Here is a 71,711-nt window from a genome sequence, read left to right as displayed (position 1 = left end):
TTTCTAGCTGTGGCAGAAAGGGGCTGGCCTTGAGCGGTGGCTTTCAATCTCTTTTGAGGCCTGCAGTCTCTTTTCCAAACAAAATACTGTCCTGCATAGAATCCCCGATACGTATCGCAGCTCAGGACGGAACTGTTCATGGCGGCCCCAGGTGCCTTCACAGAACCCAGGGCACCACAGAGCACAGCACGAAACCCTCAGAAACAGAAGGTCTCTGAGGCTCCCTTTGGGCTGTGGGAGGGGAGGTGCTGCTCAAAGCGGAAGCCTGGTGTGCATCAGCTGGGCTGAACCTCAGAATCCTGTTTTAGCCAGGGCTGCAAATCAAGGCAAAATTTGGACAAATGGGATTCAGCGCCTGCTCTCTTCGGAAGCTGCCCACAGGCTGGTGTCACAGTAACTAGCGCCCTCCCCGGCAGCCCGGCAGGACCCCTGGGCAGTGTTGGGGGGTGGAGGGAGCTCCGGACATCAGGCCTGGGGGTGGGGGTAGGGCTGGCGGAGGGCCTGTCAAAAGCCAAATTAAAAGTCTCTGGCAATTTGGGTCCTCATCTCTCATGCCATCGGTGCCCACGACATTGTAATTTATGGCCAGAATTAAAGGCTAAAAGAAAAACACCATGGCGTGGGCCCAAGGGGCTGAGGTGGGGCAGGGGTGGAGGTGGGGCAGGGGTGATGGGCACCAGCTGCTGCCCACAGGGCGGTGGGTGGCTGAGGCTTAGGAGGTCAGTTCAGGTCAAGTGCGTTCGGCCACACACCCCGCACACACCGTTCCTTCTTACTCTCGCCACTTACACCTGTCAGCAGGACCCACTTCACTCCTTCCCTAGGGCTACTGTTTAGTGCATGTGCAGCACGCCATCCCCGCGGCTCTGGCGTCCCTCTCCCTGGCGACGGCTGCTCACGGCAGCACCGATGACTGCCTGAGGACATCGTCTGGCTGCAGGAACAGCTCAGCCTGCACAGGCCAGGCCACAAGGGACCAGGAGTTATGGCCCTGGGAGCAGCCCTCAGCCACTGAAGGACAAGAGTTGGGTCAGTACTGCCATCCCCCTTGCCCCGCTGGCGGGACACCGTCCCTCTAGCAGTCGATGTTTCCCAGAGGAACAGAAGCGAGGGGATGTATATAGAAATAGAGAAAGAGATTTATTACGAGGAACTGGCTCATGGGATCCTGGAACTCTCTGCCGTCTGCGAGCTGGAGGCCCAGGGAAGCGGGTGGTGTAGCTGCAGCCCAGGTCTGGATGCCAGAGAGCCAGATGCTTCCTGTCCCTCTTGAACAATCTGCTCACACTCAAATCCTAGCCTCGGGGTCTGCTTCCGCCAGGACCCACCCTAAGCCATTTCCTGTGTGTCTTGGCTCCAGTGGAAGCAAGAGCAAGGGGTTTTGGTTCACTGATGTGGCCCCAGTACCTAGAATCGTGCCTGGTGTATCAGAGGCTCTGGAAAAATATTTGTTGAGATTGTTTATGCACTGAGTGACAACCCAACAAATAGTGACAAAGTGCCTGTTCTGCCAGCTCTATGCCAGGCAGCCAGGACTTTCCTGGAACAAGACAGATGGGAGCTCTGCCCCCTGGTGCGCGGAGTCTAGGGGGAGGAGAAAAATAGGGAATCCACTGCGGGTGATCGGTCCTGAGCCGGGGACACACAGAGAGCTGTGGGGGCACAGAGGGGACCCTGGGTGGAGACCCTGGGGTGACAGCCTGGAGCAGGGCTGACTTCATGGGCACGCGACCTGTGCAGTCACAGGCGGCTCCAGCCTTAGAAGGACCCCAAACTTGGTTTGATGCTTTGCTGTTGCCATCTTGACATTCTTAATACATTTTGAATGAGGGCCCCACGTTTCCATTTTGCACTGGGCCCCACAAGTCGTGTCTGGTCCTGCCTGGAGTGAGATCCGTACTGAGACCTGGGTGGGGGTGGGGCTGCCCGGAGGGAGGTCGGGTGCAAACCAGTGTGTCCCAGGCAGCAGACACAGCATGTGCAAAGGTTCGCAGGTGAGACAGAGCCTGGAATGTTCCAGAAACTGTAGTACTTTGGTCCAACTGAAGTGCAGAGGGCACAGGATGCCACAGAAGGTGGCAGGGGCCAGACTGTGAAGGGCTTGTGGGTCTTCCATGCTCCGGAGTTTCAACTTTCCTCAAAGGCCGTATCAGTTGTTAACGGTGGGGTCAGAGGGTGCCGGAGGCAAGACCCACGGCAGAGATACCAGGGAGAGCCTGCACCGAGAATCCGGGGCACGGAGACGGGGGAACCTGGCAGGTTAGAATGACACTTAGGAGGTGGAAACCAGTCCTCCGTGGCTAATTGCACACAGAGGGAGAAATTGTGCCAAAGTCTGTGTTTACCCAACACCTTCATGTTCCGAACCCCTGGGGAGTGGCACCCACGGGCCTGGGCATCGTGCCCCTCGGATGCTGGCTGGTGAAGCACCCCAGCTCAAGCGGGGGAGATGACCCCCTCATCTTCTCCCAGCACAAACAGGCTGCAAATGAGCTTTCTGGCTGGAATTTTAATACGTTATTAATAAAAATGACTGTAGAGTTGGACTCTGCCTCCCAGCACCCTGTGCTGCGGGAGCCAAAGCCTCCCAGGGTGTGACAGGGCAAGGGAGAGAAGATGGCGGGACCTGACCTGATACTGCGATGATCCCCCAGGTCAGACCGTCCTGTTCTGGGGAACCCTGGAACACGGAGTGTCAGAGCTGGAAGGACAGTTAGCTGTGGTCTCATCCGACCTCCCGCCCATGACAGATGGGGGGGTGGGGACACAGACCCTGCAGGAAAGAAACGAATTGCTCACGGTCACAAGGAGGGCGGGGGGATCTTGGGCACCTGATCCCTGACCCCTGGGCTCCCCTGCTCCGGAGGGTTGGAGAGGCACACAGCCGAAGGTCACAGGATGCCTCGGGATGCTTTTGGCTTCAAGGAACAAAAACTCTAACTCAAATTGCTTTAAGTGGGTGATTGTCCACGTGCGGTTCACAGGCCAGCCGGCATCAGCATCACCTGGGAACTTGTTAGACATGCCAGTTCTTGGCTTTGCCTCCTGAACTCTTGGGGCGGTGTCCAGCCATCCATGTTTGTGACAGGCGATGTTAATGCCCACTCAAGTTTGAGACCCACTGCCTGAGGCCGTCAAGGTGTTTATCATCTCACCAAACAAGAGGCCCAGGGTGGGTTATTCCAGTGGCTCGATGACTTTGTAAGGAGCCAGATGACATCTGTCTTCCCATTCGTCCATCCTCGGTGCCATCCTTGGCACGTGGGCCTCCATCTTCAGGCTCGACCCCTCCCAGTCACTAGGTGGCTGCTCCGTGGACAGTGTCACCATGACGTCAGGAAGCACAGGGGACAGCCGCCTCTGGACGTGCCTTTTGAGCAATGAGAAAACCTTTCTCAGAAGTTCCCCAGCAGACATCCCCTAGCATCTCGTTGGCCGGAATTGGGTTATGTGCCCTTTCAAACCAACCACTGGCCAGGAAATACAGCCTGGGGACAAAAAGCAGAGTCTGGAGCCCCTCCCCCTTCAAACCCTGGTTCTGCCATTTACCAGCTCCCTGACCTTGGTCAAGTTACTTAACCTCTGTGCCTCAGTTTTCACATCTATAAAATGGACATAATAATACCTATCTCAGGATGGTCAAGAGGACCAAGTGGATTTATGTTTGTAATGCATATATTTATGACAAAATAAGAGCTTGCTAAATAACTATCATGCACACTTCCTTATCTTGCTTTTTTAGTAGCTTAACTATAGGGCCTGGATATCATCCAATAACAGAACAGAGAACACTTCCGCATTCTCCTTTTTGTTGTTGTTGTTATTGCTATTGCAGAATATTCCATTTTACGAGTGTGCATAATTTATTTAACAATTAGGTTGTTTTAATTTCTCTGCTATCACAAGCAGTGCTGCAACAGATAAGCTTGTAATGTTATTTCATGTGTGCGAGTACATATCATAGAACAAAGTCCTATAAGCAAAATTGCTGGGTCGAAGGATTTGTGTATTTGTAATTTTGATAGATAGGTACTGCCACGTTGCCCTCTGTAGGTTACTCCCACCGGCAGTATATAAAGGGCTTCTCTCTCCACAGACTCACCACGGGGTAGTTACCATTTCTCAACCCCTGCTGCTCTCAGGACAGTCCATGTGTGTTGTGGTCCTCATTCACCAGGGAAGAAATAGACTCAGGGCAGTGAGACAACCTGCCTGAGAGGGATCAGTGAGCTCCAGGAAGTGCCCGGATGAGCATCCTCCCTAACCCTTCGCAGTTTACAAAGCACTTCCCCTCCTGGGGTAGATGATCCTTTGGCTCCCACACTGTGTACAGCAACTCCCAGTGTGCCCGCATCCCCAACAGGCAGCACCTGTGTCTTTCAGAGGACAGCTCTGAGCCTGCTGGATCTGGCTTTGTCTGCATGTATGGAGAGCTGGAAGTGTCTGGAAATGTATGTTCTCCAGGGAGGAATTCACTCCCTCAAATCACGAATGTGTACAGGAGTATAAATGCCCCAGCTCCCTTGCCCCCAACTGGGACTACTTGGAGGTGTGACTTGTACTACCTCCTTTGCAGGGCTGGTCCAAATGGGGCTTCGAGATAGCACACTCTTGCTTGGCTTCCTCCGTTCCCTGTCCTCCTTCCCCATCCTCCACCAGCTGTTCCCAGAAACATCACAGTAATTCATTTTCATGGGGATCCTTGTCTTGGGGTCAACTTCTGGGGATCCCAACCTAAGATACCTCCATGGTCTCCATCATGCGTCCCTGTCACAGGACCCATTGTACAGATGGGAATACAGTGGCTAGTCAGAATTTGCACAGCTACCAGGTGGCCCAGACGGGGACTAGTTCTTAGATTTCTAACTCCTCATCCATGTTCCTTTGAAGGAAGGATTGAAACTCCAGTGATAGCTGAAAATGCAATCTGTCCCTCCATTCTTTTCACCTCCCAAATGCAATGAATCTTCTACAAACACCTGCCTGCGTGTGCGTCTCCCCATATGGTATGTCAGGGTCCCTGGGCCTCTTGTCTCCAAAGTGATTATGCTGTCTGATACTACAATCCGTTCAGCATTTCATGTTGGTCACATTCTAAATGCTGAGTTTGACTATAATTGCAGTAGGCAGACCATAATACATTTATTTAACATACCTTGAGTTAGGACTTCTTGCATACATTAGCATGTCATTTGCATCTATTTCATTGGAAAGGGGTGGGATGAACAGATGCAGCTCCTGAGTGGGTCGGCTTGGCCTCTCGTTACCTGGAATGGGGGCTGAGCTCCACCAAGCCCGCCCCTGCCCCAGGTGCTGTGCTTACATCAGTGGCTGAGCTGACTCTCACCTCTGCTCTGCTTGCAGGGCTTATTTGGTAGGAGCTGGGGCTCTTATGTGAGCTGTTATGTGAGCCTCATGTCACCCCGGGACTCACCTTGCCTACGACAGGGGTGATGCTCCCTCTGTGACAATCTCCCCTCCCACTCATGTCACCCAAGACCATGAGCTCCATGAAGGACAACGGCACTTCTGTCTGGTCACTGCTGCATTCCCAGAGCCTGCCATGCAATAGATGTTTACAGCACTATTTGTTAGATGAATGGATGAATGAATGAACAAATGAATAAATAAATGCACATAGGCTGGTTAATCTTTCCAAAGAGCACAGTTCTGATGCTGTCCCTGTCTTGCCCAGACACTCTCGGGGCCTCTTATGAACTGCAAGACAAAAGCCAGGCTTCATTCTGGCATTCAAAGCCTTTCAGACCTGTGAGCGTACACACGACTGTGGCACACACACTGTGCCAGGCCTGCGACAGTGACCCTGAAACGGAGGCTCGGAGAAGGAAAGAGGTGGACCATCTTACTCTCCTGAGTTACACAGTTTCCTGTCTTCCCTCCTTCCTTCTCCACTCCTGGTTAGAACCTCCAGCCCAGGCCCTAGGCCAAATACCAGGGTAGGGAGAGAAGGCTTAGAAATGATACGGAGACCCTGTCTGGAAGGGGAACAGTGGCGGGACTCACCCCTGGTATTTGTAAAGAAAGAGAGATTAGGATTAGCCTGAGGGTTAGGGTCAGAGCTGTTTCCTGGCAAGACTCTGACTGCAGTTCCCCAATATGTCCAGGCGGGGGCAGCAGCGTCCCTGGTTCCAGGCGCTTGTTGCAGCTCCTCGGCAGGACGTGTCTAGGGGTGCCTGCATGTGCTAGCCAGGCGTGGACGAGTGTGTGTTTGGGTTTTCGAGTATGGAAGAAAGTCTGAGTGTGTGATTGAGTGGGCACGGGGAGAGAGTGCCTGGAGTAGGAATGTGTGTGTGTACAGGTGTGTGTTATTTGTCCTCACTCAGCTTACTAAGTGTCTACTCTGTGCCAAGCCCTGCTCTAGAAGCTTGGGGCGCGGCGGGGAGCCACACGGATGCGGCCCCTGCTCGCATGAGACCGGGGCTGGGTAGAAGGGAGAGAAAGAAAAAGCAAGAAAATAAATAAATAAGATGATGTCACAAGGTGATGAAGATAGCACGTGGGGGCAGGGACTGATTTGGCCCAGGAGGTCAGAGCACCCCTCCGAGGAGGCGACACTGGTCCTGAGACCAGAGGACATGACAGAGTCGGCCAAGCTCGTTCCAGACAGAGGGAGCAGCAAGGGCAAAGGCCGGATGGGTGTTGTCTTGTAGGCGTTGGAGTTTGAAGAGCCCAGATTTAATGCTGAGGCTAGGAAGCCCTCGGGTGTTTTTAAACAGCTGGGTGATGGGGCTCACACTGTGGGAGGCTGCCTGGCTGCTGAGTGGGAAACGTTTTACTATCGGGCCTGGGGCAGTGGGGAGGCTACTGCATCGGTCCAGGCAAGAGCTGCTGTGCGACCATGGGGCCGCGGAGGGGTGTGGACACCACACGTCTTGGAGGTGGCAGTGAGAGTGGGGGCGAGAGGCGGAAGCAGGGCAGCTGCTGGCTCCTGGCCTGAACGGGGCCAGACTTCTAAGGGCAGCAGCTGTGTGAGGGGTGGCCTGGCATTTTCAAGGCCTGCTTCTGCCGGGGCCTCTCTGGCTTGGCTCCCTCAAGCGTCTGACCAGCTCAGGCCTCTGAGAGCCGGTTCCTCCCGTTCTTTGGGGAGAGAGGTTCTGGAAACAGCTGCTCCCGCCCTGCCCTCGGGGCTCACCCGGGGCCCTGCAGGGCTCAGGAACAGACCATTCCGCTGGAATCCTATACGGGGAATTTTCAGTTCCAAGCAACTCCACCCCGCAACGCTTTTGTCTTCTCTCGTTCAACCCTGCAGGGGAGGAAGAACGTGGGCTTCGGAGACAGACTGTCAGGACCCTCACTCTTGGAACCCAGGCACCATGTCGTTAGGAAGCCTGGACCCTGCAGAGAGCCGCTCAGCCGATGGCCAGCACCCCCCACCCAACGCCTGAGTGAATGAGCCTCAGAAGGTTCCGGACTCAGCTCATGCGAAGAGGAGCAGACATGAGCTGTCTCTGCCACGCCCTGCCCAGTTACACATGTGTGCATACGATTGATGTTCCTGTGTTAAGTTGTTACGCTGTGCGTTGGTTTGTTATGTAGCAATAGATAACTGGAATAAATAACCTTGACGCCCAGCCCTGTCGTTACCAGCTGTGTGAGCCTGAGCAAGTAGCTGCACCTCTCTGAGTCTCAGTGTCCTCGACTGTGGAGGCAGGGCAGCTGGAGCCTGAGGTTTGTGCAGTGCACAGTCCACGGGCCTCTGTCCGGTACTCTGGAAAACTCCAGAAGGGTCCAAGCTGGGTTGGCCAAGGAAGGGACAAGGACGAGGTGGTGCCTGAAGAAATGCCCCCGCATCTGGACGCTCGGAGCTTCTAGGTTCACGATCCTGGGTGGGTCCGCCAAAGGGACTTCCTCCCAAAGCATGGCCCAGGTGCCACGCAGGCCCTCCCGCCCCAAGTGGCTCAGGGTCTTGGCACTTCTCCTCTGGACAGCCACTGCCACTGCAGTCACGCCCTGGACTGGTAGTCCTCCCATCACCAGGACTGGGGACGGGGGGTGGCATCAGGCCCAGAAATGCCACCTCTCTGCACCTTCTCCTCACCTTCCACCTCCCCCCAGACCCACCCTGAACCCTACTTGGGCCCTCTGGAGCCTCCCTCGTCCCTCTCTTCTGGCCACAGCCATGGGCTGTGCTGCTGACCCACCACCTGATCCTGGGCAGGACACTCTGCCAGGCTGAGCCTCGGTTCCCTTCCCTGCAAGGATGAGGCTTATTTGCTGAGTTCCTCGTGGGATTAAAGACAATGATAACTGCACCGTGGCTGGCTCTTCTGGTAGGTGCTGGAAGGCTGGGCGTGGGAGGGCCACCTACAAATGCCTCCGCGGTTGGCAGCTTTACTCCCAAGACTCGAAGGACACTTGCTGGCCCTCTCCAGCACCCAGGCAGATCTGGTTGGGCTGGTGGCACAGGTCCCACTAGAGCCCTCAGCCGCCCACAGCGGGTGATGGTGGCTATCGTCAGGCAATAGGCCCCAGCTCAGGCCCTGAGCCCCAGGGTCAGCCGCCCCCCAGCTGGCCTGCTCTTTCTGGGCTGTGGGGGCTGCCAGTGGCTTCCTAGATTTCTGGCCTCGATTGAGCCTGGTGGGATGAGGCGGCAGGCTGTGCTCTGGGGACTGTGTAAGTTGCCATGCCCCTTGAGAGGCAGACCCAAGAGAAGCTGAAATGAGAAATCCCAATTTGTCACCGGGTTTGGGACCCAGAGAAGGGGAGGGGCTCACCAAGGAGCAAGTCAGTGGTGGGGCATGGGCTGTAGAACCTGGATCTTATCTCCTAATTCCCATCCCCCCTGGAGAGATGGTGCAGACAATTCAGAGAGGTCAAGTGACTGACCCAAGATCACACAGCAGATAAGGAGCAAAGCTAGGAGACCAGCCAGGTCTGTCTATTCCAAGATGACCGGAGCACCCTTTATGTACCCTTGTGCCTGCAGACAGGACTCCTTGGTGTACCTCAGGTGACTGCAGAAGTGTCTCAGGGGCCTCATGGGGAGGGGAAAGAGATTCTGAGCTCACAAGTGACACTTTGGTACTCCTTCCTCATTTTCCTCCATTTTCTTTGGGTCTCACAAGGAAAAAGGAAAGGCTAAGACGTTTTTTTGGAAAAATTCCTGACCCATTCGGTGCCTTCATTGCGTCAGTGTGTAAACCGAGGCTCACAGAGGGGAAAAGACTTGCCCAAGGGGTGCAGCAAGGCCTAGAAGCCAGAGCTCCTGACCCCCTACACCTGTGGGTCCCCATTGCTCCCCTTCAACCCGGGCTGATGGGAAATAACACATACAGAGCACCTACGTGTTGCTGGCTCTCTGACGGGGGCTCTGCGGCAGCCAGTAAAGGCTAAATCATTCCCTTTAAAACAGCGTCATGAAAATTCTCTTTCCTCTCCATCACGCTCCTAAGTAGCATCCTGCCCCTTTCTTCCCAGGCAGCTTGGCACTTGGTGTGCTCAGAAATGATCACGTGTGGCCAGGCGCGGTGGCTCACGCCTGTAATCCTAGCACTCTGGGAAGCCGAGGTGGGAGGATCGCTTGAGGTCAGGAGCTCGAGACCAGCCTGAGCAAGAGCGAGACCCCATCTCTACTAAAATTTAGCCGGGCATGGTGGCGCATGCCTGTAGTCCCAGCTACTCGGGAGGCTGAGGCAGAAGGACCGCTTGAGCCCAGGAGTTGGAGGGTGCAGTGAGCTAGGCTGACCCCACAGCACTCTGGCCCGAGCAACAGAGCGAGACTCTGTCTCAAAAAAAAAAAAAATGAAATGATCATGTGAGTTACAGATTCACTTATTCATTGCCAGCCCTTTGCCAACGGGAAGGTCAGCTCCAGCAGAGCAGGGACCAGGTCCAGCCTGTCGACAGGTGTCTGCCTCCCCTGCGCCATGCTGGGCACACAGCAGGTGCTCAGTAACAGGAATGGTGAAGACGAGTCCTCGCAACACCCCTAGAGGGGACATGCATCATTTTTAGTCACCTGGTATCCAACCTCCTGGTTTTCTTTTTGGGAAATCCCACATCGTTTGGAGTTTGAGTGACTTGATAAATTCCCCAGGATAAATTCCATACTGCTCCCCTCCCATTGCAGAATGATGATAATAATAATACCAATGAGCATTTATTGAGTGCTTTCGAATGCAAGGTGCTGTTCTGTGTGCTTTCCACATGTCGCTTCATTGCGTCTTCACAGTAAACCCAGACACAGACGCAGCTCCCGGCCCACTGAGAGGGCAAAAACCAAGGCTCAGGGAAAAAGGAGCTTGCTAGAGGGTAGCAGGCTGAGATAGACTGGCTCCGGAGACTTCATGTCCTATCGCTACCCTGCGGGTGTCTTTTCCTCAGGCCCTGGCCCTCACCACACTCATGCAACCAAAGTGAGACCTGTGTCTTTACTTGGTCACGGGGGACTTTAACGTCTGAGCGTAATGACACAGGATGGAGGAAATGGTGGAGTTGCAAGGCCCGGCACGGTGGCTCATGCCTGTAATCTAGCACTCTGGGAGGCTGGGGTGGAAAGATTACTTGAGCTCGGGAGTTCAAGACCAGCCTGAGCAAGAGTGAGATCCTGTTTCTAAAAAAAAAAAACTGGTGGAGCTGCTCATTCTGTGGGTGGGGCCCTGACAATCAGGTGGCTACTATTCCGACTATTCCGGTTCGTGCCTGGTTCCACGCCTGCCTCTCCAGCCTTTGCCTCAATTCTCTGATCCCCACCAATCTCCCAACAAATTCTCCTTCTACTCAAGTGCCAAGGATCCTAGAATTAATAGATACAAGAACAAGAGGTGATGTATCAGTTAGCTGCTTCTGTGGGACAAAACATCCCCCAAACTTAGTGGATTAGAACAAGCCATTATTTAAAATGTAATCATTTCTAACAGCTCTGTGGGTCTGCTGGGAAGTCCTCCCGATCTGGACCAGCTCACCTAGGATGGCCTTGCTCACCTGCCTGGCACAACGGGGATGGCTCACCTCTGTCTCACGTGGACTGTCACCATCCAACAGGCTAGCTCGGGCTCATTCGTGGTGGTATCAGAGCTCCAAAGAGCAGCAAGTGCTTTGCAAGCCTCTGCCTGCATTACGTTTGCTACTGTCCCCATTGGCCAAAGCAAGTCCCGTGGCCATGACCAGAGTCGGGGTGGGCGCAGACTACCAAAAGGGCATAGAGAGAGGGAGAATAACGTGTGGCTATTTTCACCATCTACCACTGGCGGGAATTATTAGAGGTGGGTGCCGTGCTCATCACTATTGTACAGATGGGGAAACTAAGGCACAGAGAGGGACAGTGACTTTCCAAGCAGCACACAGCGTGGAGGCAGAATGGAGACTTTCCGAACTCTGGGGACTGTCTAACCTCTGTGCACTGTTTAAGGCAGAACTCTGTTTTTCTCTCTCCGATGTGAAACAAGCTGATACAATACTCTCTCTGGCCATAAGGAAAATGCAACAGTGAAACATTTGTTGTGCAAAATTAGCCAGTCCCATTTCCTGCGCCAAGTGCTGACCTAGGATAATTGCCTTTATGCACAGAAAAATAAGAATGGGACCTGAAAGTGTTTTCTAGAGCCCAGAAAGGTCGTCTTCTTTAAAAAATCAATTACCTATTCTCACTTCAGAGAAAACACTCCGGTGACACATTTTACATTCTAAGTAGAATTCAGTGCTCTTGGCTGAAATCTACCTGAAAATTTGCTCAGGGACCAAGCAGCAGGACAGAGGCCCCCAATTACCTTGGCTATCGGCGTTCCAGGCAGCAGGACACAGTGGCCATCTCAATAACGACCTGCTTTTTTCATCCAAAAGAAAACCCAAAGGGTAAAATCAGCCTTGGAATTGGTTTCCCCTCCCCGTGCCTGGTCTGCTGTCCATGGCGGGTGAGGGGTGGGGAATGGGGGTGGGGGTCACTGCCCAGCCTGGTGTACATTTTTTTTTTTTTGAGACAGAGTCTCACTGTGTTGGCCGGGCTAGAGTGCCATGGCGTCAGCCTAACTCACAGCAACCTCAAACTCCTCAGCTCAAGCAATCCTTCTGCCTCAGCCTTCCGAGTAGCTGGGGCTACAAGCATGCGCCATCATGCCCGGCTGATTTTCTTTTTTATATATATATTTTTAGTTGTCTGATTAATTTCTTTGTATTTTTAGTAGAGACGGGGTCTCGCTCTTGCTCAGGCTGGTTTCGAACTCCTGAGCTCAAACAATCCGCCTGCCTCGGCCTCCCAGAGTGCTAGGATTACAGGCGTGAGCCACCGCGCCCGGCCCCTGGTGTACATTTAATAGTCACACAGCAAAGGCACAGAATAAACTCTTCCTCCAGCTCCAATCTCAGTGTGTGCAACTGGCTACTGAGCCAACAGCTCTTGGCCTTGGGCTTCTCACCTGGAGAACAGGAGCAAGAACGACACACACAGAGCCGGGAGCAACAGTGGCGCCATGAGCTGCTCTAGGCTGCGGGACTTTGTGTGAAGGCAAAGAGGCAGCAAACATTCGCCCAGCACTTTCTGTGCACCTCAGGCCTCACCCTCCTTCAGTCCCATCCAAGCTCAGGGTCAGGCTCTGGAGCGGGACTGCTAAGGTTCCAATCCCAACCCCGCCACGTCCCAGCTGGCGGACTTTAGGCAAGTCGCTTAATGTCTTTGAGCCTTGGTTTTCTCATCTGTGTAATGGGGTCACCTGTGGTGCCTACATCATAGAGTAGATGCCAGGAGTGAGCAAGTTCATTCCTGCCAAGTGCTGAGTGAGGCTCATGGTGTCCTTGTCCCCAGGGGATGGGAGGAAGAGTACGAAGGAGGGTGAAGAGAGGAAGGCAGGTTAGCTCTGCTTTCAACCTGTTGAGTTTGAAGTGCCCTTGGGACGGGTGGGTGGAGACAGGGGCACATTTTGGTGGCGGGAGAGGCACAGGTGGATGAAAGGCACGGAGGTTGCGCTGGCCCCATGACGGGTGCAAGCAGGGCCGGGCAGCCCCTTCCTCAGAGGGCAGCGCCGTGCACCTGCGGAAGGAGGGGTCTGAGGTGCGGCAGGTGGAGGTGAGCCGTAAAGGAGACCTCTCTGAGAAAGGTGGTCACAACCCTCAGAGCCGTACCTAGGCCGGGCCGGCAGCCCCTGGTTTGAGCCATTTCCCACTCACTGGGCCTCGGTTCCCGTGTATTTAAATGAGGACCTAACCTGCAGTTTCGGGGGTGTTGTGGAGATTCCAGGTGTGTCCGGTCTGTAAGGGCATGACGCAGAGACGGTGTTAAGGGTCCGTAGCTGTGGCCTGACACCCTGTCCCCCTACCCTCCACAGCCGATCTGTCAGCCAATCCTGGTGGTTCTACCTTCAGAATCTGTCTAGACTCTGGCCACTTCTCACACCTCCACCTCTGCCCACCTGGCCCAAGAACTGCCACCTCCCCAGGGCCATGGTGCTGGCCTCTTGGCCCTTGCTTCTCCAACTGTCCCTCACCCCAAATCTTTTCCTAACATAGAAGCCGAAGGACACTTTGAAAATGGAAGCCAGATCCTGTCATGCTGCTCAGAACCCTCTGAAGTCTTCCCTACCACCTGGAGGCCAAGAAGTGGCCTGCAAGACCCCCAGGATCTGACGTCCCCCACTTCATCTCCTCCCCTCGCTTCCTGGCCTCAGTCCCCTACCCCATACCCCCACTCAGGGCTTCTGAACTTGCTGCTCCCCCTCCCTGACCATCACCTGGCTCACCCACCCTTTAGTTAGGCCTCTGCTCAAATTTCACCTCTGCAGGAGAGCCACCCTGACCGCTGACTCCTCTTTCTTCAAAGTGCTCATGGCCTGATGTATACTTTTGCTTATTTCTATGTGTCTCCCTCTACTGGGTTCTAAGTGCCACCAAAGCAGAACTAAAGGAATGGATGACTGTGAATCCCCACGCAGTTGGCACGAGCTTGGCTCAAAGTGGACCCTGGTGACTGTGACTGTAACAGGAGCTCACTCTCACTGACCTTCAAGAAGGGACCTGGCTCCTGTCTGCACTGCCTCCCCACGGCTCTGCGAGGGCAGGTGCAGTACGATTCCCTGGTGGACAGAGGACGGCCTGCCCTGGGTCACTGGGTGAGAGGAGGCCTGAGGCACGGGTTATGTCCATCGAGGCAGCTCAGGCCATGAGTCCCAGGGCAGAGAGCTCAGCAGGAAGCTGGGCGGTGCCCCGGGGGAGCACCTAGGAGCCTGGGCCTGTGCAGGCAGGTGGACAGGTGAGGCTCAGCCTCGCAGGGCCATCAGTGCCTGGGTGGGACTGAGGCCCCAGGCAGCGGCGTCCGGGACATACCGGCCTGCGCTCCTCCCAGGCCCCAGGCGTCCATCGACGCAGCCTCCTTTCAGAGCCAGTGGGCCGGGTGAATGGGTGGTGGGCCTTGTCAGGGCAATTAGGCAGTACAAAGCTGAAGGGCTGGCAGCTGGGGACGTGGCCTGGGGAAGGTTCTCTGCACAAACACGGAATAAAGGCCCTGCCTGCCCCTCTCACCCCTGCCTACTGCCAGGTTATGTAACGTGTTGATGCTGCAAGTGGCATCGGCCCAGCCCTCTGAGGACCCTGCCTGACCCCCAGGAAATGAGTCTCGAGAGGATGACCCAGATGGCTGGACACCTAGCTCACGTGCGCACGCACACCGCCATCCGGGGAACGCAGAAGCCCGCCTTTGGAGTCATTCACTCAAGAACTCTTTATTGAGCGCCTACCGTGTACCCTGCACTCTTCCAGGTGCTGAGGGTACAACAGTGCGCATGACGGACAAAAATGACGGCTCGTGGGGAGCTGGCTTCTCTAGCAGAGATGGGCAAGGAGGACGACACGTAGGTGGTACGTCAGACGGTGACGACAAAGCCAGCAAGGAAGACGGGAGAGAGCGTGGGCTGGGCACATGCCAGGCAGGGGCGGGGGAAGCATTTCAGGACGGGGAAGGAGTGTGGGGCCTCAGAGTAGCACAAGAGCTGGTGGGGCTGGAACAGTGAGTGAGGGGGGAGGGGAGTGGAGCAGTCAGGGAGGGGACAGTGGCAGACAAGGGCCTCCCGTGCATGGTTGGGACTCAAGGAGAGGGACATCATGGCAGGTTCAGTGAACGGAACTGAGGGCAAGTCTGGCGCCATCAGTGTCCTTGGTGTGGTGGTTGCGTGTCTGTCATCTGCGAGCAGAGCTGGTGGCTCCTCTCCCTCTCGAGCCAGTGCAGGGCGTCAGCAGGACAGCGGTGTCCTGCCCACTGAGTCACTTCGCCGAGTTTGCTTCCTCCCCCGCAACTCGCCCGGGCTCTCGCGCCGAGCTCCGGCTATCCGTGGCCCAGGCAGGTGACCCAGGCAGTGCTGTGGCTGCTGAGGGGAGGAAGAAGCTGCCAGGAGGGGCTCGGGAGGCCCAGGGACAGCCTGGTGGTCAAAGGTAGGAGCCCTAAGCTGACGCTCGGAGGTGGAAAGACCCCTCTGGACCAGCCACCTCTTCCTTTCCCAGCACTTAATTCGAATATTTTCACACTGGCAGGTTAAAAGAACTGTACAGTGAACACGCACATAGCCTTCCCCTCGGCTCCCAATTGTTAGCCTTCTGCCACATCTGTGCTCCTCTTGATAGACAGATAGATAGATAGACAGATACTAATAGATAGAGGTATAGACACAGATATCATAACACTTCGCTCCTAAATGCGTCAGTGTGTAACCATGCAGCTCCCCAAACCAACAGGCATTCTCCTACCCAACAAAAACACTAAAATACCGAAATAACCAAATGTTTAACATCGTCACAATACTGTATCCCCATACGGCCCATATTCTAAGTTCCCCAAATGTCCTGATAATGTCCCTGATAGCTGTTTTATTTTTACTCTTCTCAACACAGGATTCCATCAAAGATTGGACACTTCGTTTGGCTGCTACATTCCTTCAGCGTCTAATCTAGAATGAAGAGTCCCCCCTGCACCATCCCCCCCCATCCCCACCTGTTTTCGCTTTCATGACACTGACATTTTGAAAAGAGACAGCCCAGTTGTCTTGCAGAATGTTCCTCAGTTTGGGCGGATCTGATTGTTTCCCCGTGATTAGATTCTTCGGGTTAAGCGAGCCGGGCGGTAACGCTGCAGGGGTGAGGCGACGCCCTCCCCTTCGCGTTACATAAGGAGGGCATCGTGCCAGCTCGCCCTATCACTGGTGCTGCTAAATGGGATTATTTGATTAAAGTGCATCCCAAAGATCTCCCCGTTGTAAAGTTAATCCTTTGCTTTGTAAATAATAATTCATCTGTGCAATGAATTATGATATTTGAGACATGTGAATACCCTGTTTCCTCACAAAATTTCACACAGTGACTTTAGCAGCCATTGATACCTTGCCCAAATTGATTTTTGCATTGGTGGCTGCAAAACAGAGATCTTCCTGGTTCTATTATTTTTTTCTACATTCTTCTGTAATGTTTTTCCCTCCCTTCACCCTCCTCCCTTTTTGTAGTATCCACAAACTTATGAAGTACGATTATTATTCCGTATGTTAAAAATCCATTATCATCACTGTTCTTTATTGATGTTCAGATTGTTCCAAGTTTCGCCTGTGGGAGTCCCCGTATGTCTCTCCCCACTCCATCCACCTTTTAAACAATTTTCTTGAGGCACAGTTGACATAATAAGTTGCACATACTTGAAGTACACAACTTAGTAAGTTTTGACCTACGTATACACCATGAAACCTTCGCTGTATGCCAGATAGTGAACACACCCGTCACCCACAGAGTGTCCTCATGCACCTGTGACCTCCTTGCTGGTGAAGGCACCATCCTCAAGCAGCCACTGATGTGTTTTCAGCTACCGTAGATTAGTTTGCATTTTCTAGAGTTTTATGTAAATAGAATCATACAGTACGTGCTCTTTGGTGTCCAGTTCCTTTCACTCATCATCATTACTTTGAGATTCATCCGTGTCATTGTTGTGTATCAGTAGTTCTTTCCTTTTTGTTTCTCAGTACCATTCCAGCATATGGATATACCACAATTTTTTTTTTTTTTTTGAGATACAGTCTCGATCTGTTGCCCAGGCTAGAGTACAGTGGCGTCATCATAGCTCACAGCAGCCTCAAACTCCCGGGCTCAAGCGATCCTCTTGCCTCAGCCTCCAGAGTAGCTGGGACTACCGGCACATGCCACCACGCCCAGATAATTTTTTCTATTTTTAGTGGAGACAGGGTCTTGCTCTTGCTCAGGCTGGTCTCGAACTCCTGAGCTCAAAGGATCCTCCCACCTTGGCCCCCCAGAGTACCACAATTTGTTTATCGATGTGTTGATATGCTGATGTACATTTGGGTTGTTTCTAGTGTGGAGCTATTACAGATAAAGCTGCTATGAACATCTGTGTAAGTCTTTGTGTGGACATAGATTTCCTTTTTGCTTGGGTAAGTACCTAGAAGAGGAATGGCTGGATTATATGGGAGGTGTACGGTTAACTTTTAAGAAATTGCCAAAGTGTTTCCAAAGGGATAATATTAATACCATCTCCCATTCCTACCGGCAGGGTATAAGAGTTCCAGTTCCTCCAAACACTTGCCAACATTGGCATAGTCGGTCTTTTTAATTTTAGCCACTCTATTAGGTGTATAGTGGTATCTCCTTCGTGTTTTAAATTTTAAGTTAAAAAAATTTTTTTTGTTGGTTTTTTTTTTGTCATCGTTGCTGTTTTTTTTGGAGACTGAGTCTCTGCCCTGTCTAGACTAGAGTGCTTTGGCATCACCCTAGCTCACAGCAACCTCAAACTCCTGGGCTCAAGCCATTCTCCTGCCTCAGCCTCCCACAGTGCTAGGATTATAGGCATGAGCCACCGCGACCAGCCATAAAATAATTTTTAGTTTAATTTTCCTTGACAGTGAATGATGTTGAGCATCTTTTTATGTGCAATTGCCATGTTTATGTTCTCCGATGACAGGTCTATTCAAATCTTTTGCCAACTTTTGGTGGAGTTATTGGTTTTCTTATGGTTCAATTTTGAGAGTTCTTTATAATTCTGAATACAAATTCTTTGTTACATATATGCTTTGTAAAGATTTTCTTGCAGTCTGTGTTTTGTCTGTTCATTCTCTTAACAGTCTCTTGAGTTGTAGAAGTTTTAAATTTTGATGTGGTTCAATGTATCCATTTGTTCTTTTATAAACTGTGCTTTTTGGTGTGACATCTAAGAGATATTTGTCTGACACCAGACCAAAAAGATTTTTCTCCTATATTTTCTCCTAGAAGTTTTATCATTTTAGATCTTATATTTAAGTCTACAATCCATTTTGATTTAATTTTTGTATACAGTATAAGGCAAGATTGAGTTATCTTGTTATCCGGTTGTTCTAGCACCATTTATTAAAAAGGCTATCTTTTTTCCACTACATTGCCTTCATATAACTTTGTCAAAGATCAGTTGTCCAAATATGCATGGATCTACTTCTGAACTCTCTATTCTGTTCTGTTGAGCTATATGTCTATTACGCCGATACCACACTTTCTGATTAGTGTAGCTTTATAATACTTCTTGAAATCAGACGTTAGCCCTCTTTGTTCTTTTTCGGAGTTGTTTTGACCCCTTCAGGCCCTTGATATTTTCATGTGAATTTTGAAATCAGCTTGTCGATTCCTCCAAAAGAGCCTGCTGACATTTTGATTGGGATTACATCGGACCTATGGGGATCGGTTTGGGGAGAATTGACATCTTCACAATATTGAGTTTTCTGACCCATGAACAAAGTACTGTCAGTTCTTGTTATTTGTGGTAGTTATGTTCTATAAGGTCTCTCTGAATGCTGAATTAGCAAATACTGTACTGAAAAATTGCCCCTAGGGGAAATATAGGGTTAGGTTTCTGTGAACCTCTGGTTACAACATTCTCATCAACCAATCAACACATGTATGTTACCTTGCTTTATGTGTACTTCTGTTTAAAAGCACCTTGTGTAAGAGCTACCGTTGATTCATTCACATTGAACTCACAACCAACAGCACCATAACTCATCCATCAACGAAGCTTGTCCAACACACGTATCTTCTCCACAAGGCACACTGCAGCCTCCTCGCGCATGGGAACAGCAGGTAGCACTCAGCACTAGCTTGGGAGCCATTCTAAAATTACCAACAAAAAGCACAAATGTGAAAAAGTCACACTAAATAGACGGTGAAAAGGATGCTTGTTAAGAGTTATGGGAATGAAAACAAGAAGGCAGGAAGTGGTCTTGTTTGACCTCAGCTGGGAATGTGAGCATCGGGCTACTCAAAATTTTTGCTACCTGCCCATCTGTGAATAACTGAAACAGCACTGTGATTGTGGGTTTTGGAGTTACAAATAGATTTTAGTTGAGTAGGTGAATTCACGAATACACAATCCACAGATAACAAGGATTGACTTATATCTCTCCATTTATTAAGGTTTTCTTTATTTTCTCTCAGTAGCCTTTAGTAGACTGTATAAGTCTTTGATATCTTTTGCCAGATTTATCCAAAAGTAGTTCATATTTTTTGATGATACTGTAAGTGGTAGTATTTTTTCTATGTCAATTCCTGATTATTCACTGCTAGCATATAGAAATACAATTGATTATTGTATATTGATCTTATATCTGGCAACCCTGCTAAACTCACTTAGTTCTAGTGGCATTTTTGTGGATTACATTGGATTTTCTACATAGATGATCGTATCATCTACAAATGAAAGTTTTACTTCTCTCTAATCTCATGTCTTTTATTTCTTGCCTGATTACACTGGCTGGAAACTCCAGTATGACATTGAATGATGAGTGGACTTTCTGTCTTGTTCCTGATGTTAAAGGGAAAGTAGTCCATTTTTATCATTAGTGTGAAGTTAGCTGTGTTTTTTTTCATAAATACCCAAGGAAGGATAAACTTGGAGGGGTCTGAACCTTGTTGGAAAGGGTATAGTTCAGCCACTGGATAGCAGAGAAGTTTGATGGCTCAGTCAGGCTGGACTGGTCTGGAGCTACTGGGCCAGCAATAGGCCACCGTCCGGGCTGTGGGTGGAGGAGCAGGCCGTCAGCGGCCAGTGTCATGGGCACGCAGTGGGGATCTGGGCACCACTGGGGGCAGAAGGTCTTCAGATGAGCCAGGCCACATATGGACTTGCAGAGGGAACATTCCTGGCTATGGTGGACTCAACCTTCCAGGCCACAGTCAACTGCGTGCCGGCCACACGAGGGCTTTGGTTTCAAGAGGGCTGAGGAAAGGTAACTGCCAGGCTGAGGCTGCAGGGTCGCAGAGAGATTGTGTTCTGGGCCAGTGGCTAGGGTAGCAACACTTTCCCTCCTTCAATGCCCTTCTAGGGTCCTCTGGTGAGAGCTTTAAATCACGCTGAATGGAATCCTGTTGCTTACCAGAGAACATATATTAAAGGGGTACTTAGAACTGAGATGCAATGAGTAACTGACATAGATGGGTAGAACTTGCTATTTTACCTGCTCTCCAAAGCTGGCTAGAGAGGGGTGTGCAGGTCTCAAAGGAAGTCCTGGGAAGCGAGTTTGGGGCCCTGAGAGCAGAGAATTGGCTGGGTTCCGGGGTGCAGGCAACTGGCTCAGCTTGGCAGCCATCCGTGGCTAATCACCTTTTGTTCCCTGATTACTGCTCATTTGATGACCCAGGAAAACACAGTACTACTTTACTGTGCTGGAATTGGGTGGCCTCGTCTCCCAGGCCCCATCCATAGGTCTGGCTTAGCTGCCTGTCCGGAGTTACGAAACACAGACGTCCACAGGCTACGTCCCATCAACAGAGCTGGGCCAAACCCACGTCTCTGCAGCCTTTAGATCCATCGTGCCTGAAACCACAGTTCTCAGGGTGTGTGCTCTGTATACCCCACACCTGACTCCACACCCTGCCTAGTCTCTCTCATACTGTCACCTTGCGACCGGAGCTTGGCACACCGTCGGGGCTCAGGAAACATTTGTATGATTACAAAGGCTACAGGTCTACGGGAATTTCACCTCTGAATCCCCAGTGCCCAGCAGAGAGGTGCTCAGTGAATGCTCATGGCAGGAAGGCGGCAAAGTAGGTGTAGAGCAGCTCTATGGGTCCCTTGAGGAGATCAGAGATATTTTCACTCCCCAGGGTTCAAAGAAGAGTATTTGTATGAAATCATTTCACCCTTAGGGTAATCCTGTGACACCAACCGTATCATCATCTCCTTCCTGGAGATGAAGACAACAAAGCCCAGAGAGGTTAAGTAAATTGCCCAGGATCTCACAGGAAGGGGCAAACCCGGGACTCTAAATCAGGCACTGGATTTCAGACTCCCTTCTGGTCACCACCACAGAATACTGCCTCTTCCCCCACCCCTTCCGTAGGCCCAGCCTTAGAAGAGTGCTCACACAGATGACACTCAGTACGTACTTACTGCATAAATGGCAGGCCAAGGACAGCAGCCCAGGTCTACAACTCTTCCAACATCACGTAGTCCTGCTGGTTGCACCATACAGGTGGCTGTTGTCCCAGCTCTGATTAAGGAACCCTGGATCCCCGCTGGATGAGAAAAACGGCTAATTTAGTTCTTTTCTCCCTCCCTCCATCCCTCCCTTCCTTCCTTCCTCCCCCCTCCCAGGGTTGCAGAGCTATAACACTGTATCATGATTACAGTGATTACAATGATAATACCTAACCTTTATTGGAATGACCCAGAGGCACACTCGGTGTGGCAGAACGGCTAGCCACCTACCCCAACTTCCAGTCTCCTCTCAACCTTAATAACAGGACCATGGCTTCCTTTGTTTCCCAGTCTCCTTGGCCCCAGATGTAGCCACGTGACTAAGTTCTAGCTGTAAGTGGACGTGTGGTGTGTGTCTTCAGGAAAGTTTCCCTATAAGGAGGGCAAGTTCTCTTCCTCCCTTCCTTTTTGCTTCTACTTGGGATGAAGATGAAATGCCTGAAGCTCCAGCAGCCATCCTAGACCAGGAGGTGACCTTGAAGATGGAAACCATTTATTGAAGACAGGAAGGAGATGGGATCTTTGATGACTTCATGAGAGACCTGGATTGTCACCTCCACTCTTGTTTTATGTGCAAGAGAAACTGAGTTCTGTCTTGTCTCTGCTGCTGCTATTTGGGGTCTCCTGTTTGTGCAGCAGTACCTAATCGTCAGACAAAGGTGCAGTTATTATCCTCATTTTACATGAGGAAATTGAGTTCCAAGGAGGTAGAGCAAAACTCAATTTGAAACCAGGCAGTCTCACGGTAGAGCCTGCATATGGAACCTCTAATCTACAGGTGCCTCCCAGCAGAGGCTAATTGCATGCATTAGGCGCCGGGTAAACACTAGCTGGAGGGTGGCTGGGCTCTGCCAATGTGGGAACCAGGAATGTGAGGGTTTTGGCAGTGTCCTTGGTCTGCTGGCTGGGAGAACTGCACTCTGTGTTCTTACCACATTCAGGTTGTCTGGGCCTGGGCCCTACAGCGTTTTGGCAGGGGCCCCAGACCGTGGTTATTAAATTCTTCATATTCCAGTCTGCCCTCAAGGAGCCAGTAGACCAAGCAGAGGCAATTTTTGGAGGCTTCTGCAAGAGGAAAGTGATTCTAGCCCAGTGCAAAACAGGATGGGGTGGCTAAAGTCCCCTAAAAGGGGATTAGGATTTTAGCAAAGATGATCTTGCTTAGCATCTCCCAAAGTGGGCTCTGAATCATTTCCCCTAAAACACTAGCATCACAAATTGATAATAGATGTTCAATGTAGAAGCATCAGTGATCCAAGAAGCTTGAGAAACAGGACTTCCTACAGGACTTCTCAGAGCCTTTAGCATGCATTGGCACCTTCTCGGAAGGAAATGAAATATTACAGCATTTCTTAACATTATTTGAACTTGGAGAACTTTTATTTGAGGAGCATCTCACAGCATGTCTTTTTGCTTTAAAAAATACTATCAATCATATTGGATTAGAGCCTATTAAAATACTATCAATAAATACCATTTATGAATAATTTACTGCCTGCCAAGTATATGCACTATCTCGTAAATTCTCAGAAAAAACTACGAAGTGGGTACTAGTGTTGTTGCTATTTATAGATGATAAAACTGAGGATTGGAGAGTAACATGTCCAAGCTCACAGGACTGTAAGTAGTAAGGTGGTGGGTCCAAACCTCTCTGATTACAGAATCCACCATCCCGTCAGGCCAGGCAGAGGAGAGAACGTGTGGCATCCCAGACAGCTGGTAGGAGGCCATGATGGATCTGGGTTCAGGCATCTTCACTCCTGCTCCAATTGCTTTTTCATACTTTGCTGCTTCTAGATTCATGGACATGTCAGATGGTGGGTAATGTCCATCTCCCTACATGCACTTCCTTCCCACACACCCAGAGCTGTGGCCAAGGGACCAGCTGGGGATGAAGCAGAACCTGGTTCTGAACCTGGTTCTTGCCCCATCATCAACATGCACATGACCTTCACTTCTATGGACCCAACACATGGACCAGTCCCTAAGCTGGGTCCTTCTGTCATGGGCCAGGCTGTTGACAACCCAGCTCACAGAAGCAAGCCCTAGATCACTCTAGGTATGTGGTTTTTACATATTTTTAAATGGTTGAAGAAAAATAAAAGAGTATTTTGTGACACTCTAGTGAAAATTACATGAGATGCGAATCTCAGTGTCCATAAACGAAGTTCTCTTGGCACGCAGCCACACTCATTGTTCACATACTGCCATGGCTGCCTGTGCGTTACGACGGCGGAGCTGAATAGCTGTAACAGGGGCCCTCTGCCCGCAAAGCCTAAAATATTTACTTTTTGGCTCTTTACAGAAGAAGTTTGCTGAACCCTGTTCCAGATGAAAGAAATCAAAGCCCAGTATCATCATCATTCACATCTGGTGATTTCCTTCTCAAGTAGCTAGTTTCATTCCTGCTTTTCAGGGGTTGGCGGGAACGAAGCCCGTGACTAAGCCTCAGGAATGAAGAGAAGCTGCCGACCAGGCCGAGGGGCGGGCCCGGGCTCAGGAGTGTCCCAGCACTGCCCTCCACCCTGCAGGCCCCCAAGCGAGTTCCTTCTACTGGGGCTGTGGACTAACATACTTCTGACATAACATGCTCTCGACAAATATATATCAAATGTCTACGATGTGCCACATGAGGCATTGCTTGAGATATATACACACACACACAAATATAGATTATATACACACCTGTATATATATATATATATATATATATATATATATATACTATGTAGGTATGTAATATATAAAACTCTCTGCTAGTTATAAGCACTGTAAAGCATGCTAAGGAGGTAGTGATGGTGAGGAGGTGTTTCTTTAAATAAGGGGGCCAGAAAGGATCTCCCAGGTGATATAAGCAGACACGTTTATGAAGCAATGAATTAGTCATGTCTTCCAGGTGGTGGGAAGAGCAAGCGCAAAGGCCTGAGCTGGAAACGTCCTGTGTGCTTAAGGACAGCAACATCAAGACAGTTTAGGGGCAGAGCCTAAGGGGTGCTGGGTAGCAGAGGGGCCCAAGGAGCAAGCAGGGGGCAGGCGGAGCACTTTCTAGGCCAAGGACAGGGGTCCGGGCACTCTGCTAAGTGCACTGGGGGCCTGCGGTGTCCTGTGTCACGGCACAGCCTGTCCCGATGACTTCAAAGGGAATCAGTTACGTGGAGACCGGATTGAGGGGTGCGTCTCAATGCCCCAGGAGCTCCTCTGGATCCTCAGGGTGGGATATCATGAGGTGAAGACCTCCTGGGAGGCAGGTAGGTGCTGCAGCTCTCCAAGCTGAAAGGCTAGAAAAGGACAAGGGTGCGGTGCCCACCGCGCCTCAAACACTGGGCGGGTGAGCAGTCGGTCGGGGCGCTGCAGGCCGAGGGGCAGGGGCAGGTCAGGCAGCGGAGTGGACCGAGCGTGGTCGCGCTGGCCTCATCCTCCAGGAAGTCTCCCCGGGGTGGCCCTGGGGCCTTCTTTGTGCTCCACACCCCCTGGAGCTCCCCCGCGTGGGGCCTGGCCCGCTACAATGACGTGCCTGTCTTCTCTGAGGCCCCCTCACTGCTCCAGGAGCTCCCGGCTGGCAGGGCCCGGCTTGCAAGCACCGAGCAGGTGGCCAGGAGCGGGCACGTATCGAACCACTAAACCAGATGCTGGAGCTGGAAGGATGGCTGGCAGCAGGCTGGGAGGGGAAGAGGAGGGCCCAGACGTCTAACTTCTCCTTCCACTGGCATGAACACGGGCCTGGTTTGGTATTCCAGAGCCTTCCTTCCAGGGTCTGGGTGACACACCTCTCGCCTGCGCAGAGCCTGGAGCTCAACTGACCGTGTGTTCCCGTGGTATGTCCCATGTTCCTCGGCACCCGTGTCCAAACACACCATGCTGTGAGCTCCTCAAAGCCCCTCCGTTTGTGAAGCTTGCCCTAACCCCACAGTGCCTAGGACAGAGGGAGAGGAGGAAATCCTCATTGAAGGGGTTTTGCACGAAAAAATCGTTAGTCCTGCTGATCATTCTGTGGATATTTACTACTGTGTGAGCAAACAAAGAAAAGTGATCTGCCCCATGGTCAAAGAGCCAGTAAATAGCAGAACCAATCTGTGTTCTTTTTTTTTTTTTTTTTTTTGAGACAGAGTCTTACTGTGTTCCCCGCCCGGGCTAGAGTGCTGTGGCGTCATCCTAGCTCACAGCAACCTCAAACTCCTGGGCTCAAGCGATCCTCCTGCCTCAGCCTCCCGAGTAGCTGGGACTACAGGCATGCGCCACCATGCCCGGCTAGTTTTTTCTATATATTTTTAGTTGTGCAATTAATTTCTTTGTATTTTTAGTAGAGACGGGGTCTCGCTCTTGCTCAGGCTGGTTTCGAACTCCTGAGCTCAAACAATCCGCCTGCCTCGGCCTCCCAGAGAGCTAGGATTACAGGCTTGAGCCACCGCGCCCGGCCACCAATCTGTTTTTTAACTCCGCTAGGCAAAGGCTATGCACCTTCCACTTGCTGGATTAGTTAGTGATTGAATCAAGAGTCTAGAGCACCTCTTGGCTACTTCCCGCTTATCCGACATTAATACGTGGTACAATGGCGTAGACATCTGTAACAACTTGTGACCCCTTCACACCTGCTCACTGACTAGAATAAAAAAGATAGACAACATGGCAAAAATGTAGAGAAACTGGAATCCTCACACATACTGGTGGGAATACACAATGGTGCAGCCTCCTTGGAAAGCAGATTGGAAGTTCCTGAAAAAATTAAAGCTACCCAATGACCCAGCAATTCCACTGCTCAGTATATACCCAAGGAGATTAAAAACATAGGGAACTGGGGAGTGACTGCTAATGGGTATGGGTTTCATCTGAGGTGATACAAATGTTCTGGAATTAGATAGTGGTAATGCTTGCATACTATAAATATACTAAAAACCACTGAATTGTATACTTCACGGTTTTTTTTTTGATAATCACTCCTGGAAGATGAATTGTATACTTCAAAAGGGTGAATTATTCCAAAAAATATGTTAATAAAAAAACAAACTTGTGGGTTGTCTGTCAAGCTCCAGGTTACCGTCCAGGCTAAGGACAGAAGTAGCCCTTACAGGAAGCTTCGTCCCCAGCAGCCACTGGACACCAAACCCTGGGCCTGGAATGCAGCTTGTTCACTCTTGGATCAGGCAGGAAGCCTGTTTTATCTTTTCCTCTAACACACATTCCAAAGTCCTGACTCCGTCCTCCTGCAGGAGTTTGATTTTTCCTGGGCTCACCAGGTCCCCTGGGAAAGCCACTGAGTGGCATGTTCCACGTCAGACGGCCCTGGTCACACTAAGCTGCGGCACACACGCGATGCCAGGGCAGATGCCAGGAGAATCCCACACCTGTCTCTCTGAGAAAAGGAAACTATAGAACCATTTGTTGGGTGCCTACTATGTGCAGGGCCCAATGTCAGGTTCTTATTTAGCCTTCGATTGTTCTGAAGGTGGCTCTCCTCACCCCCCCTTTACGACAGATGTTCAGTGAGGCTAAGTTACCTGTCCCAGCCGGCAAGCGGCACAAGTTCCTCTTCTCCCGTCCACCAGGAATCCACCCTGTAGTCTCGATTTCTCTGGGCTTTAGTTTCCTCCTCAGTGGAGGGGCACACGCATCACACCTACCATGCGGTATGGCAGAGGCATCAGAGGCGCCTGGCTTTTAATAAATTCCAGTCTGTGTTCCGCATGGGATGGGGCTTTGTTGGCCCAGGCAAAAAGGGGGACAGGCTGTGTGCTCTTTTCCCCACACGTGGATGCTACACCTCCACCCACGGAGCTGTTCTGACCTCTGACAAAACCCACCTCTCTGCTGAGCTTTTCCAGAACTTGACTCTCATCCTTGCTGCTGTGGTATGGAGGTGCACCTGTCCCGTTTCCACATTTAAAACCCCTCAAAGGTAGAATCTGAAGCGCAGGGCTGGGGTCGAGGGGCTCTGCGATGTCTGGAGGAGGGGCCCCCCATGTCTGCTGAGGCCCTGGAAGAGCAGCCAGGCTTCGTCTGCAGCCGGGACCTCCCAGTACTAGCTGCACCATTTCAAACAGCCTCCTTCACTTCCAGGTTCCTGCTTCTCAGGCGTAGAAGGCGAAGGGCGCTTGAAGGCCACAGGGCAGCTTTCCCAAGGATGGGAACACTGAGGCAGCCGGGCATCCTTTCCTCACCCACCCACCAGCCAGGACTGGGGAGCTGTAGCAGGGCTGGCGTCTCTGCCCTTTCCCCACAGCCACAACAAACCACAAAACACTCGTTTTCAAATCACATATGGCTTCTTTGACCCCATCAAATAACTTTATTCACACAAACGTCCCTTAATTTACAAAGCCTCAGTCATTCATACATATTAGGGGATCCACAGTGTTCAAGGAACTTAAATATAATGTATCATACCAACCCAAGTAAACCAAGTACAAAAAATATTCATATAAAGTTGTTTCACAATGTAGGTCCTAGATTACCAGCTTCTGTGCAAAAAAAGGAAATAAAGAAAAATAGATTTATTAACTAGTATTTGAAACTAACTTTGTGCCTGGCTTAAACCCTCCCTCACACTCAAGTCTGCTCCACGTCAGTATTTTAAAAGTCACTGAAATAGACTCCCCTGCTCTGATGGAAAGCGGTCCCTGGGCACAGAAGATTTCTTTAAATGCCCCTGAACAGGCTCCCTTCCTCCTGTGGCCTCTCCTGGAAAACACATGGGGCTGACCTTCTGATACCCTTGCAATCTTAGCGGGCCCTCGGGCAGCCAACGGCAGTGGATTCATCTCTCAGTGGTGGCTGTAGATGCTGACATTGGCCACTCCTATGCCACACCTACTGGTTACCCATTGAGGGCATCTCTCCAGATGGGACCCCCCCAGCCCCCCACAGGCTAGGTAGGGCAGGATCAGAGAGGGACCTGTGCTGTCTCGAGGGCTGTGCTGCGCCATGGGAGGATGGCAGATGCAATATCTCTAGGCTTCTGCCTCCGGAACCCGGTGGCCTGAAGAGCTGAATGTCAGTGTGGCTGTTCTGAGGTTGTCAGGCCCTAGGAGACTCCCAGCAGCTGTGTCTATCTGGGGGCTGCCACACAGGCCTAGGAGGGGAAAACAGGTCAAGGGGAAGGATAAGAGCCGCAAGTGCCCCTAGGTGTGGGGGGAGGAGGGGCGTAGGAGCAGGACTGGTGGTAGGAGGGACACTTGGTGGACAGGGCTGGAAGGGGCGGTGTGGAGCCAGGCGAGAGCAGAGAGTTAGGGACTCCTCCTTAGGGGGTGGCAGCCCGACGCTTGCCTCCCCAAATTTCCAAAAGATAATCCAGACAGCCATCCTGTTAAGATCTGTCTTCTAAAAGGTAAACAGCCAACAGCATAAAAAGAAAGATTCCCACAATGCCAACTCTTTTACTTCTCTTAGAAAAGATTCAAGCAAAAATAATAATCTTATTGCTTCAACACTGGTTTTCTAGGACAAGAGACAACTGATATGTTAGAGAGCTGAGAACACGGGAGGAAAGGAATGATGGAGGTGGGAATGTGCAGGGCGAGGAGGCTGCAGGGAAGAGGGCGAGTGGTCCTAGCACCACAGGGTGGGGAGCAGAGGGAGTGAAGGGTGCTCGCCTCTGTCCCGGGCATCGCTGCCTTCATTTGCTCTGGGGACCCCACTGGCAGCGCCATAGAGGAGGGCAGGCCCTGTCCAGAGAATCAAATCTCCACCCAGTGCTGGGCATGTTTCTCCTCCAGCTGTAAACAGGGTACTTCTTAAGTAAACATTTAACATACCCCCACGGAAAGGCCAAGGGGGCATACCACGTCTGGGTGGGAGGAAAGAATTCCTACTCTACTGTCCCAATGCCTCTGGGATGAGATGAGGCTGAGGCCTGCGAACCTTAGTCCCCGGTGCCCAGAAAGGGGTCAGATGGAGCCAGTCTTGAGTGAACAGACTGCGGCATCCTCCTGGCTAGAGGTAAGAGGCAGACAGTGTGCACCTGTCTGAAGCACAGTTTTTCCGTCCCGGGCTAGAGCTGCTAGTGAGTGCCCTGGTGCTGCGCGGATCTGGCTACAGCCCTCAGGAAGAGGGCGAGGGGGGCCGGGTGGGGGACCCTTCCCCCGTGGCTCTCTGGGAGCGGGAGAGAGTGAGAGGGCAAGGGACAGATGAACACAGGTAGAAGCCACGCCCTTCCAGCAGAGCCGGGAGGTGTGGCCGGGGGAGGACAATGGAATAAGGCACTATGATCTGTCCTGCTGATTCCTCTCGCTGACAGGGAAACCAAGCTCAGACCCGAACGGCTGAGGCCAAGATCCTCCCTCCAACAGGCTAGCCTCGTCACAGAGCCAAGGAGAAGAGAATGGATGACCCATGTGGAAGGTTCAGAAACTCCTAGAACCTGGCCAGGTCCAGCGAACGCGGTGGTGCTGAGACGGTGCACAGGGAGCTGCTGGCAGGCCTGAGACCTGGGGGGAGCGGCAGGCGCAGGTGTGCTGCGAAGACCGCAGGTGCCAGCCGGAGCCAGTCCACTGACTGGGGCAGAGCCAACGCTCGCTTGGGCCGACTCCCACCTAGCCGGCTGGGTGTCTGAGGTGGGCAAAGTAGAGAAAGCAGGAGAGGGAGGGACAGGCACTTGGGGCTGAAGAGCTGGCCCTCACGTGAGCTAGGGAAGGAGCTCTGCCACCAAGCCAGAGCTGGCTGGGAGTCCCAAAGATATGGGGGCCATGGAAGTTGGTGCCCCTACCATGCTGTCCATGTGTGACCTACAGGGACCTGTACTTGCCACCTGACACCAAGAAAGACAGCACAGGAAGCACTACAGCTCTAAGAACTTTAGACAGAGCTACAGCACCTGGGCAGGCCAGAGGGAAAAAATAGGCAAAAATGAAGAAACTTGTTAGACTGGAGCCTTGCTGGGGATGTTAGAGCGTGGGCTGCAGCCTAGGACAGAGGGCGTGCTGAGTTTTCCCATCTGCTCGCGTACAGAGACAGCTGCTCCTGGGAGGGGCGGGCAGAGGGGTGTGCACTGTCATTAGGGGACGCCGCTGTTGGATCTTCCCAGCTGCGACTTGGGGTACTCAGGAGGTACTGAGAAGTCGGAGAAGATGAGAGATGAGCAGTCGCAATGGACTCGGCCCTGGAAGGGCAGGGCCTGGTCACCGCCTGTGGCCCCGAAGAATCCTCCTCACGGCAGCCCACTCTCTGCCCACGAGGAAGATCCATGGCGTTGGGGGACTCGAGAGGAGGTGGAAACAATGTGAGAAACGTATTGCTGAGTCTGGCCTGATGTTGTGCTGGTCTCACCCAAACCCTCAGGGCCAAAGGGTTGCTGCTTTGGGGGAAAGGCCCCCTTGGTCACATACCAACCAAAATGCCCTCCAAATACCTCCCCTATTGATCCTATGCTGCTTTAGGTAAAACAGAAAATAAAAACGAATATGGGAGACTTCCTTTCCCCTTCCCCAGAGACATTATCCTATTTGGCCATAGGGGGTGAAAAGCCTCTGGAGTGGCCAAAGTCGCGTCCAGAGAGAGGGACAAGACAGAACATTGCCCCTCCTCCTTGCAGGGGGAGAGCAGATGGGTTCAGAGGAGCAGCCTGGGGGGCAGGGTGCAGGAGCGTTGCCGGAGAGCGTGAGAATGGCTACGACAGACGTCGGTAGGGGAGGTGGAGGGTCGTGGATGGGGAAGATTGAGGGCGACGAGCCCACAGATGGGCACCTAACAGCCACGGGGGCTACCCGGTCCCATGCCACCTCCCTGTTTTAGGCAGGTCCATTCTCTACCCATCTGACATATTTATACTGAGGACGGGCACCTAACAGTTAAGTCCCTGGGGGTGAGGGAGATGGCGCTTGACAGTTGTGTGTCACTGTGTGTGACACCATGGACCCTGGCACACAGGGCACACCCTTTGCTGCAAGACGGCAATGGCAGCCAGTTCAGGACACCCTGTTATCATGGCAATGGTCACAACTGGATCTTAGGGCCTGAGGCAGTCTGTGACACCTGGACACTTCTGGACACATCTGGGAAGGTGACAATCCAGGAGACAGTAGGTGAGGGGTGCTGACCTCACAGCAGTGACGAATGCCTGCTGAAGACCCAGCTGTGTCCCAGGCAAAGAGTTTGGCACAACAGTGTTTCCTAACAGAAGGTAGGTTTATAGAACTGGGGTAGGCGCTTCACTGCCAGCGAGTGGGAGATGGTCGCCCTCCACCCTCCTCTGACTTCCCAGTTACACAGGGGGCAGAAGAGGGAACGAATTTCCACCACTGTAAGTCCTGGTGTGGCCTGGGGCTCCCAACAGCTTAAAGAGAACAAACACGCAGTTTAGACCTTTGTTCTCGAGTTCTCCTGGCCAACCCTGGTCTTCCTCTTCCAGATGGTTCACCTCTGATCACAAGGCTGGGCACAAGGCTGGCCAGGGCAGCCGACCACGGAGTCCAGCAGTTCCTGCATCTGGTAGGGAGGTAGCCCGGAGGCCTTACGTCTTCATGCCCCGTTCTAGGAGAAGCCCCCAAATTCTCTATGGGGAGGCAGGCCTTCTCCATGGAAGTGAGATGCTATAAGCAGAACTGAGAGAGGTGTAAAAGAAGGAAGACAGAGGGAAAGTGAAGGACAAAAACAAAAGTAGCTCCCTAACCCCCATAAAAATTAAAATTGAAAATTATACATATGCCTTGTCCACATTGAATTTCTTTAAAGAAATTGGTGCCTGTCCACAGCATAGCTTCCTGTTCCTCTGAAGTCTTAATAGTTTAAATTAAAAAAGACAAAAAAGAAAAAAAAATTAAGCAAAACTAAAAGGGGGAAACCCAAACAAAAGCTTCACATTGCCCGAGATCCAGCTGTCAGGAGATCGCCAACCGGCCAAGCCACCACCTGTCCTCTCTGCCGTCCTCTGTACGAGACATGGTGAGACTGTGGGTCCCGAGGGATCGACCTGGAAGACAGAAGGCAGGCAAGGAGTGGACATCGGGTCAGTGGGCCTGAGGCACCAGCTCCCAACCCAGAGGGACGCTGAAGCTGTGTATGCTGGGGGAGGAGTTTTCTATATGTACAGAGTCAATCCGGCTTCACTGCAACTGCCCTGCTGTGGATACATGCTATTATTTTCTCAGACAGGGAAACTGAGGTGCAGGTTAAGTAACTTAGCCAAGGTCACGACGATTAAGGGCAGACCCCGGCTGGGAACTCAGGCATGCTGGCTCCAGCTACCAATATAATCATGGAGCCCATCCCTCATTACCATCCTGGCTTCCCTGTACTGCCAGGAGAAAGACACCATGGGACCCACCCTGGGTGGCCCGTCCCCACAGACCTTGGCAGCTTTGGTTACTCTCATACTTTCCTCCCCAGCCTCTATGACTAATTATGCTGTAATAGACATCATGGCAACCCCCTCGAGGTTTCGTTATCCTGTTTTAGAGAAAAGTGAGGCTCAGGCCTCTGAGAACCTGAACTAGGCTACCTGCCAACATCTAAGAGGGGCTAGAGTCCCACAGCCAGGGCCAGTGTTGGATTCCGCCACCTCCCCAGAGCCCACCGCCTGGCCCCACGCTGTCCGCTGCAGCATGCTGCTGGGATTAAGGATTAGGGCTCTGGAGCCAGAACCTGTGGCCCAGTGGATAGGCCCTGCCACTTGACTGCGGGTGAATTTAACTCCTCCGTTCCTTGGTCTCATCACCTGTACCTACGTCACAGACAACTACAGAAATTAAATGAACTAATACACATAAAACAGAAGAGTGCCTGACCCTATTAGTATTAGCTATTATTTGGGAACCACTTTGATGCCAGGCCTCAGGAATAAGACAAGTATAGCCTGCCTTGCAGGGGCTTATTCTAGTAGAGGCCTAGAATACGGGAGCCTACAGAGACATTAGTCTTGGGCCAGCCCCCACTCTGAGCCACCTGATCAGTACTAAGTATAGCCCTGTCCTAGGCGGGGCAGGACATCCAGGACAACGATGCTCCTGAGCGTCTGGCCACACCGTGAACGGCTGGAGCAGACCAGTCGTTCCCTGTGTGCCTGGAATCCTGTGGGGGCTCCCCTGCTCTGTAAGGCAGCACCAGCCACTCTCTGCAGCCTGAGAGGTGTCCTCCCTGCCAGCACCCCTGCCCCATCACTTGCCACCTGTGCAGTCTGACAAGATGGCCTGTTGTCCTCAGCTCCTGGGGAGGCGCCTAGCCAGTCCTCACAAGAGGCAGCGGAGTAGGGCAATACTGGGCAATTTACTTCCTGTCGGCCTCAGCTTCTTGCTTTGAACACCGGGAGTTCTGAGGTCTGGGTGGAATGGTGACTGCGAAACACCTGGACCGCAGTGGGTGCTGACATCCTCGGTGAGCCCACTGTCCCCAACCAGAGACCGTAATGTGTTAGATTTAAACAGGCCACAGTTCTCAGCCACTCAACCATCAAAACCGCTTCTAGCGAGCAGTGAGGGTGCCAGGGGAGGGGCACTCCCCATACCACTGGGGAGTGGAAGAAGCTTCTGGAAGGCAGTTTGGCAATGGGATTTCAGAGCTTTAGATACGTTTAGACCAGTAGCTCCTACAATTCCGTTCCTGGAAGTTAAGCTTAAAGATAATCCTAAATATAAAAAGGATTTTATGAATAAAGATGTTCACTGAAGTATTATTTATAATTACAAGGCAATAACTCGTAAGTCCAAAAATTAACTTGCAAGTCCAAATATAAGGGACCATTAGGCAAATGACCCATCAACTCAACGATCTCTATTAGAGGAAATGAGATAGTTGTGTGGCATTTTGAGCATTATGGTACAACCCATTTCCCTGGTAAGTGAAAAATAGTAGGTTACAAAGTTCTGTGGCATATCGCATGACTATAACTACCTGAAAAAAACAAACCCTCCAGTGCAGGACAATCTGGCAAGGAATACAACAAAATGTCATTGTACTTGTCATGCATGGATTGTCCTCTTTCCCCACTTCTGATTTTTAATATTGAACACACGCTATATTTTCACACTTTATTTTTTGATAGGGTACTTTAATGAACAAGAAAAGTTGGCAGCTCCAACAGAAAGGTCCAGACGTGGGCTCTGGACTGGGCTCTTCCACACATAGTAGACAATGGAGAATTTCCCACACCTGTCAAACGAGAGGTTAGGCTGTGTGATTCCCTGCTCCGCAGCACAGGTGCGGAACGACCCAGAGTCTGTGGGGAGGGAGGTGGGGTGGCTGATAAAGGCACTGGGAAAGTGTGTGATCTGAAGAGAAAACACAGGATTTCTCAGGCCCAGCCTTTTACTCTGGCTGCTTCTGTTGCTCTGCCTGTTAAACCCCCTCAACAAAAATCCATTTGTGGGTCTTGTATCCCAGATTTTGACTTGGAAAAATAAAATGACCATAAACATACTCCCTGATGAGGCAGCAGCCATCTCAAACCTACCTTTCTTTACTTAGCATGCCTGTTGCTTTCTCTCTGAGCTTTCAGTACATGAAGCAGACCAACCAGAAGATGAAGGAAGGTGTTTAGAGGGACCCTCACCATATAAGACTGTGGTCCCCAACCCCTGGGCCACGGACCGGACCAGTACTGTGGCCTGTTAGGAACCAGGCTGCAGAGCAGGAGGTGAGCGGCGAGGGAGCGAAGCTTCATCTGTATTTACAGCCATTCCCCATCGCTCACATCACTGCATAAGCTCCGCCTCCTGTCAGATCAGTGGAGGCATCAGATTCTCATAGGAGCAGGAACCCACTGCAAACTGCACATACGAGGGATCTAGGTTGTACGCTCCTTATGAGAGTCTAATGCCTGTTGATCTGAGGTGGAGCTGAGGCAGTGATGCCAGCGCTGGGGAGCGGCTGCAAATACAGATCATCATTAGAGAGGTTTGACTGCACAATAAATGTAACACACTTGAATCATCCCCAAACCATCCCTTCCCTGACTGCTCCCCACCCTCCGTCCGTGGAAAAATGAGTCTTCCATAAAACCAGTCCCTGGTGCCAAAAAGGTTAGAGGCTGCTGACCTAAGACATTAAGACCTTGTGAAATATGACAAAAAAGCCCATGGAAATTGTATGGTCACATGTGATATGTCAAAGTCATCTTTGGGACCAGTTGTCACTTTAACATTCCTTTTTTCTCTCTGGCAGGACCTAAGCTAAGGACAACCTCCTCAAAAGAATGCCCCTTAGCAGGAGGGAGCACATGGCAGCTGAAAAACAGTGTTGACAAGGAGGCAGAGACATTCAGAAGCCAGAGGTCCCTTTTTACATAATGAACAGTAGAACAGAGTGTGACTGCAGAAGGTCAAACCAATAGCACAGTACTCGGCAAGAGCTCCTGAGACAGCAGCCTGTAATGACCGCTGTAATCACGGGTCCCTGCCAGGAAGTGAAGCTGACATTTCCCCCACCCTCCTTCCAGCTCTGGCACTGGCTCCGGCCCTCCCCTTGGAGGCCCCAGGACAGTCCACAGGTCTGAGTCTGGTTCTTCCTTGTGGGCAGGGAGAAGGAAAATAAAAGGGTTCTCTATTACAGAGAGAACCTTGGCTTTGGGTTCCTCTCCCATTTCCCATCACAGAAGGTACAGGAAGCTCACTGGAAGCTAGTAGAGGTCCTTTCTATAGCTATGAATAGGAATGGCTCAGACCACATGGTTCTGGTTGGAGCAGCAAACTCTCCTAGGCACTGGTTGGCACAATAAAGGGTGTAGGTCCTGGCCCTGGCAGGCCCTTGAGAAGACCTCAGGCTTGCTGCACTTCATCCTAGCAGATGCCACCTCTCCGCTCCCTGACTGCCCAGGATGTGGTCTGACTGTGTGGGTACCAGCTTCAAGGTTACCAGGGCTTGCCTCACCCTTCTCAGGGAACTCCCACCTCTGACCACAGAGCCCTCCTCGAAGGCGCGACCACACCGTCTAAGACTAATGAAAAACAGTCATGTGATAAACCCGCAATTGATAGTTGTGGCGTATGTCTGATTATTGCGAGGATGGATTTGGTCAATTCTAACAAGGGAATAGGCCCAGATTAAGAGATGAAGCAACTTGCTGGACATCACAGAGCTGCTGAGCTGCAGAACCAGCACTTAATCCACACTTGCCAGCTTCACTGTCCAAGGTCTCTGCACCCTGACAGTCTTCATTTGGTGCTTTCAAGGCTGGCTCAGCCAGTGGTTCGCAGAGTGCGCAATCTGACGTGGTCTTTGGGGCGGAAGGTGTCAGTGGATCTGGGAAGGTCTGTCTGCAATCCTTACCTTTCTTATTTCAGTTCTTGGACTAAGTTCTCTCAGCACATCCCACCTTCTTATTAATTCTCTATAATTATAACAGCAATCACTTATTGAGCAGTTAGTACGTACCAGCCAAGTTCTAAGTGCTTTATAGGTTAACAACCCAATAAGGCAACTTTCAACTCCCCTGTACTGCGTTCCAATCACTGTGTCCTTAAAAGAATCAAATGTTTTACATCTATTGCTTCCTTTCGCCCCAGTAACACTATAAGGCAGTAGCTATTGTCACCGAGTCTTAGAGATGAGGAAACGGAAGCTCAGAGAGAAGGGCCACAGAGCTAGCAAGCAGCAGAGAAAAGGGCTGAACCTGGGGCAGTATCAGTCCAAAGCCCCTGCTTTTGACACTTAACTATAAACATGTAACATCCCTTCCTAGAGAGACAAGAAGAAGAATTAAGTAGAATTTAAAATCCATTTAATCCCTTCATTTATAAATAGAATCACTCAGGAAAAGGCTCCTGGAAGGCTTGGCTTAGATGCCTGTGCACAGGTCTGATGCTCAGGGCATAAAGGGGGATGTGGTGCCAACCTGGCAGTGAACAGCCTTCTGGCAAGTTCCTCCGCCGGCCAGGCAACTGTCTGGTCTAAGGTGACAGGGGAACCAAAGTGCTCCCATTAAGGCCATCAGCAGCTTGGAGAACAGAAGCTGGGAGAGCCGAGGTGAGCAGGGCACAGGAGGACGGGGCCAGGGATGAACGCTCAACACGGCCACTTTCTTCCCCCTTCCTCCGGCTGCAGGCATGGGACACAGCGAATAAAGGATATTGTTCGTTCTAAGAGCACATGGCCTTCCTACCTTATTGGTGTCAAAACGTCATTTCTTTGATGAAATGATGATGAAAGTTAATGAGAATGGCTTAAATTTTCCCCTCCCTGGGCTTTTAAAACTGTACTATCTTAGGAAATGTCTAAGTCTGGAAACCACATCTCTCTGGGAGTCACACTGTTTAAAACCATATTATAAACTCAGCATCCTGACTCCAGTGCTCTATCAGGGAAAGCACACGTGCTTTATGGCAGACAGTCCTGGGTTCAAATCCAAGCTCTTCCAACCTCAGCTGGATGGAAAGAGAAAAGAAAAGAGAAGGAGGAGGAAGCAAGGGGAAGAAGAGAGAAAACAGAAAAGAAGAGAAGAAAAGAAAGAAAAAAACCAAAAAAACCCACCAAATCCAAGCTCTACCACTTACTAGCCATTTTCATGACGTGAGCTTCCTTTTTCTTTCTTGAAAATGGAGATGACACCATTTACCCTTTTGGGGCCTGCTAGTAATTGCCTATCATACCACCTGGGACAGAGCGAGGCACTCAGTAAGACCTATCTTGCCGTTATTTGTGTTTGTGGTCATTTTGGTTCTTAAGGTGTCACAGATTGGACTGTCTATCCTATCTTGAGTCAAGGCTTAATTCAGGAACTTCCCTGAATACGGAGACGAGAGAATGGAAGGAAGTGGAGGGCAGCTCTCTAATCCCCACTCAGAAGGACGTAAGCCTCTGCCCCACCATTACCACAATGGCCCCGGGGATAGCCAGATGGTGGCAGAAATATCCCCAGCACCTTTCAACCTGTTCACACCTAAAGGATTTCTGAAGCCCAGGTGAAGGAGCCTAGGACCCCAGAAATCTGTAATATGACCTGGCAGTTAGTTAGGGTCCATTTTGTGGTACTGCACCAGAGTGTCACAGCCACCAGGAGAAGGGTGGGCCAGCACCCCAGGTGACCACTGGCACTATTAAGAGGTGGCTCACACACTGGTCTGCAGGCTTCAAAGTGGCACTGGGCAGCTGCTAAGGTAGACAGGGACATTAAGCACCTGATGCCAGGTGCATGCCCTCGCTTACCCTCCCTTTATGACATACGCATACACGTTTATGTGTGGGAAAATGTCCTTTCCATAGAGGACGGATTTCAGTCTCGGAGGCTACTTAGCAAGTTGTAAAAGGTTGGTGAGTAAGCAAGTAGCCATGTAAATTGCTAGTAAGTGGTTGACTGGGATTCAAACCTAAGGCCCAGTTTTGTCTATCCTATCCTGCCTCTCAGATCTAGTTAACAGAAAGGAAAGTCATCTTGCTGGCATATTCGTAGCCAAAGACACAGTGTAAACTCAAAGTGTGGTACTATTGGGTGGGTAGCCAAGAACTCACTCCTCCCTAAATTCCCCTGTAGTCCTGCATGGTGGCATTACCACTGTAGCTAATGATACCATGTGAAGCTTAAAATGCAATGCCTCCTTTGTCCAAAGGACCCTGTTGGAGTGATCCTCATTTCACAGATGAACAAACTGAGACTCAGGTTCATTTCCAGCATATGGTGCTGCAGAGCAAGCAGGCATCCCAGGGGCACAGGGCAGTCCTCTCCTCCCTCTAGGGTTAGCGTCCAGATGAGTCACTCTTCACCTGTTTAGTGCACCAAAGCGTCTGGCTTCTCACATTCAGACATCAACATGCCAGCCCTGGGGGGTTCGGCGGCCCCAGCACTACTGTCTGTTCCAATCAGTCAGAAGCACTGAGGCCAGGGAGCCACGTGTTCTGATGCATCATTCCTCTAAGGCCGAGCTCGCAACCGTGCAGCTTAAAGTAGGGCAAAAACAAGGACGCCTGTGCTGTGAGCATGCCTGTTGTCACGGTGCAAGGAGTGGGGGTGGAGACGACGAATGGGAAATATTTAGTTCGGTCTTCAGTCTGCAGAAGGGGCGTGGTGTTAGGGAAAGGGGAACAAGAGGCCAGAGATCACAAAGACATACAAAGAGAGTCTCACAGTGGTCCACGACAATCTGGAAGACCACAGGCCCATGCTTTCTGGCCTTTGAGCCCTAACCAGAAAACAAACCAAGGTAGTTCATCCACAGGTATGTATTCAGGAGCAGGCCCTGAGTGTGGCGGGAGTGTTATTCAAAGAGTTGTTGTTCTCTCAAGGGCGTGGGCTTTGGAGTAGGAAGATCCAAAACTTATATCCCAGCTCTACCAATGACCAGCTCTGACCTTTATCAAGTCAAGGCCACCCAAGTCTCAGTTTTCTCAACTTAAAATGAGGAAATGTTTATTTTTCTGGGTATGAACACCAGCAGTGGTCTATGTAATGGATACAGTGAAGCACACAGGAGATGCTTAATAAGCTATGATGGCAGCTTTCAATCACATCCAAAAAACACAAAACAAAACCCACAAAAACCTCTCAATGGTCATTTGCTCAGGCAAAAATTCCAGATAAGACGACTTGGTCTCAAGTCAGTCTTCTCTTGAGGTGACAGCCTCTTTTCTGCTTTGGCCCTCAGCTCCCGCTGGTCTGGCAACACCTGCCCCCACCCCCGGATCCCCCAGTCACTCAGATCACACTCATCCTTCAAGTGTCCCCTCTACGTGTCTCCCCCAGGAAGCACGCCCAGAGGACCCAGTCTCTACGGGGACTCCTCTATTCTCCCGGGAGCAGGCATCATAGGGCCTCAGACCCCACGATCGTGCTGCGAGCTCCCATCTTACCACCCCCAGACCACGAGCTTCCTCAAGGACAGGGCCGTCCGCTGCTTCTCGTAGGCCTCTCAGGTTGTCATGCACTGTTGGGTTTTTAGAAGGAGCTCAAATACCAGGTGACTGATAGAAACTGAGAGTTAACACATAGCAATAAAAACTTAATTTATGAACTTAACTGAATCATTCATTCAACACGACAGGCTTTAACATAAAAACATGGTTACAAAAAACGGTCTGCCTTTAGTTCAGTTCCTGCCTCACTGCCAAGTACCCTGCACACGTTCCCACCGCACATCCCAGCGAGCCAGGTGCGGAGAGGGAGGCTCATCCTCACCTCGCAGAGCTGGGCCACTTCTCCCCACTCCAACAGCTGGTAGGGGACAGAGCTGGGACTGTGTCCAACTCTGAAGCCTGTGCTATTTTTCTCCCATGCTATGCTGTGCCACTCCCCTCACTTCCTCAGAGCTGGGTGGGAGAGAGGAGCCATGCAAGGGATGGCAGACTTTCCCGACATTGCAGTTATGGAACCAGGGGCTCCTGCCTCGATTCCAGCTCTCTCCACTACCCTTTCCCTTACCAACTTTCCGACAGGAGGCCCTCTTCTCACAGGGGAAGAGGGCAGCCAATGGCCTGCAAATACACTCTGCTCTACGTGGGGAGGGCCCTGTAGGTGTTGCTAGCTGAGGCTGGCATGGCTTCAGAACATGTCCCCCAAGTCTAAGTTAGTCACAGTAAGAGGTTAAGGAGAAGGCAGAGTTAGGAGTTAGGACTGGAAGACTTGAGTTTGGCCTAAAAACATGGACTTCCCCAGACTGTAGACTCACCATGGTCTCCTTCCAGACCCAACTGTCCCATAAAACAGCAACACCACCCTCCAAATCTCCATAGCTAACAAATGGCTCAGGAGGTAGCGGTGGAGCTCTGGCTCGGATGCCACCAAGTGTAGTGTATCTCCCATACACCATACTCAAAATACAGAGATTGCTGGAGGAAGTGGTCGGGGACAGAGGGTAGCCCTACAAGGGACCGAGCACCAGCCCTTGCAGTCAGAGGTCCACCCTTTGCCTAACCCCCGGCCCCCATCTTTCACATCCTTAGGTGTGTCCAGAGGAAGCCAGCCCCATGGAGTCTCTGAAAGCCAGACTGCTGCCCAGGCTATGAAAGCACAAACACAATCTTAGGAATATACTCCCAGGTGGCAACCTATTAGGAGACACTAAAATAAACTGCCGTACCAGCTGCCGTTTCATCCAGGGCAGGACTTACTGAAAGGGAATGGGCAGAGCTTAAAGCCAAGACAGTATGCTGCCGTGAACAGATGTCAGCTTTAGCTCAACTGTGCCAGAAAGATCAGTCAGCAGTGCAGCAAGCTCTTAGACATGGAGACTTGCTTAATATTGTTTTAAACCTTTTGATTCCTTGGAGTGTGCTGCCAAAAATGCTGGTATTAAGAAGTTTGCCAAATGCACAAAAGGAAGAAACACTGGGCAAGACCAATGATGCTGAGATTTGGAGGTCTCCATGGTGACCAGCAGCAGGCAGGGCTGCACACTGAGTCATGTTCTGTGTCTGAGAACCCAGTCCCACTTAAACCTGGTCTTTCTGGCCTTGGAAGTCAAGAGGCTGATAGGGCACTGGGGTTGGTGGTGTCCCCCCACCAAGCACCTGAGCTAATAAACACACACTGGTGCAACCCAAGACCAACTAAGGGAACTATTTGCCCCCAGAAACAGCCCTGGTAATTGGCAGTTAGCTACGTGGATACCCTAACTAATTCCCTTCCTCAACTTATTAAGTGTGGAGTTGAAATAAAAGCCGCTAACTGCCTCAACTGGTCCCCAAAGAGGTGGGTTCAGCTGTGTCTACTGTGATTAGCAGAGAACGGGCCCAGGGGGAAGGCCGAGATCCTTAAGGGCCCTTTGCCAGGAGGAGGATGTCTAAGGTGCCGTGACTAGCTAAAGGGAAGAGGTCACTCTTCCCTGTGGAGGCAGGACAATCTGTGGTTATAAAAGGAAAGACTAAAACAAGGTCATGCCTGGAGAGGTCCATATGGACTTTTGGTTACAGCAACCAGTGCAAAGCCCAGCATGCCAAGAGGAACTCACTGCGGGTGCTTACTAAGGGGTTTGGAGATCCCCTAAGAGGGGAAAGAAGTTTACCACAAATTGTTGGTGAGAGGCAAAGTGAAAAGGATGCCTATGAGGATTTGGCAAAAACAAACAAAGTGGCAGGATGAGGGCAACACACAGAGCCACCATTTATTAATTCTCACTATGTGCTACTGCACTGGATACAGTGAGCATCATCTTCTGCGTTTAACAGACAAGGGAGTGGGGGCCCAGAGAAGGTAGGTGACCCAAAGTCACCCAGCTAGTAAGGGGTAGAGCTGCAGTTTAAACCTACGTCTACCAGTCCACTGGGTTCAACAGCAAGTCCCTTTGTGCCTTGATACCAATATGGAAGCAGAGGGATTCTCGTCTTCCTATGCAATTGTTGCCCTTTCTGCCTTCACATGCTCAGGAAGGTGCCTGTGCAGTCTCGCACTTTCTGGAGACGTGTACTGTCGGTGTGGCATCTCATCTCCCTTTCCTGGGGGGCTGACAGTTCTCCCCTCATGGTTACTGACTCACCTCCCTAAAATATAGCCTTGTACACCACCACCCACCATCCTCATCCTTTTTGCAGGATGAAGTTCATCCTCCTCAGGCTGGCATTCAAGGCTCTTCGACGTAATCCAGTGTTCTGCCTCCACTGATGTCGTGTCCCGAGAATACCCTCACCTGTCTTCCTTTCTTCAAGGTCCACCTTAAGTCACATGTCCTATATTTTACCATCACCTCTTCAACAGAAGCGCTCTGAGTTCCTGGTGGCACTGAGACAGTGCCGTGCCACCAGGGACTTGCTCAGTTGACCTCTCTTTGGTAGCTCAAAAGAAGAACACAGGTGCTGGAGCTCTAGGCCTTGAGCAGGCAGGAGGCAAGTTCAGGTGGAGGGGGGACATTGCCCCACATCCCCCTCTTACGCTTTGCCATGATAGACTCCGGCTTGCACCAGGCTTGAACCTATCCAGAAACAAATACAATCATGCACCACATAACATTTCCATCAGTAACGAACCATATATACTACGACGATGGCCCCATTAAGATAATAGAGCTAAAATTTCTATTGCCTACTGATGTCTCAGCCATCGTGTCACAGCGCAATAGTCACGTTTGTGGTGCTGCTGTTGTGAATAAACCAACTGCGCTGCCAGCTGTGTAAAAGCCTCGCACGTACAATTATGTTCAGTACATAATACCTGATAATGATAGTTATTGATTTATGTATTATACTACATTCTCTATGATTCTAGACTGTACTCCTACCGATAAAAAAAAGTTAACTGTAAAACGGCTTCAGGCAGCCCTTCGGGAGATATTCCAGAAGAAGGCATGTTATCATAGGAGATGACAGCTCCATGCCTGTGACTGTCCCCGAAGACCTTCCACTGGGACAAGACGTGCGGATGGAAGACGGTGATACTGCTGATCCCGACCCTGTGTAGGTCTAGGCTAATGTGCGTTTGTGTCTCAGTATGTAACAAAAAAGTTTAAAAAGTAAAATACAATTTTTAAATAGGAAAACATTTATAGAGTAAGGATATAAAGAAAGAATTTTACATACCCCTATGTTTGTGTTTTAAGCTGTGTTATTATAAAAGAATCAAAAGATGGCATTTAAAAGTTTATAAGGCAAAAAAATTACAGTAAGCTAAAGTTGATTTATTATTGAAGAAAAATATTTTTTATAGTGTGGCCTAAGTGTACAGTGTTTATAAAGTCTACAGTGTGAACACTAATGTCCTAGGCCTTCACATTCGCTCACTCACTCACCCAGAGCAACTTCCAGTCCTGCAAACCCCATTGATGGTAAGTGCCCCATACGGACGTACCATTTTATATTTTATACCGTATCTTTATTGTACCTTTTGTATGTGTAGATAACAAATACCATTGTGTTACAACTGCCCACAGTACTCAGTAATATGCTGTACAGGTTTGTAGCCTAGGAGCCACAGGCTAGCTATATCATACAGCCTAAGTATGTAGTAGGCTATTCCACCTAGGTCTGGGTAAGTACACTCTACGCTATTCACAGGACAAAATCGCCTAGCAACACATTTCTCAGACTGTATCCCCATCGTTAAGACACACACGACTGCATAATGAACGCAGGAGTACCAGCAAGCTGCAAAGGCTCTCAAGTAAGAATTTGCTAAATGAATGCAAAAAGAGGCCTAAGGTCCCCTGGGTTCCAGGGAAGGGGGTCTGGTGAGCAGTGAGTATATGAATAGCCCCATGCCCTATATATCACTCAAACCAAGGTGATGGAGGATAGCTCAAGGAGTGTCTCCGAAGCCCCTTCCCCACTGGCTGATGTCGAGTCAAGGCTGGAGGGCCACCCCTCAGCTCTTGGTACTTGCGCTTAGAAACCTAAAGGCAATTGAGACCAGAGACCTTCTGCCCCCATCTCCATTCCCTGTACTCCTTTTCTTAACCCAAAATAGAAAGTATTTCCCAATTTATAAATTAAAGTGGTTCTTGAAATCAATTTTACAGCCAGCAATCATGGTCCTGATGTTATATAACTACTAAAAATAAATAAATAAAGAGATGCTGCACTAGAAAAGCTGCCCCGTGACAGAATCACGGGGATGCCCATGTGACAGGACCCTGCACAGGTTTTCAGCTCTAAAAAGCAAAACAATACAAAAACAACAGAACGCCATGTTCTTAAGACAATTATAGCAGAGTGCATATGCAAATAAAGACACTGAATAGCCAGACACATCAAACACCTAATGAGAAGCTGATTACAAAGGGAAGAACGAAGTGCAGCAAGACTCAGCCACCAAACAAAGGCTGAGAATGCAGCCCTGGCGTCTAAGGGGCCATTCCATGCCGCCAAAGTGCCCCCTGTTCACCAAAATTGAGATTCAACAGTCCTCCAAGAAGACCCAGACAAACATGCACAACTTACCGCAAATACCCATAAAAGAGAGAGGATGGTCTTACGCCCACATATCCAAGATACTCTTATGTATCTCCCGATTTCCCACACCCTCTCCTCCTGTAATGTTCTCTATCTCTTACATGGCTGTGCTCTGACTGCCAGTTAGTCGAGCCACAGATGACAGCCATCTCTGAGCCACCCCTTCCTCACCTTCCTAATTCAGTCCATCTGAGAGCCCTTGAGAAATCTCCAGTGTACCTTGAATCCCCTTACCCATCACCATCCCCTCTAAACCTGGACAGCCACAGCCTCCTAACTGGGCTCCATGTTTCCACGCCCGCTTCTTTCCAAGTCTACCGACCACACGGCAGCCAGTGATCCCCGAAACATGACACCAATGGCTAAAGACACCGTTCAGTGATCCACCATGAACTATAAAGCTCCGCCTGGTCAGGCTCCCCCATCTCCTCCTGGCCTCCCCCTCTCAAGGCCAGCTCCCTCCCCCTCTGCTCCAGTCACCTTATCCTTCAGGTCTCAGCTTCAGTGTCACCTCCTCAGGAAGACTTCCTGACTGCTATTTTCTTCATCCATACACAACTGCAATTATATCCACAGTATTCCTGTAGGACATGTCTCTCAAACTGAGGTTTAAGAGCCTCAAGGGTAGGACCCACGTGTTAGAAGCACCCACCACAGTGCCTGGTACTTAGGCAATCAAACAATTAACAGGCCCCTCTGGTGTGCATGTTTTCCCACTTCACTGGTGGGGCAGGGTGGGAAGTAGTCGAACCTGCGCACATTCCAAGATGCTAATTCTAGTTCTGCTACCAGCTTGGCCAAGAACTGGTGTGAAGGGACGGCAGGACTGTGCTAGCTTTATGTTAATGTTCCACTTAATCCTTGTGACAATCCTATTGGGTAAGTGTCAGCAACTGCACTTTACAAACACGGACGCTGAGGCTCCCAGAGATGCCCAGCGTTTAAACGGACCGAGGTCAGGAATTATTCTCATCTCCACGGCCCAAACCAGGCTCACAGCAGGTGCACAACACATGCCAGTGGAGGGAATAAACGACACTTGCTAGTCTAGACTTAAAGCTATGTCTGAGAACTCCACTTAGAGACTTAATGCCTACCTGTGTGTCACAAAGCTTCCCTCATTCCTATGCCCCATTGCCTCTCAATTTCCCCTTTCTCTACAGGTGAGCTCCCTTCCTACCTTTCAGACTTCACGGGGCTCCCATGACCCTGACAGTACTCACCTGTGATCATCTCAAGACATTCACTGTTATGATGGCTCAGAAGTCCATTTCCCCAAGCCAGGGAAGCCCATGGAAAAGTTAAATCATTTCCTCCTCCCAGGAGCAGGAGGCCACAGGGCTTCACCTCACCGTAAAGACATATATGCACTAAGAGGATCTGAGCACAAGTCAGTCATCCCGGGTCCTAGAACCACTTCCCTGGAATTAGGGATATGTCAGGGTTGAGGGAATGGGGAAAAGGGGCCAGGAGTGGCCCTGCAGGTACCCTGGTTCTCCGGATGGGAAACCAATGCCCAGAGAGGAGGAGTGACTTGACCAAAGTCACAGTGCTGGGTAATCATAGAATCACCCATGGAATTACAGCAGCCAGGACTAAAGGGATACAAGATAAGGGCAGTGGTCTGCATATTTAAGACAGCAGGGTGCCTGACTGTGCCTTTGCCCTTTTTTGCTAGGGTAGTTCTTAAAGTTGTGTTCATCACCTGGAGGGCTGAATAAAATACCCTTCCCCAGTTTCCAACTCAGTAGATTTGTGGTGGAACCAGAAACACACATTACTAGCAAGTTCCCAGGTGGTGCTGCTGGTCTGGGGACCACACTGACTCACTCATGACATCCTCAGTGCCTGCCACTGATAAAATGGAAGCAATCTTCTAACTATGGTTAAGGGTCACGTCACTAGACTGCAGAAGACTCACAGCTGGGTCTGGCTATGGTCTCAATCCCAATTCTAAGAGCAGGCAGGAATCTGCCATTCTAGCAACAGACGTTGCCCTGCTACAGACCTCCAGAGCAGCAGGGTGGAGCCACGTGTTCTCTGAAGGCTTTTCCTGCTACACCTGTTGGTGCCCAGACCCTCTCAGGGCAGGGCAGGGAGGACCACCTCTGGACCGTGTCAGTGGTGACATCTGGATTTCAGTTTAGGCACTTAGCCTAAACCCCCAAATAACGTTTTTTTTAAAAGGTAAAAGTCAGCCAGTTGTTTGTCTGGGGTGTGGTATATTCACACTCATTTCTGCTGCTCCATGCAAACCAAGGGTTCCTTCCAAACATTCATCAGGTCCAAGATGCAATCTGGTTACTAACAACAAATGAGTCTTTACTTGTGACTTCTAGTTCTCTTTATGTCTGGTACGAGGCTGGGCTGTGCTGGTAATGCCCATGCAACCTGCCAAGATCTGACAACACTACACTCCCACCGCATGCCTTACATTTGCCCTAGACTTCAGCTTTCTGGGAGGGCATGTCTTGGGCACATCTGAAAAAAGGAGAAAAGAAAAAATCAAAGGGGTGCTACATGTGGTTCAGGATTTCCTTTTCCCAAAAGGACGGAAGTAAATGCAGAATGAGTCACTGGCTCACATCATCTTTGTGATTTTTTCCCATTAAAATAGATGATCAATACTAAAACCCAACATGATATACCAAAGCCGACCTGCTTCCCCTTACTGCTATAGTATCATGCCTCTGAACTCAGAAAAAAACAAAGTAACCACTCATAAGACTACCTCCCCAGGCCCCATGTCAAGAACCTTTTTGCAGCCTGGGAAAATAGCAGCATTTCATCTTCTTCACTAATACCCTATGGTGTGCCTGGGTGGCTCTAATCCATTCCTCCCAGGTCCCTAGGCATCACTTTCTTTAACAAAGAAACAAAATATAGAGTTCTGACCTGTGTACAATGCAGGTTGAGTTATAGCTTTCCCCTGGCACCTCTAACTGAAAGTGAAATTCCTTTAAAGTTGCGAAATTCATTGCAGTGTTTTACGGGTATTGATTTATTTTAAACTTGGTTGGCAGTTTTAAGGCCTGCCATGTCTCTGAATCCTAGAAATGCTGGAGGAGATCTCCATTTCCTCTGATTTTGTAATACCACAGAGGACTCACTAGCGGAAATGAACAGAGCGCCTGGGAGCACGTATGCTGCTGCCCTAGTTATCAAGACAGAAGCTTGGGCACTCTCCCCAGGCCCTGTTAGAAATTTCACTACTGGAACAGTACCCTTTCCTCTTGCAGCTGAGAGTACTACATTCAACAAAGCCTGAGTTTGAATCCTGACATGAGAGCTCTTCGTGTCTCACCTGGTTTACAAGGTACCCCCTAAACCTACCTTCAAGAACCAGCCTAAAACACCACCTCCTCCAGGAAGTCTTCCCTCCACTCTTCAGTCTTCTTGTATCTTCACTGAGCCACAACCTACTACAACTGAGTGTCGATGTCTTGTCCCAAACTACTAGACCATGTTCCTATGGGACAATAATGGGGTCTAAACAATCAATGTCACCACCAGGCTAGTGCCTGCCATATGCCAGAAAGGTTCTTGCTCACCAAATCTGACTTGGAATGGGCTTCTGCCAGGGCACCAGGACCAAACACAACTAGGATGCCTTCGGCTCCTCGCAGAGCCCTTTCCTTGTAGCTGGTGCCAGACACGGTTCTACTTGACAGCATCCTTCAGTGCCTGATGCTTTCCTGGCTGCTGGTGGGTGGAGGTGTGTTCTGGGCCTCCCACTTTCCAATCTTTTGGTAATTTCACCTCTGTCTGCTTATGTGGCTTCTGGTCCCCCCCATTCCCCGTTGCCTCATCCTTGGTTATGCGGGCACCTCACCATCCCAGCCTCCTCTGCCCATGTTCGGGGCTGTATCAGTGCGACAGGAGGAAGCCACATGCAGGATGACCTCACCTAAAGTAGCAGCTGGTGGCCTTGCTGCAGTGTGCCTGTGCTAAGATCAGTGGTCACACTGCAAAGGACACCCATCAGCCCTGGATGCTCGTGCCTGAGGGGCCGTCTGTGGAGTGCTATTGGAGGGGAACCCACCACCTGCCTCAAACTAGAAATCCATCCAAACTTGCTCATTAAGAGGCTGTAGAATGCAGAATGGAATCGAATTTCCAGCCAGATACATCATTTCAAATCTTGACTCTCTAAATCTCAGGAAAGTGATTCTCAGCTTCCTCACCTGCAGAAATGAGGGCAAACAACAGAACAGCCATGCAGATGAATGATAATAACATATGTATAGCACTTAAATTCAGGGCTGGGGATAAAAAGACAGGGACTCTGCCCTACACAAGTCAGAGGGTCCCCTGAAAGCAGGTTTTGATGACTAGTAGCTATTATTGTTGGTGGGAGTGTCTTGTGTCCCTGGGGTAAGAGGAAATGGGAGTTGGAAGGACCCTGAACCATCAGGCAGCTTTGCTCACAGCTGGATGATCACAAGAGCCACTGTGATTTGCCCAAAGGGATGCTATCTAGGTTAGGTGGAGCCAAGGATGCCAGGGAGGAAGAACATGTGAGCAGCAACTGGGCCTTGACGTCAACAGCCCCTGGGCAGGCCTGTCCCCTCATGGATGCTTTCGTCCTGCAGAGCTACAAGGGACAGATTATCCCTGAGGGCCATCAGTCCCATTACATAACTGACAGCTCAGCTTCCTGCTGTTGATGCAGCAGGAACAATCAAGAGATAGCAACAGCAGGCCACTGGGGAGCTGCCTGGGCCTTACAAAAATACCAGCCTTCTCCACTTGGGGAAGAAAACTCCTCAGAAAACACCAGTAGAGAGAGGAGGCCCCAAGGGACACACATCTCTTTGTGTACAGGTACCAAGAGCCACCAGGGTCTTCACAGTTGGAAGGCTGAGCTTCAATTTCCTGGGGGAAAAGAGAACCGAACACTGAACCTTCACGCCCAATCGCTCCCCTCGTGCACAGCTCTGTGAGACAGGTGAGGCTGTGACCCCCACTGTATGGACAGGGACTCAAAAAGAGGCTCGGGGGGTTTTAGATCCGTCCGGATCTAAGAACTGATAATTAACAGAGGCACATATACCGCCCCCTCAGTGATCTCTGCTTTAAATAAAACCCCCATTCTCAGGGATCTGATAACCTCTTCAAGGTACAGGTTGGCATTTCCCTTCTCCCATCCTCCCTCTCAGCAATTTGGGATGGGCTTCTGGAGCACGGAACCAAACCACTGACTTCAGCCCCTTGGCCGTTACACCTTCCGAGCAGGAAGCACTCTCCCTGCTTATACTGGCCTTTGGGCTACCTGGCTGCTCATCGGCACACTTGGAACTTGTCAGCGTAGGAGAGGACCTTCCTCCCACCGGAAGCCCACTGAGTGCCAGCTGCCCCACATCCACGCCACTCATCTCAGAATGCTCGGGGCCAGGTGGGCAGGAAATCCCCTCTAACTTCACGCTCAAGAGCTTGTTGAACTCAATTACAAAAACATTCTAAATTTATAGATGAGTCAATGAGGCAATACACCAGACTGGTTAAAGCCATGGATTTAGTCCCTTATTATTTTTGTGACCTTTGGGAATTTACTTGGAAAAAAGTAAATGAAAAACAGTCATAAAGCACTTAGCCCAGGGACAGCCATTAATCATAATCACCATCATCATCTTTGGTCATTTCAGCACTGTCACCTTCTTCACAGCCTAACCCCTTAGAGCACCACCCTCCTGGGACAGGCACCTGCAACTCAGGAGGAGCAAGGCTCCCCCAGGAGCGGAAGTCCCACGCATGGTCTCGTGCTGCCACCTCCCACAGGGAGGGCAGTCCGGTGAGGCAGGGGCTAGCTCATGGCCACCCTGACAGCTGGGCTGTCGTACTCAACAGAGAAGGGACCTGGAGACCTATCTAGTCCTAGGGTCCTAATTTCTCGTCTAAAACTATTTTTTAATTTATCCTCCAGGGACTCTGTTTGAAGGCTTTGCTGTTTAAGTCTAACCACATTAATTAAGCATCTCTTTTCCAGTTTTTAGTATCACTGCTAATTAACTTGACACCTATAGCGTGACACAATTTGGGTATAATTCCAGCCAACAGGATGTTGGTAAATGAATTGGCTTCTATGACTTCAACAGGCAAACGTGCTGTTTGTTGCCTGTAACGTAAACTGAAAAGGCTTATGAATCCCTGTAACAGCATTAGGGATACACTAGAAGTCTGGGGACTCCCAGGGTAAAACCCCAAATCTCATAAAACAGAAGTAAAACCTGCAGCCCGGGTCAAGGGCCAACCTGGGTCATTCAGCATGTTAGCCTAGAGCCGTAGCTCTAGACCCCAGACCAGGGACAAATATATCATCTATTACTCCAAGAAATTAGGCCTGACTTCTTTTTCTGATGTTAAGCATCCACACCAAGATCTCATATGTAGCATAGAATTATTTATTGTGACCTCTCAGGTCACACCAACATCTGATTTCCTTCAGCAGGCCTTAGCTGCCCACTCCAGAAAGACGTCATTCAAGGGCTTTGGCTTCAAAAGGCCCTAGTAACGGAGGTTTGTGTATCAGCCAGCAGACTTGGCCACGAATGCAGATTCTCTCATCCTACAACACTCTCCCTGGTAACACGCGGGTGGTGGCACCTGGAACATCAGTTTGGCTGGCTTCCTGCTTGGCGTAAGGCTTGTGGCTAGCTGGAAGGAACCACTAAGAATTATTAAATATCTTCCAAAAGTGACAAATAAGGGACAGATAAGACCCATCATTGAGTAACCTTTAAAAATAGATATATTTTTCTGGAATAAGCGACTGGATACGGTGGCCTGGACTGCAGCTTTGTTTCGGAAGCAAGGCTAGTAAAGACCACTGTCTGAGGGGAATGGAAGACAATGCTTCCACTTCAGGACAGAAGGCGTGTCCAAAATCCTACTGTATGCCATGTAATGTTGACATTTACACAGGCCACTTTCACAGCCTCCTGCTGTGATTCACTCCCCCAGCCACCTCAACAAGATAAACATGAACTCCATTTTATGGATAATAAAACTGAGGCCCAGAAAGGCGAAATAATTTGCCGAAGGCCACGCAGCCAGTAAACCAGACATAGGACTCGATTCCTGCACCGCCGCTAGGCAACCACCTTTCCAGGGGAATCCCAAGTTCCCAACCCAAAGCGCATTTCCTCTCACTTTCGCAAAATCAAACCACTTAGCCCTGACTGAAATGTTACTCTGAAATCTACAATCCTAGAATGCTGAGGTGTTTTTTCATCACATTGGTGCTATGTTTACTATCTGCAGCTGGAGTGCAAGCCACAACAAGCCCAACGGGAGAGCGGGCCAGAAATCAGGAAGGACAAGTTCTGTCCCTTCCTTCAATTGGGGACCCTGCGATAATCCCCTTCTCTCTAGGTCTCTGGCTATCACCCACTTCTCACTTCCTCTTCACAGCAAAGTTCCTCGGAAAGAGATATCTGCAAATCGCAGTCTGGTTCAGGAGTCTGTGAGGCCAAACACTTTCATAATGACAGTGGGACATTATCCGTCGTTTTCACTTTCATTTTCTCCCAAGTGTACAACAGAGTTTTCCAGAAGTAACATGATGAGTGACATGGTACCAGATTATAATGCAGAAGGGAGAATCCAGAGGACTATTAAAACATTAAAGAGATTTGCAAACATTAAAAAAATAGTGAGTGGAATTTTAAATAGTTATTACATAATATATGATATTCATGATAACGTGTAACTGGTTTATTATTCATTCATTCATTTGAAAGGAACATTTAGAACATTTGTTTTAATTTTTAATACTGCAAATATCCACAGATAGAATCCAAACCAAAAGCTCTGTGGAGTTCGTAATTTCAGGAGCGTAATGAGCCTTTCAGACCAAAAACTCTGAGAATTATGGGTCTATTTCTCCAATTCCTCTCCTCTTTCCCTCACAAATCCAAACCATTAGGGGGCCCCCTGTTCTTCACCAAAACTTCCCATGAGCACTAAGGACTCTCCATTTACTAAACCCAATGGTCAATTCATCTCCCTCAACCTGCAAGCAGAATTTACCACGGAATATTCTGTGACATTCATTTCCCATCTCTGGCTTCTTTCTTTGTCCCCAAGCTCAATGTTGGACAACCTAGAGCGCAGGCCTCTGACCTTTCTACACCCACTCCAGTATTTGGCAATCTCCTAATTTTGTATCTCTAGGCTGGACCCCTCCCCTGAACTCCAACTGCCTACCCTACATCTGTGCTTGGATTCCAAATAGACGCAAACTTTCGGATGACTAAAACCCAACTTTCCCCAGCCAAGCCTATTCCTCCAAATGTCTTCCCCATCTCATTTGATGGCAACTTTATCCTTCTAATTTGAGGCCAAAACTTTGAAATCATCCTTAATTCCTTTCTCACACGCCTCACAATTGATCCAGAAGGAAATCACATTGGCTCTGACTTCAACAATATACCCGAAGTCCAATCATCACCCCCTATTCCATTGCTTCAAGCCAACATCTTCTCTTACCTGGATTATTACAGTGGCCTCCCATCTTATCCCCTCACTTGCTCCCCCATCGTTTATTTTTAGGACAGAAGACAAAGTGATCCTTTCAAAAGATCAGATATCACACAACTGAACATACACCAATGATGTTCCACCTCACTCAAAGATAAAAGTCAAAATCTTATCTACCAGACCTGCTCTACTTGGCTCCTACTTACCCTTGAGTCTCTTTCTATGTATTTCTTCCTGCTCACCGTTGAGCTTTCAGGCCTTTATACTGACTGTTAGCTCTATCTGGGATGCTCTTTCCCCAGAAATCCTCAGGATTCACTCCCTCAACTCCTAACCTTTGCTCCACAGTCAGTATCTCCAGGAGATCCAGCCTGATCTCTTGCATTTTAAGAGCACAATACCACCCCCCATCTCCCACCTTACCCCTGCCCTGCTGTATTCCTCCCACCCCAGCACATGGTATTTTCTAGTATGTTATCCATGTTTATTGTCTGTCTTCTCAATAGAATGTTAAGCTCCACACTGCAAAAATTTTTGTCTGTTTTGTTCACTAATGTATCGTCTGTGTCTAAAATGGTACCTGACAATCAGTTTCCCATTAAATATGTGGAACAAATGGAAGCAGCTTGTCCATCTAAGAAGTCTGGCAGGGGGAGGGGAGGTTGGATTCAATGTTCTTCCCAACTCAAGCCTCTGACCAGCCAGATACAGCTCATCTACAACATGACTGACCTGAAGCTTTGGCACCATAGGTTTGGCTTCGGTCACAGACCTGGGCCCAGGCCCACAATTCTAAGTGCCCACCTAGGACAGGGTAGGGTGGGCTACAGCCAAACTGGCACCACCACTGCTGTACTAATTAGCTATCAGAGCCACAAAATGAATTGACCTAGCAGCCTGGGACACTTACCAGTAACTCCATTCCTAATTTTTCTTCTCTTCTCAAGGGCACCTATTTCTCCTGGATGAAGGAATCACTCCTATTTAGCTAAAACTTTGCCCTGCAAAACAGCACAAATCCCACGTGTGGTTGTCCAAATGGGTGCCCTGATCTCAATTAGTTGTGACAACTCCATAATCCTAACCCAAATTGAGGTCCATCTTCCAATGACAACCTTCCTATGACAGAGCAAACTTCAATTCTAAGAGGTCTTTCGAAAAGCAGAAAAGGCTGGGCGTGGTGGCTCACGCCTGTAATCCTAGCACTCTGGGAGGCTGAGGCGGGTGGATCGCTCAAGGTCAGGAGTTCGAGACCAGCCTGAGCAAGAGCGAGACCCCGTCTCTACTAAAAAATAGAAAGAAATGATCTGGACAACTAATATATATAAAAAAAAATTAGCCGGGCATGGTGGCACATGACTGTAGTCCCAGCTACTTGGGAGGCTGAGGCAGTAGGATTGCTTGAGCCCAGGAGTTTGAGGTTGCTGTGAGCTAGGCTGACGCCACAGCACTCTAGCCAGGGCAACAGAGTGAGACTGTCTGAAAAAAAAAAAAAAAGCAGAAAAGATGAGACGGAAATACGAAGTGTCAGCACAAAATACAATTAAAACACTGTCTAGCCAACGCTTTTGGTTTCTAACATGGCACTACCCCAAACCCAGCTTTGGGGAATGTTGTTCTCTTCCCCATTGAGTAGCAGGACTAATTGGCCTGGCACCTGGAAGGTACTCAGTAATGTTTGTGGAATGAAGAATTGAACTGGTGACTCGCTCCAGAAATACATTCACTGAGAGAGATGAAACCAGGCCTAGGTTAGTAAGAACCAACTCCACCTAGAAATCCGAGGGAGATGAAGGGAAAGGGACTAAGAACCCACCTGGGTAACAGAAGGCTGTGTGTCTGATGGTTCCTGAGGCTCCTTCTCTATGATCATTAGGATCAACACCACCCCCTCAGCTCACCTCAAGGCTTCAGCAAAATACTCTAGTAGCTTATTTCTAGCTGTCATATTGACATTAAAAGAAAAAAATGGGCCGGGCGCATGCCTGTAGTCCCAGCTACCTGGGAGGCTGAGGCAGGAGGATCGCTTGAGCCCAGGAGTGTGAGGTTGCTGTGAGCTAGGCTGACGCCACGGCACTCACTCTAGCCCGGGCAACACAGTGAGACTCTGCCTCAAAAAAAAAAAGGGGGGGGGGGGGGGGCCCTGCTTGACTAAGATAGACCTGACCTTAATTTAGGAGGATCAGGGTAAATTACTTAACCCTTGCAGGGTTCTAAAGGTGAAATGAAACGGCATATGTATAAATACCTAGCGTATATGGTGGTCAATTTCTCATCTTACTTTCCTGTTCACACCTCACACTCTGGTCCAACTGAACTACCCTGCTGCTCCTGGTACACACCTTTGGGTTTTCTACCTCAACCTCTCTGTCCACACTGTTCCCTCTACTGGCAGGTTCCTGTCCTTTCTGATGTCCACATGTCGATATGTTCCTTACTAACCCATGGTGGTCTAGTCAGGCTCCCTCTGGCCTCAGGTCCTTTGCAGAGGCTAATCCTTCTGCCTGGGATACTCCCCTCTACCCTAGTTCCCTTCTCTTGACTCTGGGCACCAACAACTGCGAGGTTAATTTCCCTTAATACCTCTTCTCCTTCATGGTAAAACTACTATGATAAATATTGATGAACATATGTCTCTCCTTAATTAAGCTGCAAAATTCAAGATGGGGCAAGTTTCCGATTTTGCTTATCATATTACCCCAGAAACTAGCATGGCAAATCACGTGCCACTTAACGATGGAGGTATGTTCTAAGCCATGCTTTGATAGGCGATTTTATAGTTGTACAAACATCATAGAATGTACTTTTACAAACCTAGGGGGTATAGCCTACTACGTACCTAATCTATGTGGTATATACCCCATTGTTCCTAGGCTATAAACCTGTACAGCATGTTACTGTACTGAATACCATAGGCCATTGCAACACACAGGGTAAGTACTTTTGTATCTAAACATAGAAAAGGCAATGCATTGCACGTGGAAGTTACAATGGCTGTGACATCACTAGGCAATAGGAATTTTTCAGCTCCCTTATAGTTTTATGGGACCACTGTCACATGCAGTCCATCAACTCATCTAAATCTTACGTGGTGCACGACTACTTGACAAATAAACTCACAGTAAATCTGTTAAATAAGCGAAGACTTCCATACAAGAATATCTACCAATACATTTACAGCACCTAACACGGAGAAACAATCTGATATCTGAAATAGGAGAAAGGTTACATTATGGTACATATAATGGAGTATCATACACTCACTGAAAGCCATACTTTCGAAGTATGACATGGGGAATGCTCAGATTAGTATTGAGTAAAAAGAGCATGAAACAAAATTCTAACTATAGCAAGATCTAAACTACATAGAACTGGACGTCTAAGTAACAGGGATATGATTAGAAAGAGTGTTCATTCTCTGAAAAATTGTTCCTCTTTTGTACATTTTCTACGGTAAGCATTTGACTTGATGAGAAAAGGTATTTCTAAAAAACTTAGAGATTCAGCTCAAATGCAATCTCCCCTCAGAAGACTTCTCTAGACTTTCCAACTCGTACTCAGATACTTAATTCCACATATCTCCTTACCAAGACTTGGGGGGATCTTTGATAATAAACACTAAGTTTTCTTCAAACCTGCAACACCCCCCACCCCCCAACTCCAGGGCCCACCCCAGGGCCCAGGATGAAGAACCCAGTGAACAAAAAGAGAGCACTCACCTAGTTTAAAAACACCCAAGATGCTTAGCCCTGAATTTTAAGCAGCACATGTGACCTGGTCCATTCTGGTTTCAAGTTCAAAGGCATCAGGCCGGTCCTGTGGGTTAGCAGCTAACATATCTTTCAAGAGCTGCTTGATCCCCTCAGACATGGAAGTCCTGCGTTTCTGGGGGATGTGCAACTCCATCTTTGGGTTTTCTAGCAGCGCCTCACCGACAGGGACGATCTCAGTCCCCTGTTTAATATAGGTCCCCAGGAGCTCCTTCTTGGTCTCAGAGTCAATAAAAGTGATTCTTTCTATCATTGCCCAGATGATAATGCCCAGGGCAAAGATGTCTGCCTTGGCCGTGTAGTGTCCCTCCCAGACTTCAGGAGCCATGTAGAAGTCTGAGCCGCAGGCTGAGGACAGCCAGTATTTATTCACATTCACATTTTTGTTGTCTTGATTGCCTTCTTTGCCTCGGGGTGCCAGCCCGGCACAGACCTTGCTTAGTCCAAAGTCTGCCACCTTGAGGATGGGGGTGCCAGACCGCTCCGTGATGAGGATGTTGTCTGGCTTTAGGTCCCTGTGCACGATGTGGTTTTTGTGCAGGAAGGCAATGGCGCTTGTGAGTTGTAGCATGAAGCTTTTGTTGGTGGCTGGGTCCGGCCTCCGAGACAGGACGTACTGATTCAGGTCTCCACCTTCACAGAACTCCATGACAAACCAGAGATAGCAGGGTTCCTCAGCATAACCCAGGATCCTTTCTCCTAAACCAAAGGAAGACAAGAACTTGAGTGAGATTGACACATACACACTATGTTTAGACTAAAGGGATGCAATATATTATAGTGAGAGTGACAGATGTGACAAACAACTGCTCCAAGAGGATCCGCAAAATCGGCACTGAGCCCTGTTTCTACTCACATAGGAGGAGTCAAGGAATGTCACAGCCATTAGGGGCTGGTGTCAAGCACCTGGGGTTTGGAATTAAGAGGCCTGGGTGAAACCTCAGGTTCACTGTTGTCTGGTTGACTGCAAAATCATTTTGTTTCACTATACTGTTTCCAAACGGGCAGCAGCAGGCCACCCTTACCTCCCAGGGCTGCTGGGAAGATGAGACAAGGTAAAGCAAGTGAGATGGCCATCAAATGTCTATTGCTTCTATTATCACTGTTATTCAGTGCCAGGTAAATGTTCCCTCTCGTCTTCCCTGACTTGTACAATGATTCTTGTTAATGCATCTGGAATGGTACTACAGTTTTGTTTATTTCAGAGGCACACTCCAATCCATCAACATTTTCTGCAAGCCCATAATATGCCTAGCACAAGCTAGGTACAAAACATGCCCCTGTTTCTGTGAAGCTTAGTTCCAAGGCAATGATAGCTAATCATAGCAGTAACCATCACAAGCCACACATCTGCATCAAGGTCAACTTCTCTGAACAGTGAAAGTGGGCAGGAATCACCAGACCTGAAGAAGTCCGAAGGGACAGGACTTGAGATACCCTTTGAAGGACAGGCAATAAGTGAGCCAGGGGAAGCAAAAAGGGAATTCTAGTCTGAGAGACTAAATGGGTGATGGAACACAGGACAAATAGACCAGAAAGGTGTGAGCAGAAGTCCGGCGGGAACAGTCGAGTCTGAAGTAAATGTATAAGGTAGAATTAAGTTGTATGGGCTTGAAACTCCAGGAAAGCTGGTGACTGCCATCTTCAAGGAAATTTCAATATTTATAAAGCAATTGGTGGCACAGTGAGCCCGTACCTGGAAGGTATTTGATGACTACACAGAGAACCTATGATCTGGATAATACCCCACTAACCCAAACAGCCCTGAAATTACCAAGCCACACGGTCTACCAAAACCAGTGGTTCGGGAGTTCTAGGTTAATCCAGATGATTTGATGTACAAGACAAAACCTTTAGGTGTTTGACCACAATCTGACAGACCTCACTTCCCCTGTAATTATATAATTTTTGTTTATAGTACTCACAATCAAAGTAATACAGGTAGAACCAGTTTAGGGCAGATTTTTTTTTAAGTCAGTTGTTTCCCCTCTCATAATCCTCTTTCTGGGTCACCGGCTGAGTGGGCTGTGGCTCTGTACCCAAAAACACTGCAAAATGAAGCAGCCAGCTGCAGCCCAAGCGAATCTAGACTCTGGAGTAAAGAGCCGTAAAAAGGAGAGCAAGAAACATTTGCTGGTGGTACAGCCAGAAAGGAAAGGATTAAGAAGTCATCAAATTCCTTCTGCAAAGGTCACAGCAGAAAACAGCGAAATTTCTGGTGGGAGAATAAAGGGTGGGGAATGATGGTTATTTTATATACAAAGTTGGTAACTATGGCAACTCAAGTAAAAAGAAAAGTCTGTAACAGACTATAATGAAAGCCCCGGGCAACAGAACGAGACTCTGTCTCAAAAAAAAAAAAAAAAAAAAAAAGAGGGCCCTAAATTAATCAGTGGGTGGGGAGATGGGGCCCCTGGCACGAGGAGCTTGCTCTGAGGAGGGAGCTAAGCTCAGGATGCGCTAAAGGAGGGGCTGTTTGTTGAGAGGAAAACCCTGGACAGGAAGAAGTCTTCTCAAAATCAGGCGCAGCATCAGCAACCATGACAGAATGGAAAACTGGGAACGTGGCTCCTCGTCCCAGAGACAAAAGTACTTCTTTGCACAGGCAAGGGCCCTGGGCTTATTCCATGAGAAGCTGGAGCACGTGTTTTCACCAGCTACCCATGAGAAAACAGATGACACACATTACAATTCCAGCCCTTTACTTCAGGCAGATCGTCTACCTGGGCTCTCTCTCAGCTACCTCACTACTGGAGGGATGGAGGGAGGGGGCATGGATGGTACCTGGCATTCAGCAGGCACTCGGGGATGTCAAAGAGCAAAGACCAGGAAGCAAGGAGTCTGGGTGTAGACCCCAACTCTGCCCACTCGTTCACTGGGTGGACTCTTGGTTCAAAGGAAAATATGGAGAGGCCGAGGTGTGACAGATGGCTAGAACTTCGGGCAAGTCCCGTCCCCGAACCTACCTGCGGCTCAGTCTTCTATCAGATGAGAGAATGGCACCTGCACCATATGACTGCCGTGAATGAAGTCACGCACATGAGCTACATCTTGCAGAGTAGAAGACAATTTGGGGGAATAACTCACTGACCATCACTAACATCATCCTTAACACTCAACCCCACCCAAGTCCTTGGAACTCGTGGATTTCAGTAATCCCAGTGTTGGAGGCCACAGAATAAAGTTCTCATATGTCAGGCAAAAGCTGACATTTAGATCAGAAAATGAAAAGGAATGACTCCATTTAAGACGTAACGTTTCTTAGGTTGTAACAGCTAAAATCCATGTTCCAGCTAGACCAGGTCACTCTTTTCTTTGGGGTGATTCCTCCACCTAAAAAGATGACACCCCCATCTCTGCAGGTGTAAAAGAATGTACACCTTAAGGCCAGCTTGAATGCCAATCTACTTTGCACATGCCTGATTTTCCATGTAACTTCCCTCTTCTGACCATCCAAGGCCCCTGTCTTATATCAATGGAGTTTTATTTCAGGCCCATATCACAGTGGGCCCAGTGTGTCCCCAACCCCACTCTGTGGTTATTTCCCCAGTTTCAGGATGTATAATTGGAACAGACATATGGAACAACCACTAAAATCCCCACATGAAACTTAGTTTTTGAGCTGACAGAAACAAAATTTACTTAAGTTTTATAATTCCCTTGTCTGGTAAAATCTGACAGTTCTACAAGATTAGTAAGAGAAAAAATTTAGCTTTCTTCCCAGAGAGGGAGAAAACAGTGAGTGTTATTTGGAGATAAGCATTTGAGATAAATTAACCTTGAGAAACCACTGGTTCCAGGCACTATTTTAAAAGCTCATGATGTGAGCCGTCTCATTTTCCCAGACGCTATTTTACAGGTGGTGAAATCAAGGCTGAGAAAGGCTAAGTAACCTGTCCAAGAGCACTGCCACAAGTAGGTGGTAGGATATGAGCTCTCACAGCAAGTCCTGCCACAGACAACGCTGTCTCCCAGTTCGCACGGGGCTAACGGCACACACTTTTAAAGTGAGGAAGGCCCACCTCTGGGATAGTTTTACTACTTTTTTCCCTCAAGTTTGATAGATAGGTGACCACAAAATAAATTATGGATTTCAAAGCATTCTATGTCATAGTTCACAGAGAGACAGAGAATATGCCAAATAAAAAAAAACACACAAAACAAACACCAATAAAAAAAAGCCAAGCAGGTGTCTTGCATCTCACTCATAGAAAGAAGCAGTGTTGAAGTCTCCAATGAAATGTGGCCTGCTTCACTGAGAAACCTGATGCCAGCAGGCCCAGCAAAAGGCCAAGTCAGTACGAGCTTGGAAAGGCAGGCACCTCCTGGAAAGAGACAGAAAATGTCCTGGACTGGACAAGCCTATTCTCAAGTCTCCTGCAGAAGTTAGATTTGCAGGTTCTCTTCAACTCCATTTAAACATTTCCTGAGCACACACAGTTTGTCAGACATCAGAGATGAGGTGAGTTAAGAGTCTGACCCTGTCCTGACAAAGGCTTCTGGTCATTAGAAGCACAGTGATGACAGCTATGAGAGCAAGGAAGAGTGCCCGGCTCTGCCTGAGGGGTGGGGAAGGAAGCTGGGATATGAGAGAGGCCCCTCAGCCGCATCTCCCAGGATGAGCAGGGTGGGCACACGGCACGGGGATGTGAGCATGCGCCAGAGCCCCAAGTAGCCTGAGTCGTCACAGAAGAGATGCAGTAGATGGGCAGGAAAGAGGCTGAGATGTTCTATAGCAGACTTAGACCCTAAGAAATGGGAAGGAGCTAAAAGTTCAGCTTATATTACAGAATGACACAGAATATATTACAGAATGATACATTGTTTATGGAATCTAAGAAGTCATCGATTTGAAGACATACCATTTAAGTAAGCCGTACAGGCTGTTGACAGCACTCTGACAAACCACTGACCAAGTCGACTTCTGATTTAACTTTGACAATGAAACAAGTTCCCTCTGGAGGCACGAGGGGTTAGAAACAAGATGGGAGACAGACTGGCTGCCAACTGACTCATTAGGAGGTTCTGAAACCCATAGAGGTGAGGGCTGGCAAGGGAGAAGGCGAGGAGGGCAGGGGAGGGAGGGATGGGAGAAACGTTTCAGAGGTTAAAGATCAACAGAATTTAGTAACTTGTCATGTAAGATGAAAAGAAAGAATTCACAGTACTCTACGCAATCCTCTCAAACACCCGTAACTGGTATTCCATCCAGCATAGTAAAAGTGAAGGATTGGAAACAACTATCCAAGAATGGGTAACTGTTAATTATGGTATTGCCAATTGGTTGATGCTTTAAAGGGTCATGTTATACTTCAACAGAAATTTACTTAAAAAGCCAAGAGACGGTCACATAACACGTTATGAGCATGTTGTAGCATGAAGGGGAAAAAAAGGCAGAATATAAAATTATAAAGTTACATTTAAGAAAAAGGATTAGAGAAAAGCCAGAAAAGTGAAGTTTGAACAAGTTGTGACTATGGCCATCCCTGTTTTTGATTAATTAGGAGCTGTACATTAAAATATTTTACTTAAAGAGCTCAGTCCTGAGAGGCTGACGACAAGTACTCATCCTGGCATGTCTTCTCAAAGATGAGCATGTGGAAAAAAAAAAAAAAAAAAAAAAAAAAAAGATGAGCATGTGGGTTCCATGCTCAATTTTAGGCAGTGTCATGTCACTATAAAGAAGCTGGATACCATGTAAACACCACAGGCTATGTTCAAGGGACTCCTAAGATTAATCAAACAGATTTGTCATGGTGGCTGTCAGGGCAAGACACAGTGGCCTACAAAGGACAAGAATGAACCCATGGGCCTAACAGAAAGGATAGGGCTGATGAGCCAACCAGGCTTGGGGTCAACACTTCCCCTGCCCCGCAACTTACAAGGCTGTATCATCCTGGACAAACTTGAGACTTCAAAAATCTTTCATTTTCCATAAATTGAGAAGAGACACCTACATCACTGGGCTGTTGTAAGGCTTGTGACATATGAAGCACCTTGCATGGTGCCTGGACAGAACAGGCAACTACTGGGTGTTAATTATGTCAGTGTCTCTGGACACCACTGGCAGGCATCCAATACAGTCATAAGGCAGCGTGTCAAGAACGTGGAAATTGGAAAGAGCATCTGGATGTAAATCTTAGACTCTGATCCCTCACTATTGTTGTACTGGACAAGTAACTTGACCTTCATTTTCTTGTAAGACCAGGTTATAAAAACACCAATTTCGCAGTAGAGAACATTAAAAGAGAATGAATATGAAAATACTATGAAAGGGTAGCTTATTAGTACTTGTTAAAACGTGGATTCCACCAGCCAGGCAGAGAGAAGGAGTAACCCTAACCCACGGCAGTTGGGGCTCAGGCATCTCTCTCCATATGCAATGGGCTTTGCCACAGACCTAAGCCTCAGCTCTTGCCAGGGTCGTTTCTGATTTACCCTTTTACAAGTCATCCTTCCTTCTCCCAAACTTAGTCCACATTTCTGGCAGCTGGTTCCCCTAGAGCACCTCTCAAAGTGAAGTAACATCTGTTGTTCCGTAACCATCTCCTCCATGGACTGGGCACTCCCGGTGGAATGAAATCAAGTCTCTGGGCTCCTCACAGTACACCACACGTGCACACAGTAGGCACTCCATAACGGTAAGAATCATGAGCTGGAGACGTATAAATAAGAGGAAGAATAGGGAAAGTAGTGGTAGGGCACGAAGAATATATGAAGACAACTGGGTCAGGATGCAGAATTTGAGAGTCACTAAGGAGGGTACCTAGCCCTAAGGATACCACCAAAGGCCGAATTTGAGGTGAAAATGAACCGATGTTCTACTAAGGAAGCTAAGCTTTCCTTGAGAGTTTACACTATAAAAAGCCCTACCCAGTGCAACCCCAATTAACCAAAGCTCTCAATTAAGGAAGGGTTGTTTCTGTCTCCTGGGGCTGGAACCTAAAATCCCCAACGCACAGAAGGCAGGCAGTCAGTCAAGAGCAAGAGTGAAGTCGACATGGTTGTCTCAAGACATTCAAGAGTACACCAGACAGCAGGTACAAAGTCCCTGGCAGGTGAGACAGATGGAAGGCACCAGCGGAAACCGGTAGTGTCATGAGCACTGATTAATACACAATTAAAAATAAATAGTAGTCATTAGTTTCTGAGTAAAATATGATTATGCCCATTTTATAACTGAGAAATACAGAACTTGGAACGTAAGCCGCTTGTCCTCATAGTGGTTAAGACAGCATACTCAAGTTCGAATGCCTGGGCTTGAATCCTGACCTGGTTATTTGCTTAGCTGTTTTCCATAGGAGTCTGCAGGCCGACAACTAATCTACTGCTAAATCCCTGGTCTCCCCCAGCTAGAACACTAGTTCCTCCCTCAGCTACTTCCTTTGCCTGCTCCCCAAAGCCTCTAACTAAACTCCCAGAGAGAACCTCTACTGCTTTCTAGGATGCTGCCACTTGTGACTTTCCACTGTGTGCGTTTGGGCATGTGTCCTCTGCAGGCCTCATGGAGGAAGCTCTTCAAATACAGTGACCTGGCTCACAGCAGCCACTTGGTGTGCAGGCAATTTTACTTCCGAAAGGCCGGGCACGGTGGCTCATGCTTGTAATCCTAGCACTCTGGAAGGCCAAGGCAGGAGGATCACTTGAGCTCAGGAGTTCGAAACCACCCTGAGCAAGAGTGAGACCCTGTCTCTATTTAAAAAAAAAAAAAGATTATTTCCCAAAGCCTACATTCCCAGCCATCTCAAGCTACCTAAAGGCATCTTGAGCACAGAAAACAAACAACTGGTAAAGCAAGACTAGTTAGTGTCTTACCAAGCTGAGGATAACCTAGGCTTCCTGCTCTTCCAAACTTCTAATAATTCAGTTTTATGAGGCTTAGAGTTTGTACTGAATTTTTTTGGTCCTCGCGTGCTGTTTGTCAGAAGGATCAGTGCGTGCATTAGAGAAAGCAACAGAATTTCTGAGTTTGACAATGAATCAGGCTTGCCTGCTGACTTCTAAGTGGCAGTGATATCTTGAACTTTGTTTTAGGTGCATTCAGGACAGGGTCCTTTAGCAACGGAAAACAAGGGGATAAAAGCAAATCATTGATGCCTTCACTCTTTTTATTTGAAAAGTACTTCAAAGTTAAACAAAGAGACACAGGCACCAGCCCAACAACCAAATAATTTATAGGACTATTAATCTGGTTTATAAAAGCCTAGGAGGCTGATTTGAGCACTGCCACTAACTCATTTCAGACAAGTCCTGCTCCTTTTCTGGACTTTAGTTTTCTTCCTTTGAAACAGAAGGCCAGATCAGACACCTAAGACCTCTTCTAACCCTCTATAGCTTCTGCTCTCTTTATAATGTTTCTGAGTAGGACATGTTTGCTCCATGCTCAGAAAGGACTGACATAAGGCACAGAAGTCTATCAAACAAAATGAGCAAGACCAAGAACAGCATTCATTTCCAGAAGTTTCTTTTGATATTGGAATTTTTATAGATCATATAATTTAAGACTATACAAATGCCTTCTATGTATTCACTAGAAGTTGGAGACTGAGGGGGGAAAAACGAATCTATTAGCCCAATAGTGAAATAGATTCACTGTTTCTTCCTTGCCTACCCACGATCCTAGGCACACATCTTGCAAGCCCACCTTCGCGATTCTCCTTCCTCTTACTTTGGTACAAAGCCCTTGTTAATCAGCCAACTTGCCATTTCCTCCAGTGACCTTGAATAGCATTAAGTCTACTACTAGTCCTCAAGCTTTTCAAATGTAAGTTCCTTTGGGGCAAGGAATGATTTGTTTTTTAAGTTTTTTTCCTTTCCCTGCAAATACTACAGTATGGACTCAGCACTGGGTGAAGTTGAGAATTCAAGGCAGAATAACATTTTTTGGTCTATTTTGAAATCATTCTAAGTTGTGGGAGACCTGGCAAAGGGTGACTGCAAAGGATTTTTCTGCTGGAGAGCTGAACCAGGTTATTTCTGGGATCCCTCCCAGCTCTAACGTTGTTGGTGGTATTATAATGCATGCTGCAAACAGGACCCCAGGACAGACCAAGACCACTAAGTTTTGGAAGGTAGACTTAGGAAAACTTAACCTGGAGTAATTTGGATCTTTGTTCTCCACTTTAAAATTAACAAGCAAAAAGATCCGACTGCCTGTTTACTACATGCTAAATTAACACATGATACGTAAGCTTGAATGTCATATTCACAAGCAGAGAGAACGCACATCTTCTTCATTGTTCTATCTCCAATCCCAGAACATTGTGGAGACTCAAATATTCTGAAGGCTCTATGAACAATTGAAAGAGACATATTTAGTATGTGGCCTAAAGCAAAATATTTCATTTCTCTAGGTCTCGGTTTTAGTTTATAAAGGGAGGATGAAAATACAAGTGTTTTTGTCAACTTGGTAATGCTTACAACACAGGAAATAAAGTATGTTCCGTGGTCAAACAAGTTTGGGAAACCTGAACAAGAACAGTGAATCTTGAAGGCGATGACGGCAGAAGAGGATGGAGAAGGTAGCCTGAATTTATTGAGGCAGTGAATTCCTTCTTACCTGGAGCACTTGTCGGGACATTCCCGGTCTGCATGGCAGCCCTATGCCCCTATGCCACAGGTACCCCTATCTAAAGGAATGCTCCTCACAGGTTTTACAATTTGTCCCATTTCTCATGCTGTCTGAGTCTGACCCCAAAGTCCACAGTATTAATCGCTATGCTTTGCTGCCTTTCTTTATTGCGAAATTTTGACAAATTCTACATGCAAGATAAGTCTAAATTATATTTATGTTGGGCGAGTAAGAAAGGGCTTCAAACTGAGGTTGAAGTTCCAAGACTGGCATCAATGAACTGAGGATAGATGGAATGTTTGGCAAAGCAAGTTCCCACACCACAAGGCAGTGCGGTAATATGGAAGTCCAGACCATTCATTAACCATATAGCAGGATACACTCTGAGAATAGGACTTCAAAATAAGTGATGAGCTCCCAGAATACAGGTAAGGTAAAAGAATCTCCTGGGGCTAGATGTGGTGGTGCATTCCATAATTCTAGCTACTTGGGAGGCTGAGGTGGGAGGATCACTTGAGCCCAGGAGTTGGAGATCAGCCCGAGCAACATAAGAGACCCCATTTCTTATATAAAAGTTTTTTTTAAAAAAAGATCAAAATAATCTCCTGGGAAAAAATACTCCCCCCAGGAGAGTGGGCTTTTCAGAATGGATGGGGCAGGGATGCACATAAAGGTAGAAGTCTAAAAAGGACCTCAGGTGATACTGATCACGTCTCCTAACCCACTGTCAAACAGGGACTTGAAATGAGAGAAGGAGTTCTCTTAGGATAGGCTTAGTGGGATCTTTAAAGTTGCACGAAAGCTCCAAACAAGATTTTAGGAAACCACACCCTTCAACCTCACCCAAAATCCTGCCTATTCTTAAAGGTTTAAGGAGGACAGGACTACTCTTTCAAAGGATCCAGGCCTTGAATCAAGACAGATCTGGGTTCACATCACTTAAGCTATGAGAAGTACAAGGGAAATCAGGAGTACAGTCCGACTTTCAAGTGGATTAACCTTAATCAAGTTATTAGTTGTTCTCCTGTAAGCCTTAGTTTATTTATAGAAAGGGGACAGAATCTACTTTTAAAGTTGTTACCTAAAATTATGTCAGAGCCCAGACCACAGCTGAGACTCAGATTAGTAACCTTTCTCCTGGATTCTCCTGCCTCAGAAGTGTTCTCAGACTTTCCTAGCCCACTGCCCCTCTCCTCTGAGCAGATCCCCAGCTACCTGCAGTCTGAACGAGGCTTATGAGTACTTAGCACTTAGGATGAACACATTCAGCAACTGCAGTTAAAACTCAGAAACCAGGATTATTAGTCTTCCAGGTCTGCAAGACCCCTTGCCTCAATGAATCCCATTTTCCTCATAAGTAAAACCTCTTCCCAGCCAGCCTCAGAGATTAACAAAAAGACCAAGAATGTAAAATGAAGAGAAAAGATATTAGAGGTTTTGTTTTGTGACAGCTCTAGGCCCACCTGTGGGGGCTATTAGCCCGCACATCTCAGAGGACCAAGCCAGAAAACTGTCGTTCTGCTCGAGTGCCTGGGATGAAGGGCTGGGGGTCTCATAGGAAAAGGCAGGCTAGTAAGCAAGAGTTTGGGAGGATGTCAGGAAACTTAGAACCAAGAGGGAGAGAGTATGGGTAGGTTCGGTAAAGTTTTTTCTGTTTGTTTTGGGAGGGAAAAAGAAAAGGCACTAAAGGGTGAGAGGGCTCTGAAGTTCTGCCACCAACTCTGAACCCAACCCCCTCCACTTCCCAACCGGATCTTAAAAGTGCTAGTCGCTCAATAATCAATGGCTCACATTTATGGAGCACTTGCTAAGATAATGGTTAGCACTCAAATGAGGTCTTGTTATGAAAAACCCAGTTAGTAAAAACCCAGCCAGCTTTGGGGCCAGGGACTTGTCCGGGGTCCAGAGAAGAGAGAGCGAGGCCCCAATGCCTGGGCCCGGGGAAACGAGGGTGTGTCTAGGCCCAGGGTGACACGACCAGGACCAAGGCCTAGGGGGATCCGGGACAGTTTGAACCGAGCCGTCCAGAAAGCAGCGGGTCCGGCCGGCCCTGCGTGGGCGGGATGGCCCGCGGTGCTCCTACCTTTGAGCGAGGTCTCCACCAGGCGCAGGTAAAGCTGCGAGCTCTTGTTGCCATGGCTCATGCGCTGGGCTAGCCCGTTGCGCTGCAGGACACACTCCTCAAACTGCACGACGTTCTGGTGGCGCCGCTTGAGGCTGGTCAGGGCCCAGAATTCAGCCAGCGCCAGCTCCACGTTCTCGGGGGCGTCGCAGCGGATCTTCTTGACCGCCACCCGGGCCCCGTTGCGCCCGGCCACTGCCTCGTAAACCACGCCGTAGCTGCCGCGCCCGATCTCCGCCAAAAGGCTGTAGCGCGGCCGCGAAGAACCGCCGCCGCCCTCCGGCCGCCGCCGCGCCAAGTAGGCCTCTCTCGGGGCCTCGGCCTCCACTGGATCCATGGCCTGGGCCGCAGCCGCCGGCCTCAGCTTCGTGCTGGGCGCCCGCGGCACTGGGCTTCGCCTTTTCCGCTCTGGGCTTTGTGTACCTCTGCGGGCGCCGTCCTCCCCCGTTTCCATGGCTGCAGGCGGCGGGGGGAGCAGCAACGGCGCTGCCCGGCCCGCCCCTGCCTCATCCCTCCGTCCGACCCCGGGACGCGGAGGAGCGGGACCTTGGATTGTGACCTGTGGGCGAAAGAATCGGTTAAACGACCAGGCCGAGGCGGGGAGGCAAGGAGCGCAGGCCGCGAAGCGTCCCACCTCCTCCTCCTCCGGCCGCCGCGGCCCCTTTAAGACGGAAGCCAGCGCCGCCGATTGAACGGGGGAGGGAAGGGGAAAGCGGGAAAGACGAGACCACGGGGCAGCGGCTCAGAGGGGGAACCGGAAAGAAAAGCAAAAACTTTCCGCTGTCTCAGCTAGTTCATCGTGTAGCAACAGGAAAAACAAGAACCAGCTGCCTTCACGATTTATGAAAGTCGCCTTAAGAAACGATGCGGACTGTTGAAGTTTTTTTCCCTGCCTGGCCCCCTCCGAGATCCTCCTCCCCGCGTCCCGCCTTGCGTCCTCCCGGGTGTAAACAGTCCATTGAATAGAGCCCTAGCGGAGCCCAGCGGACCGACCCAAGTCCCCGAGGGCGGCGGGTGGAGGGGAGTGGCTTAGAAGTTCAACTTCCCTGAGCGCGACACGCCGAGGTCCCGCCTGCCCTCCCCAAACGCCAAGGAAGCGGGGTGACTCCTGCCTCGGCGCTTGCCTTCACTCCTGGGACTGCGCCCTTACCTGGCCCGCGCACCTCCACTTCCGGGCGGCTCGCTTTCCCCCTGGACCCTCCGCCCGGGGATGGTCCGCTCCGGGCCCTGGGTGCCTCCGGGACCGAGCAGCGCGGGAGGCGGTGGCCGAGCTCGGACGTGCGGCGGGTAGTGCTGCCGTCCCGGCAGTGGCAGTGGCGCTCGCGGGGGAGGCCCAGCCTTCCGGGCTCCCGTGGCTCTCCACGTGTTCGCGCCAGCTGAGCCCTTTACGTAACCTCTTTATATAAGCCGAACCTCCCGCCGGCGCTCGGGCCAGCGGAGACTCCTGGTGGCCCATCCCCCGGGAGGCCAGCCGAGTTCTACGCCGCCCGGGTCCTGCCAAGGTCGACGGAGCAGCCGCAGCCTGGCGCACCGGCACGCCGCGCCGGGGCCCAATCACCGGCGAGAACACTCAACCAACAAAAAAATGGGCGCCAAATTCCCGTGATCCGCGGAGGCCTCCCTGCCTCCGCAGTTGCTTGCGCACCACAACCTCCTCTCTTCACCTGGCCTGCATGAGGACTAACCGAACTCAGTAGGCGTTCAATAAATACTGATCGGGTGATTGGCTTTGTCTGTTTGATTGATTCATAGCTCGGGCCTGGGAACCTCGCGGACTGGGTTGGAATCCCGACCTTCCCTTCTACGTAGCCCAGTGATTTTGCGCAAATCATTGCCCCACCTTGATCCTGTTACCTCTGCAAAATGGATAGAATGGACCTTAATTCTCAGGGGTGATTGAACCAAATGAAAGAGGGTGGCTAACCGGGTGTAGGGCTGAAAGTTATTCTCAATGTAAAGCTCCATTTAGGCATGGATTTTTGAATAGTTTCTGCACTGCTTTGTACCCCAGTGCCTAATGAGTGTGCGGTATTTGTTAACTGAATCTACAGATACGTATTGAGCACCTATAACGTGCTTGGCACCATTGTATTAATAAGTCCCGGGGAAAAGAGCAGTGGACGAGATAGTCTCTGCCTTAGTTGAGGTTCTGTGTCGCTGGAGGAGACAAGCCACATGAGTGACCTTGGCAAGTTAATCAACCTCCTTGTGTTTGGTTCCTCACCTGTAAGATGGGAACAGTAGTTAGGGGATTCGCAGAAGTGTTACAGTTAAAGCACTTAGAAAAGAACAGTCTGGCACACAGTAAGTGTTAACTATTATTATTAAATAAATGCACAGGATAATTTTTGCCAGTGATTCAGTGTGATGAAGAAAAAGAATGAGCTAAAGAGTGCCTCGGGGTTGAGGACAGGCCACTTCTGATGGTGTGTATGGTCACTGAAAGCCTCTGTAATTTTTTTTGGATAAAAATTCAGATTTACATATAAATTGCAAGAATAGTAAAGAACTCATACTATATTTCAGCCAGAATAACCAATTGTTATATCTTGCATGTATTTCCATATCGTGTTCTCTCTTGCATGTATATGTAAACACACATATATA

General features: G+C 49.4%; 1 protein-coding gene across 1 annotated transcript; it reads right to left on the bottom strand.

The window, feature by feature from the left end:
• Positions 1-27,690: 27,690 nt before the first annotated feature.
• Positions 27,691-69,792, bottom strand: STK35 (serine/threonine kinase 35). The gene is made up of 3 exons (XM_012637747.1): positions 69,066-69,792; positions 57,361-58,110; positions 27,691-32,336 (listed from the first exon to the last, which is right to left on the bottom strand). The coding sequence occupies exons 1-2, from the start codon at positions 69,556-69,558 to the stop codon at positions 57,398-57,400; spliced, it is 1,206 nt and encodes a 401-aa protein (XP_012493201.1). The 5' UTR covers positions 69,559-69,792; the 3' UTR covers positions 27,691-32,336; positions 57,361-57,397.
• Between the last annotated feature and the right edge of the window lie 1,919 nt (positions 69,793-71,711).

The sequence above is a fragment of the Propithecus coquereli genome, unplaced genomic scaffold, assembly GCF_000956105.1.
Source record: "Propithecus coquereli isolate 6110/MARCELLA unplaced genomic scaffold, Pcoq_1.0 Scaffold122, whole genome shotgun sequence".
NCBI classification, from domain to species: domain Eukaryota; kingdom Metazoa; phylum Chordata; class Mammalia; order Primates; family Indriidae; genus Propithecus; species Propithecus coquereli.
This window is presented reverse-complemented; position numbering and strand designations above follow the sequence as displayed.

Coding starts and splice junctions, on each gene's coding strand:
- STK35 (XM_012637747.1), bottom strand. CDS start 69,558: ATGGAAACGGGGGAGGACGGCGCCCGCAGAGGTACACAAAGCCCAGAG. Junction 58,111..69,065: donor GGTGGAGACCTCGCTCAAAG/GTAGGAGCACCG, acceptor CCTTTGGTTTAG/GAGAAAGGATCCTGGGTTAT.